The 72,089-nt window shown below is 37.5% G+C and overlaps 2 pseudogenes; both read left to right on the top strand.

Annotated features, from left to right (window-relative positions):
* The first annotated feature begins 18,797 nt into the window (after positions 1 to 18,797).
* LOC129513569 (60S ribosomal protein L23a-like) lies at positions 18,798 to 19,258 on the top strand (annotated as a pseudogene).
* A 5,356-nt stretch (positions 19,259 to 24,614) lies between these two features.
* LOC129514090 (stAR-related lipid transfer protein 4-like) lies at positions 24,615 to 55,955 on the top strand (annotated as a pseudogene).
* The last annotated feature ends 16,134 nt before the right edge of the window (positions 55,956 to 72,089 follow it).

Below are 72,089 nucleotides of genomic sequence, written 5' to 3'. Positions count from 1 at the left end.
AACTGGAAGTCAAATTGTGGTTTAGGGCATACAAGGATGTGTTCTTGTACACATCGGACCTCATTTCATCCTCCCAAACAGTCTATGAAGAAACCATTATTGTTTCTATATATTTTTTATGAGGAAATGTGAGCTAAACTTGTTTAGTTTTCTTCAACTCACACAGTCCGTGAGTGGCAGAGATAGATCATGTGACCTTGGCTAGAGCCTTCCCTTTGGTATCCCTGCTTTCCTGATAACTTTTTTATTTAATTGTTTACATTATAAAGATTCTCATTCCTGACTAAGAAACTGAGGCTTCTGATGTTCTGCATTATTGTTCTAAGTCGAAAAGCTTAGATTCTCTTTTCCTTTCCAGTTTCCTTGACTAAAATTGACATTATTTGATGTTATCTGTAATTTGTCAAATTTAACTCATCACACAAGAAAAAAAACTCTTAAATTTATAATGACTGGTAATCTCTTTCTTGTTTCTCTCCTGGGAATGATTTCCTCTTTCACAGTTGGTTGGCCTGCTTGTTACTATAAAAATCACTTGTGGAAAACTATTTTAAAAAAAAGTTGATTTTTTCACTATAATGAAAAATGCTATTTTCAGAAGCACTAATTTCATTCATCGTTAGATTATCAGAGCCCCAAGAGCCATGTCAGTAGTATACATAGCTACTGCTGTCAACTGGGTGATGCTATAAAGGAAAATAAAATTTTGGTAAGTAATAAGAAAGATTAAAAAAAAGTATAGAAACAGAAGAATGGGATTTTGTTCCCTAAAGGCAATAATATGAGCTGGGAAAGAATCCTAGTTGGCTTTCTCAGGAGGAAATTCTCCCCCTTGTCATGATGGACTATCAGAGAAGGACACGTATTTCTGGACATGTGTAGAAGTCATGGAAGTGCCACTCCCTAGGGAGAGGTAAAATGTTTAACCCTTGCAGGATTTTAAGCTATAATTTACCTCAATTCAACAGTTACAGTAATAGTAAAAGGCTTTACCTGGATTAGAATTATGGGGGAAAGCAGGACACAGGACTCTGGAAAGTTGAAAGACCTAGGATGACAGCATTCCTAGAGTAATAACAAGGGTTGTTGTGAGGGGCCTGGCTCCTCACCTTTCTGAAGACAGCCCACCAATATTCCTGCTCCATTTCTTATCTAACGAAGACAGGCTTACTACTATCCTGCAAATGAATTAAGAGATAAAAATTATATAACCCTTTATATTACTTGGGTTCCTGTTACAACCTTTGTGATTGATTAAGAAATACTGAGCTACTAAGTTGACTAAAAATTATTTGTTCATGCTGAACTTAGTCTCCTGGAAGAACCGTGGCAGGTCATGCAAAATTGTGGTGTAGACAAAATTAGTCCTGGGATTTTCTTTCTCCCACTGGCTTTCTATGTCCCTGTGGCCAGATCTTTCCCACATTTCCCATTTTCTTGGTACTCACACATATCATCTGGCTCCCCAAGATTTACATCAGTGCTCCCACTGGGGGTGTTCCTGGTTGTGTCCATGCTCCAGTCTTGTCCTTTCTGTGTGCCTCTCATTTAAACTTACATGTTTTCAGTCTCACGATCCCAGGACCTTGTTTGCTGGTAGGCAAGAGTTTATCTGGTGACCTATTCTTTTCCATACTGTACTGCTTGCGTTCCTACAGATTTTAGTAGATACACAATTTAGGGGAATAAAAATGAGAGTTTTTGGCAAAATAAGTTTGGAAAATCCTACATACTATACCAGCCTCTTGAAGATTCACGATGCTCATTAGCTCGAAGTCTTTCAGAAATAAGTTTTTGTGATAGATTCCATGTGGGAAGCACTGTTATAGCAGAATACAACTAAGGTGCAAATTTGTATTCTTCTCAGCTGTTGTATTTATTCTCACAGGCGTCTACAAGGAAAAAAAAATATGCCTTGACCTTGAGGAATGACCCCAGTTACTGGTGCCTTCAGGTGCTACAGTGGATATGATGGATGATATTTGGCACAAAGATTCCAGTGATGGAATTCAGATTATTTGTCATTACTTTTGGTTACTTTCTGCTCTGCTGAACCAAATCATAGTTTTTGGGATAATTTGAATACTTCTCCATTTGAAAAAAACTGAAACAAAGTTTGGGTAAGTCTAAGTCTTTTGCTTTTGCAATTTTTCTATTCATTTGTGTCCAGATATTCTTTTGAGAAGTGAAATGTACTTTTTTTTCCTCATCAGTGCATTAGCATCAGGCCACCCAACGTTTGAAAGACGGGTTAGATTGGAATCTTTTGCTGTTGTTGCTGTGGGCACAGAGGGTCAGGAGCAGAGCTCTCTGATAATCAGATCAGATGACTCAGCTGCATTTTACTTCCATTCAGCCCTCTGCTAATGAAAATGTTTATGCTTACCTGGGAACTGGGCTCTTGGGGAAATTATATTTTAAAGTGCTTATATTAAGAAGATGCCTTCTGGAAAGCCTCAAAATGAGGTCACAGCCCTGAAGGAAACGCATGCTGCCTTAGGAGTTTAGGCTGTCAAATGGTATCTGGAGAAAAGCGTTGTCAATTTAGTTCCTTCCTTCTCTTCCTTCCTTCTCTGTGCCTGAAGCACAAGGTCAATCTCTCTCTCTTTTTCTCTCTCTCACTTTTTCTGTCTCCATGTCTCTGTTTCATCTCTTTCTCTCCCCCCCCCCCCCGTATCATACTCTCTGTCTGGATGCCAGTCATTTTTCTCCCCATAATATAATCATTTTTTACTTCTCTGGTCTAATAATTTAAATCATACCTTTTCATTTTTTGATTATGGCGGTTAAGTTATTTTTGATGCAGAATCTTCTATTTCGGGATCCCTGGGTGGTGCAGCGGTTTGGTGCTTGCCTTTGGCCCAGGGTGCGATCCTGGAGACCCAGGATCGAGTCCCACATCGGGCTCCTGGTGCATGGAGCCTGCTTCTCCCTCTGCCTGTGTCTCTGCCTCTCTCTCTCTCTCTCTGTGACTATCATAAAAAAAAAAAAAGAAAAAGAATCTTCTATTTCCAGCAGTTCGGTGTCTCACATAGTTGAAATCGGTTTGTCAGGAAGACTCTCCACACTCACACCTTTCCCTTCCCTTACTTTTTGTGATGTGTGAGTAAAAATAAGAATATTTTTACTTAGCCATCCTATAAATCCAGCCATAGTGAGGTCTTAGCTACATGACTTGGGGAGTTCCATAGTTTTATCAAACGCTTATTCAATCTTGCCCTCCAAGATTCTACCAAACTGGTAAATGCTAGAACAGAACCCTGTTTTTGAAATTTCAAGCTCCTTAAGTATGCCACATATGTGTACCTTTTAAAAACTCCTTGCTAATGATGATAAACCATTGGTAATTTATTTTAATTTTATAATTGAAAAAAATGTTTCTATGATTCACATCCCTCCAAGAATCAATGTGATGATTGTTTCTTCTCAGAATATTGAGTGTCATGCTAACCATGGTCCATAATTTCTAATATGTTGCATCATTATTATAGTGGTTCCTCTGGTCACAATTATTTTAGTTAAGAAACTAAGTCTTATTTCTGAATGATAGGCATTTGTAATTCCTATTATCTCCCTCAGAAGATGGAATTTTTGGTCTATTCAGAGCAGCTTTCTTTCTGATTCTAGGCATAATTTTACTGTTGTAGTTGACTTACATTATTTCTCCTAACTGCTTGACTGGTCTTGACCAAAGTGTCAGCAAAGGACTGGAAAGAGAAATAGCATAGGGAGTCATCCAAATGCTATAATTTAAGGCAATCTACAAATATATCAGAAGATATACTGTATCATTTTCCAGGCCTGGGGACTTATCTCATATAGCAATGGTAATAAGATAAGTTGATTTCTAAATATGCTGTTTATTATATTGACTGTGTCTATGTCATAGGGAAAGTCTTAGATCTGCTCTACCCCACACTTGACCTCCCAGATTCAGTAAAATCACCCTAATTTTTAACTGAGGACTACCAAAGTGGAAAAACTCAGTCTCCAAGCCAACAGCTTTAGGTTACACATGCAGCGAGGAGAGGAGCTGGGGTTGGTGTCCAGTGCCACACGGATCTCTGGAATCATGGTCCCATTTCCCTGCTCCCAGAACAACTGAGGCCATGCATGCCCTAAAACCCATTTTCCATCCTTTGTGGGCAAACTTGTCTCAAATTCTTTCCTTCTGTAATATGGCAAGGCAGATGAAGGCATTGTGTTGTCTTGCCCTGTTTACTGATTCTTTTTCTAGGTGTATTCTAAGTATAATGTGAATTATATCAGGTGGGTGGCCCCTAAACTGGGGCAACTGAGAGCACTCTTTGTGTATTATAATCTCAATAGGATCTTTTGCTCTCTCTCTTTCTTTTTTAAAGATTTTATTTATTTATTCATGATACACACACACACACACACACACAGAGGGGGGGGCAGAGACACAGGCAGAGGGAGAAGCAGGCTCCATGTAGGGAGCTTGACGTGGGACTCGATCCTGGGTCTCCAGGATCATGCCCTGGGCCAAAGGCAGGTGCTAAACCCCTGAACCACCCAGGGATCCCTTTTGCTCTCTTTATATGAACTGCAAATCTCTTCTTCCCACTGTACTGGATGAAAGAATGAAAACTGTCTTCTTAGCTCTTCCTCTTTTTCCTGCCTCTGTCTTAAGTGAATTAATCATCTTAACACACTCTGTTTTACTAACAAAGCCTAATCCTTTTCTCCTCCCCAGTTGGATAAATTTTCCTTCTAGTAAGTACCACTTGTTTGTGTGTGTTTGTATATGTACACATATACAGAGCAAGAGTTAGGAATTGATTGATTTATTATAAGGAATTGGCTTGTGCAATTATGAAGGCTGAGAATTTCCAACTGTAGTAAGCAAACTGGAGTCTCAAGAGAATCAATGTGTAGTTAGTTCCAGGCTTGACTCAAGAAGAACTGATGTTTTAGTTTGAGTCTCAAGGCTGGAAAAGGCTACTGTTGCAGCTCAAAGCACTTAGTTACTCAGGCTTTTTTTCTGTTTGGTCTTTGATTGGACAGGCCTCACCCATATTAGGGAGGGCAATATGTCTTACTCAGTCTACCGATTCAAATGCTAATCTCATACAGAAACACTCTCACAGATATGCCTAGAATTATGTTTGGTCAAATGTCTGGAGGCCCATTGATCAGTTAAGTTGACATGTAAAATTAATCATCACAAGGACCTAATGAGAAAATATGGGTAGCTATGTTGCACAGAGCTGGAAACAGAGTTAAGTGGGGGAGATTGGACACCATAGTCATGATCATTTTCCCCACCATTGTTGTCATCATTATCTTAAAGACAATTGAGTTCCTATTCTCAGAATCTTTTCTACATCAAAGAAGAAACCTTTGACTAATGAGGGATTAAAGCTAACAGATAAATATTCTCTTCTTTTTTCTCTTGACATTATGAAGCTCATTTTACAAAACTGTTTAGAGGGTCCCCAAGTGAGATTGAGTTCCCATTACCCATAGCAGTGACTAGCTTAAAAAATTATCTTTGCATTGGCTTTCCCTCCTTCCTAATTTCCATTTCCTATTCCTTGGGATCATTTCCTAAAATAAACTCTGCTTGCAAGCCCTCGGTTCAGGCACTCCTTCCTTTTGGAACCCAAACTAATACGAATGGCAAAATTTCAAAAGAATTAATGAACAATCTTTCCCCTAATTACAGTAATTGCAATAAGGATGCAGAAGATTTTATAGTACCGTATGCTAAATGACTTCATGGTACAATATTTCTTCAAGTAGCATTCAGCCTGTTATACTTTTCTTTCTCTTTCTTTCTTCCTTCCTCCCTCCCTCCTCTCCTCCTCCTCTTCCTCTTCCTCCCCCTCCTCCTCCTCCTCCTTCTACTTCTAGAGTTATATTTTCTAGGAAGAGTCGTAACAGTCTATAAAAGTCCTCCAAGATCAGAGAGGGACTCATCTGCTATCTCCCTCTCTTCTTTTCCTCATTCTCTGCTTTTGCATCGCTAAATGCTCCTTTCTCCTCTCTTTAAGACTAGGACTGAGTTAGGCTGTCCTGAATTACAGGAGAAAACCCTCAGCCACTTTCTGTTATGGTGTTGCGCATAAATGTGCTTTTAAACAGGATGGGATCTTCCATATGATTTTAAGACAATTTTGTTTCTTTCAAAATCCTCTGTAATTGATCATTCTATTACACAACTACTATACACTAATGTAGAAAATAGAGGTAAGAAAAAATGATCTGCAGTGATGATAATGATAAACTCCTTCAAAATTTAATTATTTACCCTCCAGGTTGAAGGGTACCATATGGAGATATGGATGAGAATGATGGTTCACAGACTGTCTCCAAGTTATTTAGGGTGATTACTAAAAATGCAATTTTTGGGGTTCTCCCTAAATCCCTCTGAATCAGGATTCCTGGGAGCGCGGGTCTTGGGAGCATGTATTTTTAATAAGTGAAACAGGAATGATATACACCAAAGATTGAAAATCACTGCTTCAGGCTTTTTGGAGGGTTGGGTTGGGTGCTACAAATCAATTTTAAAAGAAAACTGACACTGGACTCCCTGTTTTGAGTATTAATTATGAGCATTTTTTCCTTGCAGTGCTTGAGGGCAATAATGTGCCACAGACCCCAGGAATATTAGATATATTAAGTCATGATCCTTCTTTTTGGGACATTATTTAAGCCTGATACATGCCTAATGTGAGGGAGTACTTCCACATACCTAGTGGTCTGTATGGGAAACACTTCACCCAACCCTCTCCAAGTCCGAAATGACCTCCCCCCAAGCACAAACAGCAGACAAGGGTGAGAGCCATCATCCAAACCAAGGTCTCAGGTTAACTATCTCTGGGCTCTCTCCACTCCTCCTGGTTAAACATCATGCTTTCCTGTCTATGAGATTGTTTTACTGTTTGGAGAAGTGGTCTACTGATCATAAATTTCCAGGGCAAGAAGATATAAGGTCATGTAGTGTAACTTGTCAAAGGACACAGTTAAATTCTTCCACTTCTTTACACAAACACACTTCTACTTCATTACTCTCATCATGCTGGGGTGAAGGAAACATCTTTTGCTAACATCAATAGCATGCATTTTATAGGAATAGTTTCAAAGCATTGTATTTTTTCAAGTATATTTGCACATAATTTATTTTTCCAGGGTATTCTGATCTGGGAATGGGCAAAGTGGCTTTTGTTGTAATTGTTCTTGTTCTGTTAATCATACTTGAAATACAGCACTCTTCCTATGCCTTTAAATAAGTGTGCAGACTGAGAAAACATCTCCTCTAAGAAATTTGTCAAGTGTTTTTAGAGTGAGTGCTCTATAATAAATGTGTCCTCATTCCCATCATATATTAGCCTCTTTTTTTCTTGGTACTTAATCTGTTGGTTTCATACAAATATTATATGAATGTATGTTTTAATCATTGGAATTTATCACCAAGAGTGCCATTAATAATTGTTTAGCTAACGTTGGCATATTTGAAAAAACAACAACAATAATGAAAAAACCAAGAGACACAACAACTTAGAATTTCCTAAGAATTGCCATTTTATAAAAGTTTAGGTTTTTTTTTTTTTTTTACAGTTTTATACAAGAGGTAGAACTCCTAAGTGGTCTAAAGCTTTTAACTCTTTCTTTTTTACAAGTGGATAAAGATAATTTAGCGGTATAAGCAAAATCTGGTTAACTAATTTCAAAGCATAAAGATGGATTTCAGGAATTTGAGAGTTTCCCTCAGAAGCAAAGCAGCAGGAATATTTTAGATTGCATGAAGTAGGTAATTGTACTTAATTTATTTAACAAATGAAAAGTAATCCTGAAACATTTAAACTTGCACAATGATATTCTTCATAAATTTAACAAGTAATGAACAATTGAAAGATTAGTGCCTTGTGGAAAGACCATGCAAAAAGATGAGTGCCCTGGTTATTATATCCTGGACTGGACCTTACCTTTTTGGGGGCTCCTCTTCTGGGATTTTGCAGCTGTTTTCCAAATGGATTTTTTTCTTCTTCCCAGGGGATTTTTCTCTTGTTATGTTGCCTTTCAGACAATTGAGAAATAAAATGAAAAGTATACAAGCATATGGAAGACAGGCTTAGTTGCTCAAGGTTATTCAGAGGCAGGAGAAAAGAATAGTTTTGGAAGTTTGGGAAATTTCTTTTTTATTGGGACATAATTCCCTGAAGAATGATAATATTAAAAAATTTCTTATATTGGATTAAGCAGCTATTACCACAATAATGTAGTACAATTATTAGCCATAAAAATCTGTGGCATACAGTAATAACCACACAGTTCTTCTTTATGCATCTGCAGGTTGACTGAGGCTCATAGGATCTATGTTAGGCATGTCTGAGCTTTACTTGTTGCTTATCCTTCTGGAACCATTGGGCTACTCAAGGCATGTTCTTTCCTTGGCAGTACAGAGACCCAAGATAGAAGGCCCAGCTAAGCAGATTCTGCAGCTCTGCTTGTGAAAAATCCATTAAATTCCTATTGGCCAAAGAAAGTCTATGGCTAAGCCCTACCTCAATAGGGGTGGGGATGTGTAATCCTTCCATAGAAATGGTGTGTATGTGTGTGTGTGTTTACTGAACAATAATATGGTCTTCTACACTTTTATTGTCAACATTTTTCCAAACACCTAATTTTAGCTTAGTTGTACTCTGTGGAACTACTGAAGAAAAGCCTTTCTCTAGCAAAGCTGAAAGTGACAAAGTTCTCTCTTCTTTGGGGGCCATTGATTGCTATGGATGTTTAAGGCATTCTGAAAGGCAAAGAGTAATCTTTTAATGGAGCAATAGTTGCAGTGGTGGTAGTTGTTCAGAGTACAGTCTTTGGGATTCATACCTATGAAAGAATACTCGAAGAGGTCTCATAAATCTAAGCTCCTGAGGAGAACTTACACAGGAGGTAGATAATGGCTTAGCCTTTGACTCAGTTCACAGATCTTCCCCAGGGAATACAATATATGTGCATGAATTCAGAAGCTGCTTGAGAAATCAACACTCAACCGAAATGCCCTCATTCAGAGTACAACTATGTGGGGATCATTACTAAATGTAAGTTGGGTTTCTGTGGAAAGTGCACTGAAATTTTGGGCTCAAATCCTGATTTTGCCACTGGCTAGCAAGTTGCCTCATTTTCTGAGGTTCAGTCTCCCAGTTTATAAAATACAACCCTTAATGGCTACCTCATAGAATAAGGTAAAAATAAAATGAGATAATGGGCATGATTGTGCAGACTGTACCTTATTTTGATTTGTAGCATGAGCCTTGGTGTGTGTCTGCTGGGGCCGAATTCCTTTCTTTACCACCTACTCAATGACTGACATTACAGTTGTCTCTCTGAATTTGTTTCCTAGAGCTACCATAGAAGGTTATCATAAACTGGATGGAATAAAACAACACAGAATTATTATTTCATTATTCTGGAGGTTAAAAGTCTGAAGTCAAGATGTTACCAGTTAGTTCCATCTGGGGGTTATGAGGGAGAATCTGTCCCTTGCCTCTCTTAGCTTCTGTAGTTGCCAGCAGTCTTGGGCTTCCTTGGCTTGTGGCAGCATAGTTCTAGTCTGTACCTCCATTTTTATATGCTGTTCCTTTCCTCCCTGTGTCTTGTATATTTTGGGATTGTTGTGAGGATTAAATACAATAATCTGCAAAAATGGCTTAGCCCAGGAAATGGTGCTTTGCAAATAATGACAGTTGATTTTGTTTATTGGGTTGAACTAAAGAAAGTTGATACCTTGTAGGTTTCAAATTGCTGAATATCAGCACATCCCTGTAGAATAAATTTGTATTATGTGCAATTGCCATTTTTATAGGTCAAAACAGTCAAATTTGGGGTGGCTCAAAATTGAGTGGCTCAGCAGTTGAGCATCTGCCTTTGGCTCAACCAAAGGTTGAGATTCTGGGATCGAATCCCACATCAGGCTCCCTGCATGGAGCCTGCTTTACCTTCTGTCTGTATCTCTGCCTCTCTGTGTCTCTCATGAATAAATAAATAATATCTTAAAAAATAAAATAAAACAAAACAGTCAAATTTCAGTACTTTCATATGGTTTAACCTTAAAATTTATATTAAATAAAATGTTGAAATGTCAAATAAGGTATCCTTAATTAAGCCATGGTATTTTCTCTTGAAAAGCATCCTAAGGAAAACTATGGTCAAGGTAAAATTAGTTGTTAGTTTCGTTAATTATTATATAATTGAATTGTTAGACTAGATTGTTATATTAATGCTTTAGTATACTTTTTGTAAAAACAGGTGAAATTCAACTTTTTGCTTATTGGTAATCAAATATTTAGTGAAAATATGAAGCACACATATCATTTATTATTTAATGATTAGTAATTATCTGTTACTTCTCAAATTAAACATATATTTAAATTAGGATGAGAGCTGTCATCACTCAGTGGGGATATAGTAGTTTTATACTCTGGTCTTCATCACTTTTTAAAACTTAAATTCAGATAGTGAAAAACAGGTAACCAAAACAGTTTGCACAATATTGTTCCAGTGGTCAACTAGATTACTTATTTTACAGAGGCTGTTCCTAGGAGAGAGGAGAACTGCCATTAGCAGAAAAATTCAATGCTACTGTAATTTTCTATGGAGATAGTGGTACAGATGGAACAATTAGTTGAGGGATAACTTTTGAAAATTGAAGTGTTTTTCTAAGTGTCCCTTATGCAACAGTGCAGACCAGAAATCAGAAATTGAAGCAAGAGTGTAAAAAAGTAAGAAATGAAGTATAATAGAAAAAGATGTGTACACATTAAAAGGCTTGCCAGAAAGCCAATCAGAAAAGTGGGTAAGTAGTGCTCAAGAATCTTAAAAGATGAGTGCTTGGGTGGCTCATTCGGCTAAGTGTCTGTTTTTGACTCAGGTCATAATCTTGGGGTCCTGTAATCCAATCCCACAAAACCATGTGGGGCTCCCTGCTCAGTGGAGAGTCTGCTTCTCCCTCGCCCTCTGCCTCTCCCTCATGCTCTCTTTCTCTCTCTCACTCTCAAATAAATAGATAAAATATTTTTTAAAAAGAATCTTAAAATATTACTGGTTTAACATTAAAAAAAAAAACACTTGTAAGGCCTTAGGCAGGATGGATGAAAGGATTGGAAGGTACCTAAGGCCCTATAAAAAGGACTAAGAAGAAGCCAAAGAAACACTTATCCTTTCAACAAAACTTCTTAAATATCTTTGATGCACTAGTTGACTAGTGTAGTTTCTGCATATGACAGCCTCTCCAAAAAACATTTGTTGAGAATGTGAATAATAAAATAGGATAATATTAATCTGACTCTGGACACACTTCCCAGAGATTTTGAATAATTAGAACTTTCCATCCTGGTTTTAAAATAGGTAGCCAGGGCCTCAGGTAGGATTGGACAGTGGAAAAGAATTGTATCTGGACTTTGACATTTTTGAGTTCAAATCCTAGATCTCTTTCCCAAAGGATGTGTGATCTAGTATAGTTACTGGTTTCACTACTGATAGCACCCCTAGTAAAATGGGTGGCTCACATGTTTGAATAACTTTTTTGTTGTTGTTCTTTAAGACAAGACCACATATCTCTTTTCATTTTGAAATATTTTTTTCTCATGTCTTTCATGCTGTTCCTCTTTATTACTTGCCATTTCTTGCAAATTCTTTTTATGGTCCCTTTCACTGGATCACCAATGACAGTGACAGTAGAAATATACTTGTTATATGTGCCCATGGTGTTTTTCCATCTTGAAAAGAAAAGTTTTTAATGGTTTGTTGTATACTCAACTCATTAGATTATGGAATAAAAGTCTTGAGTCTGCCTTGGAAAAGTGTCTACCAAATATTCCAACATGGTGTTTGAAATGGTTAAGAGGAATTAAATAGCTTTCAAATTGATCTTTAAAACACTTTCTAATAATAATGTCAATTTAATAATTGACTTAATGAATGTCAATCAAAAGAGGCAATGACTAGCCAGACAGCCTAGAAAAACATCAGTCATCTTAACTGATGTTATTCGTATATAACATTTTAACATTAGTCAGTAGCAACATGTCACAGTAACTTGTCCAGGGGCTTCAGTCTTATTCAGGGATTTATTTCTGCTTGTGACACAGCCAAACTCTGAAGAAGACATCTTGGGCAGTTGAGCTTAGGCTTCTGTGAAAAAGTTCCTCTTTCATCATTCAAGTTGAATTCTGTCTGCATGGACCCTCTAATTTCTGCTCCATATTTCTTGGGGAGGAATAACTTAATAGTTAGTATCTGGTAAGAGACATCTGGTAGGATATATCAATGATCAACTCACCCAGAATTTCCTATGGTCAAATGGCCACTGATAAGGGCCAGTTTATAGGGAAAGTGTCAAATTATACCTAATACAAACTTAATTGTAATTGGGAATCCTTTTTCTATCAAAGAAACTAATGTTTTCATAAGGCAGTGAAGATATTTACTTGAAATCCAGCCATTTGTCCTTTTTTGGGTACATCTCATATTCTCAACCTTTGCCTTTTATCCAGAAATCCCATCCCCCAAATGCCAAGTCAAACTCACCTTCTAGGACTTGTTCCCCTAAGCTTAGTCTCTATTTTCTGTAATAACCATTAATTACTATCTAATTCATGTAGTCTCCAGCACAACGCATGCTGGGATTCCCTTAGCAGTGTTGAGTGGTAGCTTACATGGCAATCAGAGTAGATCTGGGGAAAAGTGACAGGCCTGATGTCCTGTAGACAGTTACAAGGTTTATGGATGTGCTGTGTCTGGAGGAATGAATGCAGATATGATTAAGTCAGACATCTCCTGGATGAAATGATAATTTCTTTTTCCTCAAAAGAAAAATTTATGAGTTTTCAATTATTACATTTGTTGGAGAGACAATATAAGTGAATTTTAACACATTTAGGTGGAAGAGTTGTAGTCATAGTATACAGATTAAGTTAACAAAGATAAGGCCATGAAGGTCACTAAACCATTCTATTTGTAGTCAAGATAAAAAATTAAAATGTGGTTTTGTAATATTGTCTTTAAAATAATTATGGTGGGTGGAAAGACATACAAAGCACTAGACATACATATATTGATTATAGTGATGTGTTACTGTAATAAACTTTACTAGATATACTATGTTTAATGGGAATGGTTCATGAGTTTAGCATCTAATTATAGAATTTAGAGGAAGAAATGCAAACTTCTAATATTTCAAGATTACTTTATATGACTTTTAAAATATCTATGTATTGATATGAGGTTGATAAGCATGTATGTATTTTTAAAGTCCTCATTTATTTATGTACTATGATCTATTTGGCTTTTAATAGTTATTAAGAACAAGGGCTTATTTCATTGTTCTAAATATATTTAAATACCAGTGCTTCTATAAGATTGTGATTATAACAAAAGCAACCTGTTCATTTATATGTGATTTTGCAAGAGGATGAATGCAGATAGAATTCTAATTAGAACGGTATTTATAAAGTAAACTGATGTAGGCTTGCCTTCTTGGTGAAGCAATATAAGGGACAACTCAGGACCTATGGGCTTACAAAGACACAAATATTTCGCTGGAGGATATCATGTTCTCATTACATGGGGAGGAGGGACTCAGCAAAGATGTGTGAACATCTTTAAATACATCCTCATCCTAAGCCAGTATAGGGCTATTTGGCAACACCAGTATGGGAGATGTGCCTGAGATAGAACTGGAAGAGGGTTTTTTGCCTCTTAAAATTGTTATGTGGCAAAACATTTTAAGAGGCAAAAATGTGTCCTTCCAGATTTCTTCAGAGGGGTGACTGTTTTCTTATTCCATTGAAAATCTCTTTTCCAAACTTTTCCTTGAATAGCTCACTACCTATATCTCTAGAGATCCAAAGGATCCCCAGGTTTGAATTTCAAGAAGTAGGTAGAGATCACGGAAGTAACTTTCTTTATTATTAAGTACTGAAATGTTAAATGAACATTGGATCTGCTCTGAGAGATAACCAAAAACTAATAGTTCTCTTCATATGTTTGTGGTTTTAATACAAGTTTTCTTCCCAAGGAAATTCAAAGGACCATATTCTTATATATGCACATGTAAATTTACCTTTTGTTTCAGGAAGCCGAGGAAATCCAACTAATCAATTTGGTTTTGACAGGTTGTAGAATAGTTGGATGATGGTTACCAAAAGCCTTCCATGGGCTGCTGATATGCAAATAGGCCAGTAAATGATTCCTGCTCTTGTTTTTGAGAATACATGTTGGCTTTATGAGCTCTATAGAATTCAAATGAAGAATAGTTTGAGTATTAGTGTTCAGTATGCTCATTTAAAAAAAATTATTTATTTGTTCATGAGAGACACAGAGAGAGAGCCATAGACCTAGGCAGAGGGAGAAGCAGGCTTCCTGTGGGATCCTGGGATCACATCCTGAGCCAAAGGCAGATGCTCAACTGCTGAGCCACCCAGGTGTCCCAAGTATGTTCATTTTAGAGTCACATGACAGTTGATTTCTTTAGATTTCACAATGTATATGAATCCTATTGATTTGTGGATCTGAGATTCTCACTCTCTAATCAGTGGTGACTTAGTTGACTTTAATTCTACTCATTCATTGCACCATATTGGAAGTTGGGACGTAGTCGGCTGATTCTGATTTCATACCTCTGATTGAAAGTTGCATTGGGGAAATGAACTCATCATAACAGAATAAATTTGATGAAGACATTAAATGGGCACTTCTAACATACCTAATACAATCCAGATGTCTTCTCTGGGTGGCACAGGCATTTGTGACAGTCAAAATGAGTCCCCTTGTTCCTTGGGGTCTTACCATCTAATTTTAACTAACCCCAAAAGAAAAGTCCAGAAAGCTGTGTAATGCTGTCCTGCAAATCAGCAGAGACCAGTTCATCCGGGCTTCGAAAGCAATTAATCTACTGAGCTTGGATGCAATGATTAGTCTAGGCTTGGAAGCAATGAGTAAAATTTTCATAGAAATTAGAGATGGACACCTTCTATAGGACGTTTATTCTGGAGACTGTTAATATGAAGTCACTATACAATAATATATGTGGGAAAACTAACGATTTTTAGAAGTAGCAATTTTTGGAAGTTTGAAAGATGACCTTTTGTTTTTTAAACCTATCTGTAAACAATCCTACTCCCTTTCTCTTTCTACTTTTTCCAGTCTGTATTTTTCTCTGTTCTTCCAATCCTTATTTTTTCCTTTTATTTTTATTTTTTTATTTTCAGAGCAGACAGATGGAGGAGGGGAGACATATTCCAATAAAAGAGGGTCATAATAAGAGACTATAGCATGTATTTTGATTAATTTTATATTGGATTTCATTACATATTTTCACATATTTATTTTGAAAAGTTGGCAAGCTGAATTTTTGTTATTATTCTCATTTTTTTCCTCACAGAAAATTGGTAACATATTTAGAATCAGTGTCAGAAATGTTTGCTTCTGGATTGAGCTAATTTGTATACATTAATGATCTCTGTATTTTAATTTTAAGGATTTTTTGGGTTTTGGTTTTAGTTTTGGTGGAGTTTTTGGTCTTTAAGTAAGGAGAAGGAGTTGGCTCATGAGCTAGTTTATAGGCAGAGAACTGGATGCAAGTCAGCATACCAAAACAGGATGGGGGCTGGGGAACCAGGACAGAAGAGATTTAGGTTTAGCAAACAGAAAAATAGGAGGTGTCCTGGAGGAAACATTCATCATGTGCCAACATATCTTCCCATATTTGGGAGACTTGGATTCATTTAAAGGTCCTAGAACAGTCTGGAAACCGTGCTTTTCATATCCCTTTCGCTCACAAAACTCTTTTATTAAATGAAATCTTGAATAGATTGCACTATGTTCAATAGATAAAAGCAGTCATAGTCAGGTGGTACCCCACTTTCTTGGCCTCATACGAAAATGGTCTTTGAGTGACCCTCTGCAGAGCAGAGCTTGAAAACTGCTGTGTGAGCCTTGCAATCTGATCATGTTTCGGAAAGCCAGGTCAGTCTGACTCATTTTGGTTGTCATCTATTAGTGAATTCTTTACGCATGTGAGAGTCAACACTTGGGGTGGGGGAGACCCTTGTTGGATATCACACGGAGGACCTCCGAGGGCAGTGTAAGAACACTCTTGAGTCATGGTGCAGTGTGTGTTCCTAGATGATACACAGGGTGACAGAAAGAAGACTGCAGGAAGACAGAAATGTGGTCGCATCGAAGCCATATAGCCTTCCTTCCTCAAATGCCACAGGTAAGGTCTACATCTACAGTGTCTTCTAACACAGAGTTCACTTGCTATTCCCACTGCCTAAGATGTTCTTTCTTCAACTCTTTACACAGTTGCTTCTTCTTGTCCTTTAAGCGTTAGATAACAGGTCACCTGCTCAAAATGACCCTTCCTGACTGCTCCTTCTCTTGTAGTAATCTCCATCACAACACCCTGCTCATCTTTTTAGAGACTTTAAGAAGAGTTTTAGCTTGCTTAGTTTGAGTCTTTCTTGCTAGAATGTGATTTCTGTGGGACCATTTCTGTCTTATTCACTCTTGTGAGTTCAGTACCTGGTGGGTAGAGTACCTGGTACATGGTAGACAGTAACTGTTGAACGAATGCATGATGTATTTTATGTGAGAGATATGAAACATCATAGAGGCCTCTAGAGAACTCAGTGGGGATATTTCTTTTGTGCATTTTCCCAAAACAGTGAAGTATTAATGTTTTGCAATGTTTCTGTTAAAGAAAAGAGTGGCACTCATGCATTAGAGCTTTTAGAGCATTTCATGCTTTTAAAACATGGTATATATAGGTTTTTAATCTGTCATCCATAATAAAGGAGACAGAATTGGGCAACACAATAAATAAGGCTACCATGTAGAGATGTAGGCTATGGATTTTCCCTCCTCTTCATATTATTGCTAAGTGACGTTAAAACGAAGGATATATATATATATATATATATATATATATGTGTGTGTGTATATATATATATGTGTGTGTGTGTGTATATATATATATATATATATATATATATATATCCTAAAGGAAATGCCATTTTGCACCATTCCTCCTGTCATGGTATTTGATAGCACTTGGGAGTAAATGTTCCCTCTCTGAGTTTTGATACTTAGATCCCTAGCAATCTCCTGCGGATTCCTCCAAGGGTAATATGGGGGATTCTGATGACGGTGACATAATGCTGTGTGCAGAGAGGATGCAGAGGACCATGTTGGTGACTTGCTGGTAGACAGGTGTTAGAACTAAGGAAAATGGTTTTAATAGGCACAGGACACTTAAAAGAGATAGAGAAGAGTCAGCTCTTCTTGTTTATGCATATTCCTTTAGACAGTGAAGTTTGTTCATACTTCATTTCAAGCTCCAGTGCCTTGAGGAAACAAGACTTAGTTGTGATCAGGTGAGTTAGTAATGTTGGAACGAGGATGGGATGAGAAAATAATAGTTATGGAGTGCCTGCTGGGTTATGCTAAGTACTTTTATGCCCATTATCTTCTAGAAAGTCCAGATGGAGGCTTAAGTATGGAACAGCTGACATCTGGATCTCACATTCCTGGCAGAGAGGTATGGAGTGGGGAAAAGGATCATCTGTTACCATCACATTCTAGTTATAAATGATGTTAGTGCTTGACTTTCCCTACTAACTAAAAAACAAGAATTAGAATTTTTGCTTGGGAAGATTTTTGTCTGAACTCTGAATTAGCATTCATTTAGGTGCCTTTTCCGCATTTTCCTGAAGAGGTCAGGGAAATGATGAGTCATGACCATATGTGCACATGATTCTACTTTTTTTCTTATCCAATAGATGTTACAATTATATTTATTGCTTCAATTTCATTTATTAGGCAGCTGCTGTTAAAGTAGCATGGGTTGTTATTTTTGTAAATATGAGAGCTTTGTGAAGTTTACTCATCTCCATTGTGTACTGAAAGCAAAGTTAAATCGTGTGTATGTATTTTAAATTATACCCATGTGAGTCATTAATGATTAAGCGATGTTTAAATGTGTGGGTTTCTGATTTACAATGACAAAGTCTAGATTGTGAAATTTAGAAAATGTAATCTGGAATGTAGCATGATAAAAAAAATCAGTCCCTGAAAGTAAAATAAACAAGGATATCATAAATAAAACATTGCATCTGATTGAGTGACTATGGAGTGTTGGCATCTGAGTTAGCTTATTTAATATGAAAGTACTCAATATTTGAGGATCCCATGGATATGGGATAGCATTTTCCCTGTACCAGTGCCTCCCACACTCTGTTATGTGGCTAAAGACACAGTGCGGAGTTCCAGGACCCAGGCTTTGCCAGTTCTGCTGGCTCTGGGGTGGCTAGAAGCTTCATGTGTCCTGTTGTCACCCTGACCAGTCAGCCCAGTCCAGGCCAGGCGAGTGCCTCTGATCCCAAAACTGCTCTTTTCATCAGCACATCATGCCGTTGGAAGAAAGGCCATCCCTTTTACCATAGAACCTTCCTTTCCACACTCATTTTGTGTACTAAGGCACAGGCTTCTAAAAAGTACCGTCCCTAGAATCATTTGTTGAATCAAAATAACCTCCTGGTTTTCTTGGTTTACCAGCCCGGACACATTCCATTCAGAAAGGTCCCTCACCTCATGCTTTGTGCTCTCCCCTCAGCCTGTCACATCCGCTGCTCCTCTAAGTTACCAGGCTCCCAGAATGCCTTGCAGTTCCAGATTGCTGTGAACACCACCAGTGAAAGGAGAAAAATGAAGCAGGGATGATTTTTAGAACCTTTATCACCTGCTCTGTGTAGAACTTCGCTCACCCTTTCACGAAGATGGCACTGAAGGCGAAGAAGGAAGTCCCTGCTCCTCCCAAAGCTGAAGCCAAAGCAAAGGCTTTGAAAGCTAAGAAAGTGGTGCTGAAAGGTGTGCACTGTCACAAAATAAAGAAGATCTGTACGTCACCTACATTCCGATGACCCAAGACCCTGGGTCTCTGAAGGCAGTCCAAATATCCTCAAAAGAGCGCCCCCAGGAGAAACAAGCTTGATCACTATGCCATCATCAAGTTCCCCCGACTGAGTCAGCTATGAAGAAAATAGAAGACAACAACACACTTGTGTTCATTGTGGATGGCCAATAGCACCAGCTCAAACAGGCTGTGAAGAAGCTCTATGACACTGATGTGGCCAAGGCCAACACCTTGATCAGGCCTGATGGAGAAAAGAAAGCATATGTTTGACTGGCTCCTGACTATGATGCTTTGGATGTTGCCACCAAAATTGGGATCATCTAAACGGAGTCCAGCCAGCTATAAATCTAAATATAAATTTTTTCACCAAAATAAATAAATAAATAAATAAATAAATAAATAAATAAATAAATAACTTGGTTCATCGTAAAACTCTCTTGGACTCTAATTTCTTGGCCACTGGGACTGCTTTCCACAAAGCCTTCCTTCCCGCTGACACCTAGAATTTCCTCAGAGTGAAGAGTGGGTAGCCTAGATTCTTCCATTTGAACACGGCTCTTCTGAGAAGCATGTTGGAATTAGGAATCTGTGGTTCCACTGAACAGGTTCCAATGAATAATCCGTTAGGTTTAGGCTTGACTCTTGATTTTTAACATGGATATTGCCTTCCTTAGATCCTGGGAATGTGAACAAGTGATTATATTCATTTTGGCATATGCTTGCTTGTATGTGTTTTTAAATCAACCATGGTGACACAATTCCCTTGAAAGTGTAATAGTACCTGGTCCAACGTTAGTATGCTTTTGGAGGTTGTCGTCAATTACATGTTCGGATTATGGGCTGAGTAAATGTCCTTCCTACTCTCTAACTCCACTGGATATCCTGTCAGGTGGGAGAGTTGCTTTAGAATGCAGTTTAGTTTAAGGACAGGGCATCCTCTTACAAACCAGCCTCTGAGGGAGCTATTTGCATTAACATATTTATTTATTCATAAATTTTCCAAAGCACATGGAGGGTGATTGAAGTTTCCCTTCTCCTTAAGAATGCATGAATTTAGCTTCATCGTTGTTAGATGCTTCTTGATTTTTTTTGTTGGAATAATTCAGAGGCCTTGATTTCTTACTCTAAAGAAGCGGTCCTTGGCTAATCTGTCAAAGGCAATTAGCCACCTTTGGGGAATTTGAAAAAGCCTAGTGAAGGGTCAGGACACCAATTCTCTCCAGGGTGCCCCTGTTCTGATATCATCTCCACTCCCATTGATAGCATTTTATTTATAGCTTTTGTGAATTAAGGTATTTGTGAAAGTTAATTTAAATGAGGGAGCCATTATCCAAGGGAGAAAGATGGAGGGGGAGAGGAATTACAGAAGCAAAGAGCTGGCTTAAGTTAGTGAGGTTTCAGAGTGAGAGTGATTTCATATCTGTGCTAGGATTGGACACGATGTGGGGTGGTAGAGAATAAAGCTGAGATATTGCCTCAGGGACTCTCTGAGAGTTGGGCCTGAATGAAGAGTCCTCCCTGGTGGCCTCAAGAGGAGGAAACTTTTGGGCGCACCATCTCCTTTGAACAGATGACTGGCTTCACACAACCAGTGAGCAGGCTCACAGGAATACACTAGCAGGGTTCTGGACAGAAAATCGGTAGGCCTAAAAGAACAAATTTCTGAGCCTTGCATAGATTGGAAGGTTCTGACATGGGTGTGGCAATAGGGGCTTACTGACCACAGAGAAGACATCAGTCCCAGAAAGAAGTGGCACTTAAAGTTGGGGACATATCTGTAGAATGAAAGAGATACCGAAGTAGGAAAATGTTGGACTCTGCAGCTACATTGCATACCTTATTTACTCATTTCAGTAGTTTATACTCCAAAGATGAGCAGTCACCAGATGGACTGAGATTGCTCTAGCTGTCATGATGATTTATGCACCATGACTCCTAAGTTCTGATTTAGGAATAGTGCTGTGTTGTGTATATTTGTCCATGCAGGGGTAACTAGAGGTAGAAAATAGGTAAAGTCAGTGAGAGGAGAGTTCTCTAATTCTTTCTTCTTCCTTTATGGAGGTTCTTGAAAACCAGGGAATTGAGGGCTTTGTGCTCCTAAAATGGCCATCGTGGCCCCAAGATAGCTGGAAAATCTCAGTTCTTGCCTAGCCACCATGGGCTTTCTTAAACCACAAGCATGAGGAAGAGTTTCCCCACATGGCAAGTGTCTGGAAGCTTTCTGTGATCTCCTAAGACAAGTGACAGGTGTGTCTGTGCCTCTAGGCTCTGTAGATAGATATCCCTAAAAGAAAGATCAGTGACTTGAATTTCTCTGATGTCTTGCAGTTAAGCTTCTAAATCTCTGAGTCACTTCTTGAGGAGCCCGTACCAGAATGCTGGAAGGTTTATCCCTCTTCTCCTGTGATACTGAAAGACTGAGTGAGTGAATGCTTGACCTAAACCTCAATGCATGACCTAAACCTAAAATGCCACAGGTTCATATTCACGAGGTGATTATGCAGCATGTCTCTCCGCCAGAAGATGCTTTGCTCATTATGGAAGTATTTTGGTGGAGACTCAGAAAAACCAAAGTTAGATGGAATGTCAATATAAAAATGTAGTATATCTATTTCATTATTGAAAAAGTGGGACAATTTTGATTCAGAATGCTCCAAAGGTCAAAGTCTCCACTCGCCCAGCAGGCCTTTCTATTGGGAGCTGAATAGTGTCTCTTTGGGCAAAGTGTTTTGCAAACTATAAAGTGCTGGACAAATGGTTGATGGTGATTTTCTTGTCCTTGTAGAGGCTCAGTTTCTGAAGAGACTTGAAGGAATCTGAAGTTGAATTTAGTACTAATCACACTGTTACAGTCTCATGAGCTAGTCTCATGTTTTAAGGCTGAAAACAAAGACAAAAGGCCAACTCTAGACTCTGAAGTACAAATTCCAAAAGATCCCTATATTCTGCTTGCAAAGAATTATGGTTTCTCAAGAGAGGCAGACCAATTAGGAAGTTTTCAAAATAAGGCTATTCCATATCTTCCTTTGGTCCTCCAATTTGGCTAAGAAACCCTGGTGGTATTACAGACTTTATAGGCTATAGGAGGTCAGCCTGAACCTATATTCTTAGAACAGGAATCTTCAGAGAGATGCCCAAAGGAGGTAGTTCTCATTTCCCAGAAGCTTGGGGATCAGTGTGGGGGTGGAAGCTGCACATATTGGGAATGAAGATCTTGAATGGGAAGGATATTGCTATGAGGGCATGAGTTTCAATGCATCTAGAAGCATGAAAGCAGTTAGGGGCTCCTGAAATAGTTCAGAGTTGATAAGAGTCTCTCCTAAGGAGGTAGAGTGGGGACGAAGAAGACAAAGACTGACTATCTGAGCCATGTTCCAAGGGTGGAATCCCCAGTATGACCATCCCTCTTAAATTTTAGAGTTTCGGTCTCCCTTTACTGATGTGGTGCATGGGATCTTCACATGTGAGAATGAGGAAGTTCAGGATGTGTTCAAACATTAGATGGCATCTCACCGTAGTCACACAGCTTGTAGTTTACACCCCCTACCCTCACTACCACCAGCACCACGTTGCTTCTGGCTCCAGAGTCCTGAGTTCAGCTTTCTCTGGTGTTCACCTCAGTCTCTGCATCCCCCAGGAAACCCTGGATCCCAGTGTGAACTATCCTATTTTATAAGTAATTGTGATTCAGCATGCCATAGTTTTATTAATTTTTTGTTTTGTTTTGTTTTGTTTTTAAATCAACTCTTCTCCTCCTAGGAGGCACAGCAGTCATTGAAAATAAATGAAACCTGTGCTTATTACAACTTTCCCGACATAAATCATCTCCCCTGGGGTGGATGGGCATATGGCTATCTGTTAGATTATAATCAGGCATGTGAAAGGATAGAAGCCAAAGAGTATGGAATGAATTCTCATTGTTGTTTTAAATAATTTTGGGTTTGTTTTTCCTATTCAGCTCTAAGGTATTCTGTGTACGTAGAATGTGCCCAGGAGTTGGGGGAAGCAGCTTCTCCAGTACGTGGCTCAGTGTGAGTGTGCTGGGCTTTATAAGCAGGTCCACAGAACTCTTAGCATCTTTCTCAGGATGAGAGAAGACGTGATAATCATCACACAGGGTTGGGTCCCAAGTGGAATTAGAAGCAGATCAAAGGTAATAGGTCTCTGGGCAGAATTGTTTCCACAGTGGTTCCAAACCTTGCTACCTGGCCAAATCTCTCCCAGAGTTTACAAATCATCCCTGAGCCAAACTTGAGATTTGAATCAGAATTCTTTTTTTTTTTTTTTTTTTTTTGAATCAGAATTCTTAAGGCTGGGTCCTGGAAACTTGCATCTTTATAAAAAGTTCTTCAGGTAACCAGGAGACACAATCAAGTTCCTAAAGTCCATTTCTGCCGGTTGGAGTGAGAAGGTAAGAAACCTGGAAACAAACTTGAGTTTTCCCACTAATTGCAACTTTGACAAAGTACCTCTAGGTTTCACTTCTTTCTTATAAAATATGAGCCTCTGAGGTCCCTCCAGGCTCTTAAAATGTTATGATTCAATAAATGAGAATTTTGAGCATAGTTTCAGCGGTTATGTTTCTGTTTTTTTGTGCCTCTGGGCTTAGAAACTCATTTTCAGAGCCCACCATTAACGTAGATGGAGTTGATGGCTGACTGTGGAGTCCACTTGAAGGGTGCTAGGGAGGTCTTTCTTCCCCAGCACGTCTTCCACACCAACCTGCCTTGAGTCTCAGAGATTTCTCCCTTAGAGGAGCAGGTTAAGGTGAGTTCTCTTTATGTACACATTTGGGTCCCCTTCAGCAGGGGTTAGTAAATGTAGTAGCAATTAATAATAGTTTTGTATCAATATTTTAGGATTTCTCAACACGTTTTCTTCTATGACACTGTGACAAATGATGTTTCTGTGTGCTTCACCCTCTTACTGATAGAGGCAGGCTTGTGTATGATGACAGCTGTATCTATACTCTTTTCTTCCTTCTATGAAAGCATCTCAGGGTGCAAATATCTACAGTGACATTATTATCAAAATAATTCAGAGTCTGGTCAACTTTTGCAAAAATAAAAGCATAATAGCTAATTCTCTAAGTTTGGTATGAGTAAAAAAAAAAATTACTTGGGCCATACTTCCTGATGGTGACCGTATTCATTTGCTCGGGATTCCACAACAAAGTACCACAGACTGGTGGCTTAAACAATAGGAATTTATTGTCTCACCGTTCTGGAGTCCAGAAAGTGTGAAATCAAGGGGTTGGCAGGGTTGGTTCCCTTTTAGGAAAGATGTATTCTAGGCCTCTGTCCTTGGCTTGTAGATGGCCATCTTCTCCCTAGGTCTCTTTCCATTGTCTTCTCTCCAGGCATGTCTGTCTCTGTCCAAATTTTCTCTTTTCCCAGGGACACCTACCTTATTGCATTAGGACCCATCCTGATTATCTCCTTTTCACTTGATCATATGCAAAGACTGTGTTCCCAAACAAGGTCACATTAACATGTATGGAGAGTTAGGACCTCAGCATCTTTGGGGGAAATACAATTAAACTCCTAACGGTGGCATCACACTGTATTGTGGCATTGATGCTGAGAACTCAATGAATTAATTTGTGAGGTGGGTCAAGGTCTTTGGGAAATTAATAAAAATTTAGAAAATTTTTTTCTGGTGTGAAATGGAGAGATTAAAGATGGAGCACAGGAACTGCCAGGGAAATGACTGGCTAAGATTGAAAGGCCAAGGCCGACTTGCCGACAAACAAGTAAATTGGTAATGAATGGTTGTAGGTGGGTTGCCGTAACTACGGAGGCTACCTTATAGTTGTTGTAAAGACACCAAACGTAGAGTTGGCCTTCCCCATTGGATGCTCCTTACAGATAATTGTGGGAAGGGTATGCTTTTTAATTTTTTTTTTTAACAGAGAAGGGGAGAAGGGGCAGAGGGAGAGGAACAGAGAATCTTAAGCAGGTTCCATGTACAGGGTAGAACTAAACATGGGGCTTGGTCTCACGACCTTGAGATCATGACCTGATCTGAAATCAATAGACAGACATTTAATCAACTGAGCTACCCAAGTGCCCCAAGGGTAATCTTTTTGAATAGGTTTTCCATCTTTGCCCCTGAAAGTTTCGTACAAAGTAGCATTACATTTTTACGATATATAACCATCTTACTGTTATTTGAAAAACATTAATCTCATCATTAATAAACCCAAACCTGGTAGTTGTTTTGGTGTGTATTAAGATTGTACAGTCGCACACTGCACATTTCACACTGACATGTATTTTGAAGCTAATAAGGAAACAGCTTGGGAAATGGGGGTATTTGGTAGTATTTTAGAAATAAAGAGTGGTCCCTGTTTGCACTGCCATGAGGCAGTTGTGTACATTTCTTGCCAACTCTGATCATGTTGGTATCTTGGAATTGTTCAAGATGGGATATTTACACTATGGCAGTTGGCAAATGCTACAAATTGGGGCTTCAACTTTTGTTGCTGTTTTTGGAAGCTGGTTATTAAGCAGTCACTCAAGCACCACTGGAACAAATTAATATACTCTGGTTTTGAGGAGCATTTCCAAGGTAAACTATCTTTCCTGATGAACCAAAATATCTGTCCTTTGTACCATGCTTGAGAATCATTTGTGAAGAAAAACTACAGTCAGTTTAGGAAACAGATGAAATGCACTTGAATGCAATTTGGTAATGGCTTCTAAAGCTGCCAAGCAAATTGCCGAGATAATTTTGGTACGTGAAATATATTCATTAAGAAGAGTTAAAATTCAAACTCCCTGTTTCCCTGACAGCGGCATGATGATTAATAGGAGGGCTAGAAGGGTTGGCATTTTCAAGGAAACCCCTGGAAATCAGAGAGTTTCAAAGCTGTCATTAGTGGAGTTTTAAAAGTTGAAAAGGAAAAAAGGTGGTAATTGAACATTTGTTTTTAACCAGTATGTTTTATGAGAAGTTGTGCCACGTGTACATGAGTGCAGAAAAATGAACTTAGGAACTTAGCACCTAGAACTATGTCATGCGTGGTGGCTGCTTTATGTTGAGTTGCCTTTCACTACTTGGAATTACTACAGAAAATCCAAAAAACAGCACAAAAACAGCTGTCTTCTGAATGAGCAAGACTACAGGGCCTCTCAAGTTTTAATATGTTTATAGATCACCTGGGGAACCTTCCTGACATTTAGGTTCTCACTCAGCAGCTCTGGGTAGGGCTTCTACTAAGGTCCCCCCAGAGCTCGCTAGTGCTGAATAATGAGGAGCTGGAAACCCTTCGCAGGATCTGAGTGTGGAGACACTCCTGTGCCTCTCCCTCTTGCCTACCTTCCCCTCCTCTGCGGAGACTTTAACATGATTTGCATGTTTTCCTATTTTCTGTTCTTCTACACTTGCTTTCAGGTTGGACTTACTAAGGTGGTTGCGAATGACAGTAATGTCCCTTGGAAATTCCTCCAAGGTCACTCTTTCTAATGTTTAAATCTGTTCTCTCTCTAAGGCCTGAGACTTACTGGGATCTCTGTAATTTTGCACAGCTTCCACTAGAGGTCATTGTCTTGTTATAGAATTATTTCCTTCTTTCTTTGAGGTAGTGCAGTGACTGGGATGCTTTTACATTCTGTGCAGGAGCTGGGGGTCAGCCCCAGGGGCCATTTATCCCCAGGGCCACTGGTTTGCACATAATAACACCATCCAAGAATTGGAGCCCCTCGGCCTCCTCTAGTCAGTTAATCTGAGTGCCAAAGACGGGCAGACTTTTCCAACCACCTAGAATGAATGAAGTATACTATTTTGCTGGACAGTGCCGGTGATTTAAAACGACTGAAATTTATTTTCTCACAGTCCTGGAGGCTGGAATCTAGATTAAGGCATTGGCAGGATTGGTTCCTTCTGTTCCAGGTCTTTCTCTTTGGCTTCTCTTATGCCTTCTCATCATTTTCCCTCCACACCAGTCTGTGTCCCAAGTTCCTCTTCTTTTAAGGACACTGGGGGTATTGGGTAGGGCCCACCCTAACGAGCTAATTTCAATTTCGTTACCTCTTTAAAGTTAACTGTATCTTCAAATATAAAGTCTGACGTCCTAGGGTTTAGAACTTCAACATCCGGATCTTTAAGGGGACACGATTCACTCCACAGCATATAGTAAACAAATTGTCCTTAGGGAACAGGAATTCTTCAACAAATACAGCTATGTTGACAGCTAGAATTTACCTGGAAAATTCAAATCAAAACTTTATTTTTTTTTCCTCCCATGAACTGAATATGTCTGCAAAAGTTGAATTAATATAAAAGTCATCTCCACTTGTTTTACACTTGCTTATTTTCTTGAAGGTGTTACGTATTGCAGGCTGATCGAGGAGGAGGTCATTGGGGAGGAAAGCTCTGAAGTAGGAGACAGATTGGAAAGCTCTTGGCTTATGTTATCCAGGCTAGAGGCATTTTCCTCTAAATTATCTTCTACTGTGATTTCTCTCTACCATAAACTCTGTGGCTGAGTTTCCTTTATCTTGAAGTCTTTACAGATCACGTGAACTGAAAGTTAATTTCTGTCCTCTGAATTCATTCATTCATTCCAAAAACATACTCCAAAGGGGACACTATATTTATAATACCATGGGGATACAAAATCTGAATGTTCCAGTCTCTTCTCCCAAGTAACGTATTACAACAGAGTAGAAATGTTTGTAAGAGATGTGTGGCCGAGTGCCATTAAAAAAACACTGGGGGAATTGGGAAATTTTGATCTATCATTCACTTGGCATTTATTCATATGCCTTTGCAGCCTTCTCTGTACCTGCCCACAAATTGTCATTTCGTATTTCTCAGAAGACAGTGCACATTGTAAGTGCTCAGTGAATGCTTTGCAAAGAATGAATAAAATTGGGTGTTACAGTTCTCTTATTCAGAAATAATTGTTGAGGCGCTCTTCTGTTGTACGAGGCTTGCATGACCTGGCCATCCTGAGCACAAGCCCTATCACGGCACACAAGGGCCTCATCATGATTCAGCCTTCTTCTGGAAGGGCTTTGTGTGAACAATAAAAAAATTTGCAACATTTCATTGCAAATGAGTGAACACAAGTTATAGACTTGGAACATGATACAATTTACTGCATAGATGTGACAACTAAAATGTTATAGACTAGGGTTTTGAGATTAGCATTTTACTTTCTCCTTCCTGAGGAAATAGTGAAAACTTTAGCTCTAGCTGAGAGAATGGTCTCTGACTTGATCGTCTTGAGATTTTTAGGTTTATTACCTTAATTCTTTTGTAAGTGTTCGACTTTGTTCTACCCCATGCCTTTGGTGTGGAGCTCTTTTTAATTATAATGAAGATTCTAAATTTTCTTTTGGTCCATTTTAAGTGCAGAGACTTCATTAATTGCACCAGGAGGAGGTTTCCCAATACTTGCATTTAGGAGCCTTTGAAAAATTAATTTGATAAGTTTTCTTCCTTTTTGCAGGGTCTTATACTTTTATGTTTTCTCTTGAGTATTCTGATGGCTGTATCTTTTTTTTTTTTTTAAATCCAGCTTGCTTTAGAGAATGAGGAGTCTGTTCATTTGATCCCAAATGAGATATAAGCCTCATAGCCAAGAACCATGAATACTAGAACATCCTGTCTGGTTTCAGCCATCAGGGGAAATTATTATTTAGCCAAATATTGAAGTGACTCAACAATAATTTATGAGCCCATTGCTCTCTGCTATCTTAAGAGTAGTTGTCACATCTTGAAAGAAAACTGAAGAAAAGAGAAGTTTGAGGGGATTTCTCCAGTAGGGTTTTCTAGTTGACTTCATAGGCTTTTTCTTTCCCCTAATCACCCACCTTCACTGAGGCAAAGGAGCTTGGTCTTTTACTTTAGTTTTTCTGATTTCCTTTTCAGGAGAATATTCTTGGCTTTGAGGTAATGTGGAGTGAATTCCTAGTCTGGGAGTCCAAAACATGAGCAGCTGTAAAAGCCCCAATCACCAGGATATCAAATGCGTACACAGGAAGAACCAAAATAGCAATCATCACATTGTTCCCAGGCACCTTGTCTTGTGAGACATGCAGCATTCTGTTCAGTATTTGGCCAAATAGACTATTCCACAGGTATCTCAAATATAAAGTAGATGTGAATTAGGTATAGAAACTTACCTGTGGTGTTTTAAGTCATCTGAACATGGATACTGTTCAAATGGATTCTCTTTCTGAATGGTTTGTGCTTGGACTCATTATGTCCTGGCAGTTTTGTTTTATTTTTTTGTTATTTTGTGTGTGTGTTTAGGGGCAGGGGTTGTTGTTTGTTTGTTTCCTTGCATAGGTTAAAGGTTTGGATCATAATAAGGACACTGCAGAGGAGCTATTAATGAGGTTTATTTGCCACTTTATCATAAACTACATCTCTCTCCCCAGGGAGAACACATTCTCTGTTTCCTTTAATCCCTTTTACAAGGAATGACAGCATATATTAACAGAGGGCAGGAATAAATCATTGAGTTTAAGTGTTAATGATCATCTAATAATAAGATGTGATAGGATTATATTAGAATTGCAGAACTGGTCTATTTATTAGAAGTGGTGTGCCATCAAATTGTAAGCCTCCGAGGACATAGGGATAATTATAATCTTTTAGAAATGTAAAATGCTAAAGTCTTTTTGAAAGTTTATTATTTTGCTATAAATTATGGCCAAATAAGGTTAACTCTGAAAGTGTCTGATATGTGAAAAAATGAATTATTAGCATTTATATGAGACTTCATCTTCTAACACTTTCTTGGTAATTTTTAGAGGAATTCCACATTTTTGATATCTTCATTACGCATAAAAATGTTAAGGCCTGTTTTGTACCACAGAAATTGATATGCTTTTAAAAATCTTTAATTCAGTATTATGAGTATAGCTGCAATCATATTACATTCTCTAATAGCTCATTACAAAATACGTTATGAAATATATTAATTATGGGGGCTCCTGGGTGGCTCAGTTGGTTAACCATCTGACTCTTGATTTCGGCTCAGGTCACCATTTCAGGGCCTTGGAATGGAGCCCCCATCTGGCTCCATGCTCAGTGGAGAGTCTGCTTGAGATTTTCTCTCTCCCTCTCCCTCTGCCATCCCCATGTTCCCACTCCCTTTCTCTCAAATAAATAAACATTTTAAAAGAAGAAATATATTAATTTAAAAAAGCTTTATAGTCAGCCAATGATGTCTTAAAATATGGGTAGAATGACCATAAGCTAAACATAGGAGCTCAAAAGTGGAAATTCAAAGTTCACCTGGACCCTTTAACTGACTAGTTAATAGAATTTCTTCTACAAAACTGAACAAATCACTTCTTTGATTTATCAACTAATTGGATATTCTTTGAGCCAGTTGAGTGACTTTAATTTACCTCATTGTCTTTCATCATCTCCAACCTTTCCTTTCATTTTGAGTATTTTCCATTTTTCTTTCTTAGTTTCCTATCAGAGCATCTAATTGGAGCTCCCATCCAGCTGCTTGTCCTTCTATCTTGAATATTCTTGAAGAGTATTCTACACTAATTGGTTTAATTTCTTTGTAATTTTTCAACCCATTGCATCTTGGCATCATTTCCTACCATTTTGTCCAAACTCTTCCTAATTGCTAGACCTGGCAGTACTTTTTCTTGTCATTGTCTTTTTAAACATGTGAACCATCCCTCTTTCCCAAAACTTTCTTAGCTCTTGCTATATGACACTCTCATTACTAAGGATATGCTATTGACTCTCTTTAGATGGTAGGGTAAGTACCATTTTCTCAGCTTGAGATACAATTCTGATCCCATAGTATAAATCCTCACACCAAATCTGTTTACTCAATATTTAAGTCTGGTAAATCTGCAATCAGTATGTTACTAGTCCAGTTCACCAACCTTCCCAAAACCTATTAAATTGTGGAGGTACTTTAGGTCTTAAATTGTATAGGTACTTTTAGGGCTTATGTAAATTAAATTGTTATATGAGTACTCGGCACTTTAGAAAATTAAAGGGACTTTTTAGATTACCTTTTTTGGGTATAACATCCCATTATTCAAATTAAAGACAGTCTGGTGCATGTGGTTTAGATATTGACTTTGAAGGTAAAATATTGTTTCATACCTATAGACCAGCTTGTTGGAACAAGGTGTCACCAAAAATAGTGGTGACATCTGCCGCTATAAAAATTGGGAGGATTAGAAGACTCTAACACATTCTCCCTAAAAACTCTAGCCAAGTCCTGAATAGTTCTTCAAGATGGTCAAACTGTTCACTATACACTAACTGTTCACTCTCTTTTATGAAAGTGGAATTTCTATAATTTTTAACCACTGATAAAATGTAGTAATAAAATTTCAATGTATTGACAGAGGGATAGTAAGCATTAGTTATTATTGTCAGAGCTTTACTTCAAGTTTTTGAACCCCAGAAGCTCAGTGTGTGTCTACATGATGCTAACTTTGCTCTCTCTAATCTCTACAAAGACCATTTAGAATAAAGAGATTGTAGCTAATTGTAGCCTAAAAATAGGAACTGGAAAAGTTAAGGAAGGCCTTACATGTACATAAATAAGTACATTTATGTAGTTTGACATGAATAAACAGCTTGGGAGCCCAGGAAGAATATAGTAAGGTCTAGAGAAACAAATAGCCATGGTGAATATGGCCTCATTATTTCCATGATATTTTCATGATTAATATCATGAAGTAAGATGAAGAATGCCTCTGACATGTCACCTGAGTTTCTTATTAGTTAAAATCAATGCATAATATTTGTTCATCCTAATTGGATATAGTCTCCTTACTGGGTAGCTATACCCAGGAAAAAGTGGAACTCCTTCATTACTAAAAAGTTACACTAAAATAAGTGGAAAGGTAGAAATCTTAATACCTGAATTACACAGATTAAGTTGGTCTGCTTTTCCTACCAATGTGACTGACTATATCTCCCTGGAGGCATAAATAATAGGACTTGGGAATTTTAAAATTCTGTTGTCTGCTCTATCTATATTGATGGTCCAGAAGTCATTACAAAAAAACATTAAACTAATTAGGTTTAGAGAAAGTTGGTTTTTATTTTTAACCTTAAACATATAAATAACCTAAGCAACTGAGAAGATAGACTCATTTTTAGAACCCTAGATATAGCATTTATTATTGCTGCATAACAAGTTATCTTAGAAATAGTGGCATAAAAAACTAATTTGCTCACAGATTCTGTAGGTCAGGAATTCAGAAAGAGCACAGTAGGGATAGCTTTTCTTTGCTCCATGATATCTGGATTCTTGGTTGGGAATACTTAAAGGATGGGGGTAATGACTCAATTGCTAGAGGTGAAAATAACCCCAAAATTCATTTATTTGCATGTCTTCCACTTAGGACGGGAGGACTGCTAACTAGGATACCCTCTGGAAGCCTCTGACTGGAATACCGCTATGTGGTCTCATCATGTAACATGGTTTCCTCACAACATGGCAGACTTAGGGGAGTCAGACTTCTTACATGGCAAGTATCCCAACAAACAAGGTGGAAAGTACATAGCCTTTTATTACTGAATGTTAGAAGTTGCAAGAGTCACATCTGCCACAATATTTAGTTTCTTAGTCACAAGATTTAAGGCCAGAGGCCATAGACTCCACCTCTCAATCAGAGAAGTATCAAAGCTCCGTCATAAGTAATATATTGTTGGGAGATGCTGTTGGGATATCTTTGAAAAATAGAATCTGTAAAACCAAGACTAAGCTTATTTAAATTATGTACCCAGAGAACTATGAGGCTGAGAGCCCTCAGCTCAGGATGAGTTCAGATAGCAGCCCATGTATATAATTATAGTGATCCTTTAGTAGGGACAGAGTATAAGTACAAAGCCTCCTGGTGGCAATCCCCAAGGGTGGTATCCTCAAGAATAGACTATAATTTCTACCCTTTCCCATGTATGAGGTAAAGGAACTACCCGCCCCCCCAATTGAGTTTCTAGTAGTCAGAGAAGGCTGACCTCCCCCTTATTGTATAATATACTCATCAGTTAGCCCCATCCATATTTCCTCATTGGAAATCCTGAACAAGATTTAGAAAAGAGTAAAACTGATTTTGTGATCTTCAAGGAAGATCTACTTCCTTTTCTACTTGTGCAGTGGGAGATGGAGTATTTTTCATCCCTGAAGTAGTGAGCAGGGCTTTAAAGGATGAATATATCCCTAAGAAGGAGAGATGAACACTTTTCCACATGGCTGTACTTGTGGGTTGCAGAACCTAAGGCCAACTTTTTTGGCATTGTGAAAGGAGAATGTGTTGAAAGGGTTTTTAGGAGAGCCTTTGGAGACAATAAAAACATGTTACTTGCTTAAGGAAAAGAGGTTGGTTAATATATGTTCCCTGAATATTGGACGAGCAATGAACTTAGAAACTAATGCTAAGTTTGAAGTAGCCTGTGCCAGAAGGGGGCTTGAAGAGTCCATGGTAAGGAAAGTCTGAGAAGAATATAGAGGAATGAGCACTACATCTCTGTTCCCTAGTCTTGAAAGGGTGTGCAAGAGCATCAGTGTTGCTGTGGCTCTGCATGAAAGTGAGTGGTAGACAATCCTTGGATTGATGCTCATCATGTGAGGAAAAAGCTCTCAGCCTTCTAGGCTTTGCTGGTTGTGGATGGGGCTGAAAACTCATAGAGGGCTAGAATACTAAGTGAAGAGAGAAAGGAAAGATGGTTAATATGTGAAAAGAGATCCTACTATAACTGTCTAAAAAGAAATTGACTTTAGCCATAGGTACAGGCCTAGTTAGGACTGAGGGAGGAGAAAAGATGAGCTAGCTTTGAAACAAATTGAGGAATGAAGATCTGAAATAAACCTGTACTAAATTCTATAATGTTTTAGACTCTAACTTCCTGAAATGAGGCTTCGTAACCAAAAGAGACAGAAAAGTTAAGGAATCTGGTCAAGATGTCATTGAAGAATCTGATACTTAATGGAAGGAAAAGTTCATCAGGGCACACAACTGGAAGTCAGTTATTGGAAAAACAAATGCTACTTGTTTTTTACCTAAAATGTTTACTCCTCGGTGAACTGGTTTCAAGCATCTTGACTCTCCTTAAAACTCCACATACCACTTATTTTTGAAAATAATATCTGCATAGCACAGATTTTCCTTAACAAAGGAATATTATTTAAATTTTAGGTGATTTTTTGTCTTAGATTTTAAGTAGTCTATAGACCTAAAGCAATGTCAGCTCTAAAATGTTTAAGAATGATGAACACATGGAAATCCAAGCTCCAGAGAATACCAGTCTGGTGGTGCCAGGGCCTTATCAGCCTTAAGGCAGTATGAGACAGCTAACACTTAAATGTCACATAATGAATGCTGGGAGTTTGAGAAAGCAGGGGGAGTTGAGCCTTTTTTAGAAGACCAAAATGTTTAGCCAAGGTCAATTTCAGACAACTATGCTGCCCTCCTGCTCTGAGGAAGGCAAGCTAACATAGTGCCCCCTGGAGACCAGGTAAAGGAATTATAGCCTAAATTACAGATACCTGCCATTTGTACCATCAAGGGTCAGTCTCCATCTAGTTTAATTGTTCCATATATCCAGTTCTCTGCAGTGATCCTTACTGAACATCCTTCTCCTTTGAAATTTTCTCATAAGTTGATATTCTGCTAATATAATTACTTTTTTTAATTACTAATTTCATCTGAGATTTTGTAATACCCATGGTCTTAATTAGCAGAATAACTTTTCCTCAAGTACACAGAAAGGCCACTATTAATTTGCATCTGGAGTGGCTGGGACTTTTGGTAGAAAATGTGATTGTTCTTTTTCTGATTGAATTTATTTATTTATTTATTTATTTATTTATTTATTTATTTATTTATTTATACTAGCAAAAGAGAAAGTTACAATGTACTCGTGCCTATCTTGGCTAAGATCTCCCATGACTATGTTGGGTCTATCCTGGGCCCACTCATAGAAAAATGAAAATCAGACTTACTATATTATATTTGTTATTAGAAGTCTACAAACTTGAAAGAATTGGAGGACTATCTTTGTAATTGTGAGAGAAGTCAGAGGTTTGGTTAATAATAATGTATCAATGTCATTGTCTTTGTTTTGACAGCTGTAATATGGTAATATAAAACATTAGTAGTGTGGGAAACTGAGTGATGGAAACATGGGGAACTCCCTATACTCTCTTTGCAACTTTTTTGCAAATTTAAATTATACCAAAGTAAAAAGTTTATTTAAAAATTTGTGAGAGGGACGCCTGGGTGGCTCAGTGGTTTAGTGCCTGCCTACAGCTCAGAGTGTGATCCTGGAGTCCCAGGATCAAGTCCCGCATTGGGCTCCCTGCATGGAGCCTGCTTCTCCCTCTACCTATGTCTCTGCCTCTCTGTGTGTGTCTCTCATGAATAAATAAATTTTTAAAAATCTTAAAAAAATAAAAATTTGTGATAAAAAATAATTTTTAATTAGTGTTCTAAATCTAGCCAAACTATCAACTCTGAAGACAAAATCAATATATATTGAGATACTCATTTAGGCATTGAGCAGATACTGTTTGAGTACCTACTAAACTGCCAGGTAATATTCTACTTGGGAATTCTGGTGGCCCGACATAAATCTTTGGCTTCATGAAGGTTATATTCTAGTATGGGAATCATAAAATAAGAATAAAAAATATGCAGTGTGATAGAAAGTAGTATGATCAAAGGCAAAGCCAGGTAGGAGGGATTGGAAATGTTGGAGAATTACAGGTGTTGTAAGAAAGGTCAGGATCAATTTCACTGACTGAACATTTAATAAGGACCTGAGGAGACAAGGAGCTAAGTCCTGCAGATATCTGAGAAAAGAGAATCCCAGGGAAAAGCAACAGCAAGTGCAAATGTCCAGAGACAGAAATGCATCTGCATTGTTCAAGGATTAGGAGGCCAGTTTGGCTTAAAGAAGAGTGAGAAAAGGAGGCATCCATGGTAAGAGATGAGGTCAGGAAGATAAGGGAGGAGGGTAATTCAGTTAGAATCTTGCATTTCTTTGTAAGGATTTTGGCTTTAACATGTATTTTTTAATGTAAGATTCAAATACAATTTATAGAAGAAAAAATTGATAAATTCATCGAAGTTAAGAATTTCTGCCATTTGAAATACATGTTAAAAGAATGACAAGGTAAGTCATGGGCAGGGTGAATGTATTTGCAAATCAAATATCTGATGAGAGAGATTTGTACTCACAATACATAAAGAGTTTTAAAATCTTGATAGTGAGCAAGACAAACTAACTCCCTCCAAATGGGCAAAAGTTTCAAAGAGACATTTTCCCAAAGAAGATAAATAAATGATAAATAAGCACTTAAAAAGATAGATACTCACTATCATCATTCACCAAGGAAATGTGATATAATACCATTCTCTGTTTTAGATACCACTACATATTTATTAGAATGTCTGCAATTAAAAAGACACAAAGTGTTGATGAAGACGTGGAGCAACTGGGACTCTAATATGCCACTGTGGGAATATGAAGTGTGACAACCACTTTGGAAGATAGTTTGGCAGTTATTTAAAAGACTAAATATATACATTACACTGTGACACAGTCACTTCAGTCTTAGCTCTTACCCGGAGAACTGAGAGCATATGTCCATGCTCAGACTTGTACTCTTCATTGCTGTTTATTTGAGTGCCAAAAATGAAGCATTTCAAATGACCATAAAGAGGGGGAATTTATCCATACAATGGAATATTAATCAGTAATAAAAGAATGAGCTATTGGTATGGGCAAAAATGTGGATGAATGTTAAAATAACCATGCCGAATAAAAGAAGTTCAAAGTGTCCTCATGCCTTGAAACCTAATGGAATTTGCCTTACTGTGTTTGAGACGTGTTGGAACCATGGTTCCTTTGTTCCTTCTAATGCCTCCAATTTGGAATTGGGAATGTATGTCCTCTATCTGTCCCACCATTGTATTTTAAAGTAGATAACTTCTCATCTTTCATAGGTCCACTGATAAGAAAAGAATTTTACACCCTAAAGAACCAAAACCCAGAGTCTTGCCGTATCTGAGTTAGATGATTTAGAAGGTGAGATTCGGGACTTTTTGAACTGGTGATAGTGATTATTTAGATGAGATTTAGGGCTTAGAGTTCATGGTAGAATGGGTTAAGACTTTTGAGAAAGTTGTAAAGGAGAGCGTGTGTTTTGTATTTGAGAAGGATATGAATTCTGAGTGACTAAATGATGGACTATTGTTGGTTGAATTGTGATTTCAAAAAGATAGATAGAAGTCCTCACCCGAGTATTGGTGAATGTGACCTTATTTGGAAATAGAGTCTTTGCTGGAATATCCAATGACCCATATCCTTACAAGGAGAGAGAGATTTGGGGACAAGCAGAGATAGAAGATACAGGGAAGAAAACCATGTGAAGGCAGAGGCAGATACTAGAGATAGGCTGCCAAAAGCCAAGCAACGTCAAGGATTCCAGCATCAGAAGCTAGAAGAGGCAAAGAGGGAATCATGTTTAGACTGTAGAAGGAGCATGGCCTTGTTGACACTTCTTATTTCAGACTTCTAGTCCTAGACCTGTTAGAGAATAAATTTCTTTTTCTTTTTCTTTTTTTTTTTTTTTAGGACACTTGGCCAGTAGTCATTTGTTATGGCAGTCCTAGGAAACTAACACAATGTAAGATTCCATTTGTAAAAAGTTCTAGAAAATACAAACTGATCTTCAGTGACAGAATTTAGATTAGTAATTGAATGGAAATATGAGTGAGAAGGGGCAGGGGGAAGTAGGCTAGGGATGGAAGGGGGTAGGAAAGGTTTACAAAGTGATCTAAGGAAACTTGTGGAGGTGAGGGGTGTGTGTATTATCTTGACAGTGATGGTTTCATGTGTGTATGAATATATCAAAATTTAGCAAAGTGTACCTGGTAAATACATGTGCAGTTAATTGTATGTCAGTTACACTTTGATTAAAATGGTAAAAAAAAAAAACAAACTCATTTCTGGAGACTAGGATTAGGCTTGGAATGGAATTGAGTGAGGGCTGCTGAAACAATTACACAGAATCTATTTTCCTTCTTTTATCAATGTTTCAGTTTCTTTCCCCAAGAAAAAGAAAGAAAACATTGCACTTTGTTAAATTCTTAGAAATTAGCTCTAAAGTGGATTAAAGTGAGTCCACATTAATCTCCCTTGGGCACTTTTGCCTTTGTCCACTTAGGACAACTTTATCCTAATGTTTTGCTTTGGTTGTGTTCTATTCTCCCTTTTATCAAGCCCAGTAATTGGAAGTCTGCTTGGAATTGCATTTGTATTATTTGCCTCATTTTCTGTGAGAGACATTTTCCAATGCACTCTTAAATGTTTTTAGGTGTAATTCTGTTGGTAGAAACTTTGTTGTAACAAGTGTCTACTTGTGCCAACTATTTTACTCTGCTGTGGGGCAGATGAAACTAACTAGCTTTCTATTTTTCTTTTTTAAGTTTTGATTGATGGATTGATTGATTTATGAGAGAGAACACACCCACATGCCAGTTGGGGGGAGGAGCAGAAGCAGAGAATCTGGAGCAGATTCCACTCTGAGCATAGAGCCTGATGAGGGGCTTGATCTAACAATGGTGAGATCATGACCTGAACCCAAACCAAGAATCAGATGCTTAACTAACTGCACCACCCAGGCACCCCTAAGTAGCTTTCTATTAAGGCAAGGTAAGAGCTGGGAATAAACCTCTAAAAAACACATTTTCTTGACCCGGTTTGGTCATGCTGGGTCACTTATATGCACTAATGGTTTTTGCAAAAGATCTTGTGTGATTTGATGATGTGTGATTGGTGAAAAGGAGGGAACAAAAGGGATTTAAAGCTTCGTTGTATTTTGGATTGTTGAACAGTTTCCCTTTATAACCTTTAATGACAAAAGTCTTTGGTTCTCTGATTTCCCTGGCTATTCATTTACAGTTTCTTTTTGTACTCCTCTTTTATTATTCTTTTCCTTTCTTTTAATAGTACCTCTGTACCTTTTTCCTTTGGATGACATCATATAAATGATTGAATTAATGGCTTCAAGCATAGACTTACCAGGCCCTGTTCTACTGAGCCTTACACTTGTACACAAGAGTTGCCTAAAAGATCTTTCCATTTGCATGTCCCACCTCCATGTAGTGAGACTCACTCATCCTTCCAGTATCCACTCTGTAAATCTGAGCATTGTAGCAGCTTTGGCTCCTCTCTCCCTTCACTGGCAATACTTTATGGTCTTTTACTTTGAGTATCTCTTACTTCTTTCCTTTCCAAACCTACCATGTCTACTGCATTTCAATCACACATTACAATTTAATCGCTAGGTTGTAGACTGCTACCTATAATCTTATTGCCTTCTAGCAACTTCCATAGAAATATCTTTTCAAAATGGACATAGGATCTGTTGAAATCTTTCAATGTCCTCCACAATGTTCCCGAAAATTTCAAAGTTCTCAGCTTAACCCATATAATAAAGCCCCGGTCACACTTCTAGCCATATTTCTGATGTTTGCTATACAGTTTTGAAAATACCGTATTACCATTTTATCAAGTTAAGGTATTTCTCTTCTTTTACTAGATATTTTTTTTTTTTTGGTTTATATATTGAGTTACCATAAAATGTATCGAATTTTATTGAATGGTGTTCCTTTGTCATTGAAGAGATCCTATTATTTTCTGCTTTAATCTGTTGTGATAGTCAATTAATTGGACTTTTAAAAAATTGAACCAGCTTTGCATTCCTGTGTAAACAAAAATTTTTTTGTCATGTATTATGTTTTAAATAATCAGCTTTTGGCTTATCTATATGTTATTTATGATTTGTGTATGTATTCATGAGTGAGATTAGTGTATGATTTTCTTTTCTCATATTGTACTTATCTGGTTGTGGTATCTAGTTCTATTTAGCCTCATAAACATTTTCAGAAGCTGGGAATCTTTTTCTTTTTTCATAAAACTCTTTGGTAAGCTTTTTAAATTAGAATTATCTATTTCTTGAAAGTTTGGTGGGAATAACCTGTTGGACTAGTTGGTCTGGAGTATTCTTTGTAGACATAGACATGTTTCAAACTTCTTATTCACATTATTTTATGTTTAATGGAAATAGAAGGACTATTTCTTTTTGATTCAGGTTTTAGAAGTTATATGTATTTTTGTATTTTGACATCTCAACTGTATTTCATGTTTGTTTGGTCTATTAATAGAATCCCCTTACATTGAAATTTTTGCTTTATCTGGAATTAACCCTTTTTAAAATTTCAAATATGTTCATTTGTGACTTCTGTTTTTTTCTTGGTAACTTTACCAGAGCTTTGTCTGTTTTACTAGTCTTTTTAAAGTACTAACATCTACTTTTTTAAAACTTCTCTGTTGGATCATCGTTTTATATTCCATTAATATGTTAACTTTGCTTTTATCTTTATTATATTGCTCCATATGCTCTGGATTTATTCTTATTCTTTTCCTTATGTCTCAGTTTCAGTTCTTGGCTTTGTGAGCTTAATATGTTCATTTTTTTCTTTATAATTTACATACCTGGGTTTATATATTTTTTTAAACAAATTTATTTTTTATTGGTGTTCAATTTACCAACATACAGAATAACACCCAGTGCTCATCCCGTCAAGTGCCCCCTCAGTACCCATCACCTATTCCCCTCCACCCCTCACCCTCTTCCCCTTCCACCACCCCTCGTTCGTTTATATTTGTATCTTATTGTGTGATTTCTACTTGTCTAACCTCCTGTCCAGTCCTATTTTTCTCCTTTCATACTTTCTTTAGGATTGATTGTTTTTTCTCATTCTACTTATTTTTCTTCTTCAGATTTGCAATTTATATATTATATTTTTATGTTTTAATGATTTACACAGAAACCACAATCTATCAACTTAAAAAGCTTAACCTTAAGAAGTAATGTTAGGAATAAAACAGGGGACATGATTTGTAGGTTTATATATAATAAGAAAAAAATGGTAACAACTTTGTGGCAATAAATTAGTAACAGAATAAAATGGAAAACATTCTAGAAAAATATAATTTATCAAGCCTTAGTTAAAAATAATCCACATATATTTACAAACATTAAAGAATTGAATAGCAGTTAAAATTTACATATCAAAATATCAGCAGGTTCAGATGTTTTTCTAAAAGCAGTAACTCTGTCATACACCTGTTATCTTAAGATTAAATATAGCAAAAAATTTCCCAACATTTTATTACATTAGTTTAATCTTTTTTTTTCATTAGTATAATCTTAATATATAAAATTAGATGCATATAGTTAAAGAAAATAAAATCGTGGAGACATTTTAAATATCTTTAAAAAGTAAGTACACACTCAAAGAAGCAATGTGTAAGTAACTTAATACGACCAAGTTGGATTTAACTCCAGAATACAAGAAAGAGATTAAAGCAAAAAAGATATATAAAAAATTACAATATTTTCAGGAAAAAAACTTAGAAAATTAACAGCAATTCATGAGGAAAAATTCACAGTGTATTAGGATTAGAAAATAATTTTTTCATTCACCAATAATCTAGGTCTACAGAGATAATGAAGGCAAATGCTAACATTTCCTTTAAAATGATGAACCAGGTTATTATTTCTGTTAGCATTCCTTCTTTGTTATATTTTATTAAAGTTTGTAGCCACTAATCCTTTCGTTGATTTTTTCCTGCTAGTTTTTTGAGGAGAGTAGACTGAATTTGTCCTTTAATATAATTTCCTCAAGAAAGACCCATGTGAATAATATTTCCCTTCTCTTGAGAGTTAAAAACACTTGGAAGCATTTGTACTGGGTAGACACAGCTTGGATAGATTCCTGATCCTTGGGTCATGCTATTCTTCCATTTTCTTGATGCTGCACCATACAGGTGATGTGCTGCTGTTCTTTGGTGTTGCTACTGCGGTCGGAGATAGTGTGGGTGCCGAAGTGATTTTCTTTTATTTACAGATGGCTTCTTTTTATTTTATTTTTTTTTCCTTTTTGGCCTGGATGCCAAAGGGATTCTCTCTTTATCTTTGAAGTCTAAGAATTTTCATATTCTCTTTCTTGTTTTTTACCATTTGGGTTCAATTATTTTCTGTACACAGAATGCCCTATTCATAGGATTATCATCTTTTCTTTTTTTCATCATCACCTTCCTGAATTGTATTTTAAATATTTTGTTCTATTTAATGTCTTTTTTGAAGACCTCAGGTATCTGCATTTTCCTTTGCTTATTATTTCTATATCTCTCTAATGTTTAAAATCTATTTATTTTGTTCTCTTTTTTCCTCAATCTCATTTGTGTCTTCTCTTCCTTACTGAGCTTTCCTTGATGTATTCCTTATTTAGTCTTCATTTCTGATGTGATTTGGTCCATTCTGTTTCAACTCTGAGTTCTGCTAGTTCCTATTTTATATCATGCACTTGTCAGGCCATCATCTCCTATTGTCTGGCACTACCTTTCCTTTTTTTTTTTTTTTTAAAGATTTTATTTATTATTTATTCATTAGAGACACACACACACACACAGAGAAAGAGAGAGAGGCAGAGACATAGGCAGAGAGAGAAGCAGGCCCCATGTGGGGAGCCCAATGTGGGACTCAATCCTGGGACTCTAGGATCACGCCCCAGTGCCAAAGGTAGGCACTAAACCACTGAGCCACCGAGGTGTTCCTACCTTTCCTTTTGTTTATGTATTTCTCCTCTAAAGATGAGATGACTTCAATTTTTGAATATTAATATTGAGATATTGGTTCACATAGCTTTGCATTTAAATATGTTTGTTTTGGAAGAGTTCTATATTTACAGAAAAGTTGCAAAGATGGTACAGAGTTATCTGCTCTGTACCCAGTTTCCTCTATTGGTAGCATCTTACTTTACTAGGGTATATGTGTCAAAACTAATGAACAAATATGGGTGCCTTATTATTATATAAACTTCATACTTTATTCAGATTCATTGGTTTTCCTAATATCTTTTTCTTTTCTGTTCCAGAATCCTGTCCAGGATATCATTACATTTAGTCATCATGTCTGTTTAAGCTCCTTGGGATTGACAGTTTCTCATTATTATGGTTAGTTTTTTTTCCCCAATTAAAGTATAATAACCATAGAGTATTATATTATTTACAGGTTTTCAATATAATGATGCAACATTTCTATATGTTACTCAGTGCTCATCATGATAAGTGTACTCTTTATCCGCTATACCTATTTCCCCTATCCTCACCACCCACCTCCCTTCTGGCAACCCAGTTTCTTCTCTGTCTTTAACAGTCTGTTTATTTATTTGTCTCTTTTTTCTTTGTTTTGTTTTTTAAATTCCACATGAGTAGAATCACATTGTGTTTGTCTTTCTCTGCTGACTTGTTTCACTCAGCATTAGACCTTCTAGGTCCATCCATGTTATTACAAATGGCAGGACTTCCTTCTTTTATATGGCTGAGTAATATTCCATTGTGTGTGTACGTATACACCTACCACATCTTCTTTATCCATTCATCTATGGAGGGACACTTGGGCTGCTTTCATATTTTGGCTATGGTAAATAATACTGCAATAAATATGGGAATGCATGTGTCTTTTGAAATTAGTGCTTTTGTTTTCTTTATTTTTTTTATTTATTTTTTTTTTATAAATTAATTTTTATTGGTGTTCAATTTACCAACATACAGAATAACACCCAGTGCTCATCCCGTCAAGTGTCCCCCTCCGTGCCCGTCACCCATTCACCCCCACCCCCCGCCCTCCTCCCCTTCCACCACCCCTAGTTCATTTCCCAGAGTTAGAAGTCTTTATGTTCTGTGTCCCTTTCTGATATCTCCCACACATTTCTTCTCCCTTCCCTTATATTCCCCTTCACTATTATTCATATTCCCCAAATGAGTGAGAACATACACTGTTTGTCCTTCTCCGATTGACTTACTTCACTCAGCATAATACCCTCCAGTTCCATCCACGTTGAAGCAAATGGTGGGTATTTGTTGTTTCTAATGGCTGAGTAATATTCCATTGTATACATAAACCACATCTTCTTTATCCATTCATCTTTCGATGGGCACCGAGGCTCCTTCCACAGTTTGGCTATTGTGGACATGGCTGCTAGAAACATCGGGGTGCAGGTGCCCCGGCGTTTCATTGCATCTGAATCTTCGGGGTAAATCCCTAACAGTGCAATTGCTGGGTCGTAGGGCAGGTCTATTTTTAATTCTTTGAGGAACCTCCACACAGTTTTCCAGAGTGGCTGCACCAGTTCACATTCCCACCAACAGTGTAAGAGGGTTCCCTTTTCTCCGCATCCTCTCCAACATTTGTTGTTTCCTGCCTTATTGTTTTCTTTAGGTAAATAGCCAGTAGTGGAATTATTGGATTATAGGGTAATTTATACTTTTAATTTTGTGAGGACCCTCCATACTGTTTTCCACTGTGGCTGCACCAGTTTGCAATCCCACCAACAGTACACGAAGATTCCTTTTTCTCCACATCCTCACCAACACTTTGCTGTTTCTTGTGTCTCTAATTTTAGCCTTTTTGACAGGTGTGTGGTGATTATCTCATTATGGTTTTGATTTGCATTTCCCTGTGGTGAGTGATATTGAATATCTCTTTACGTGTCCTTTGGCCATCTGTATGTCTTTTTCAGAGAAATGTCTTTTCATGTCTTCTGTCCATTATGTAATTGGATTTTTTTTGTATTGAGTCGTATAAGATTTTTAAATATATTTTGAATACAACTCTTTTTTTAATTTTTTTTTTATTTATTTATGATAGTCACACACAGAGAGAGAGAGAGGCAGAGACACAGGCAGAGGGAGAAGCAGGCTCCATGCACCGGGAGCCTGGCGTGGGATTCGATCCAGGGTCTCCAGGATCGCGCCCTGGGCCAAAGGCAGGCGCCATTCCGTGCGCCACCCAGGGATCCCTGAATACAACTCTTTATCAGATATGTTATTTGCAAACATATTTTCCCATTGAATAGTTGTATTTTAGTTTTGTTGGTTGTTTCCTTTTCTGTGAAGAAGCTTTTTATTTTTATGTAGCCCAATAATTTATTTTTGCTTTTGTTTTCCTTGCCTCAGATATATCCAGATATATATTGCTATGGCCAGTGTCAGAGAAATTATTGCTTAGGCTCTCTTCTAGCATTTTATGTTTTCAGGCCTCATAGTTCCTTAGTCTATCTTGAGTTTATTTTTGTGTATGATGTAAAAAACAAAACAATAGGTCTAGTTTTGTTCTTTTGCATGTAGCTGTTCAGTTTTCCCAGCACTATTTATTAAAGAGACTGTTTTTTTTTTTTCCATTGCATATTCTTTCCCGCTTTGTTGAAGATTAATTTTGCTCTTTCCAGATTTTTTTCTTTGGCTGATTTCTAATTTTCTAGTATTGTGTTTCAAAGAGATGCATGGTATGACTTCAGTCTTTCTGAATTTTTTGAGATTTGTTTTTTTGGCCTAATATATGATCTATTCTAGAGGATTTTCCATGTGCACTTGAAAAGAATGTCTTTTCCTCTCTTTTGGGATAGAATGTTCTGAATATATCTGTTAGGTCCATCTGGTCCAATGTGCTTTCAAAGCCATTGCTTCCTTGTTGATTGTCTGTTTCAGTGACTTATCCATTGATGTAAGCGAGGTATTAAAGTACCCTACTATTATTGTATTACTCTTAATTACTTCCTTTATGTTTTTTAATAGTTGCTTTATGTATTTGGGTGCCCCCATGTTGTGTACTTAAATATTTACAATTGTCGTATCTTCCTGTTAGATTGTTCCATTTATGATTCTATAATGTCCTTCATTGTCTTTTGTTACACTTTTTGTTTTAAAGTCTATTAACTTTCTTTTCCTGTCCATTTGCATGATAAATGCTTCTCTGTCCCTTTACTTTCAATCTGCATTTCAATCTGCAGGTGTGTTTAGGTCTGAAATAAGTCTTTTGTAGGCAGCATAAGGAGAGGGACGTGTTTTTGTTTTTTTTTTTTAATCCATTCCATTCCATCAGTCCATGTCTTCTGATTAAAATGTTTAGTCCATTTTCATTCAAAGTAATTATTGGTAGGTATGTATTTATTGCCATTTTGTTACTTGTTTTATGGTTGTGTTTGTAGCTCTTTTCAGTTGTTTTTTTTCCTAGCTCTCTTCTTTCACGATTAGTCGGCTTTCTTTAGTGATATACTTAGATTCCATTCTCTAATTTTTGCATATCTATTACTGACTTTTGATTTTTGGTTACTATTATATGGTTGTATATAGTCTCTGTATAGAGAAGTCTATCTTAAGTTTTTTTTTTAAGCTTTTATTTTTTTATTCATGAGAGACACAGAGAGAGGCAGAGACATAGACAGAGGGAGAAGCAGGCTCCTGGAAGGGAGGCTGACGTGGGACTCGATCCTGAGACTCCAGGATCAAGCCCTGGGCTGAGGCAGGCACTGAAGGCAGGCACTAAACCACTGAGCCACCCAGGTGTTCCAATCTTAAGTTGATGGTTGCTTAAGTTTGAACCCATTCTTTGCTCTTCTCCCCCTCATGTTTTAGATATATGGGTCAGACTTCCTTTTATTCTGTGAATCCCTTTACTGACTTTTGCAGATATTTTTACTGCTTTTGTGCTTCCTATTTTTTCTTACTCTTACTATGGTCTTTCCTTTCTCCTCAGTCTTCTTTCACACTTCTTGTAGGGTTGGTTCCCACTTTCACATTTCTTGTAGGGCACGTTTAGTGATCATAAATTCTTTTAGCTTTTGTTTGACTGGGAAACTATCTCTCCCTCTATTCTTAAAGGTAGGTTTACTTGATAGAATATTCTTGATTGCAAGTTTTCTCTTTCAGCTCTTTGAATGTATCATGCCTTTATCTGCTGGCCTGCAAAGTTTCTGCTGACAAATCAGCTGATAGCCTTATGGGGTTTCCTTTTATGTAACTGTTTTCTTTTCTCTTACTGCTTTGAAAAAAAAGAAAACTTTCCTAATCACTGATTTTTGCCATTTTGATTATTATGTGTCTTGGGGTTGACCTCCTTAAGTTAATTTTTGTCAGGCATTCTCTGTGCCTCCTGGATCTGGATTTCTGTTTTCCATCCCCAGATTAGAGAGATTTTCAGCTATTATTTCTTCAAATAAATTTTCTGCCCTATTTTCTTTCTCTTCTTCTGGGGTCCCTATAATGTGAATGTTATTAGGCTTGATGATGTTGCTGAGTCCATGAGTCTTTTTTTGTTTTCTACTCATTTTTTCTCTTTCTTCTTTAGCTTGATTTCTTTCCATTACACTCTCCTCCTTGTGACTAATTTGTTTTTTGCTCCCTCTAGTCTACTTTCTATCTAGTATATTTTTAATTTCAGTAATTGAGGTTTTTTTTTTGAATCTCTCATTGGTTCTTTCTAATATTTTCTCTTTGTGTCTCACTGAGGTCCTCTACTTTTTCTCAAGTCCTATGGATATCTTTATAACCATTATTTAAAATTCTTTATCAGTCATATTACTCATCTCCATTTCTTTTAGCTCTCTGCCTCTGGTTTTGTTCTGTTCTTTCATTTGAGATCTATTCTTCTCTTTCCTCATTTTTTATTTCTCTGTGTCTGTATGTGTTAGAAAAGTCAGCTGTGTCTCCTGCTCTTGCAAGTACTGGCATCATGAAGAACATGTCCTGTAATTCCCTGCAGTGATATGTACTCTGTCACTAGAACCTGGGTGCTTGGGATGTCTTCTATGTATGGTGTGTGCACCCTAGTGTTGTGGCTGAGCCACTTTTGCTTTTAGCCTTGTCATCTACAATGGCTTTTCTTTATCTGCTGTAGGTAGACTTTGGTCCATCTGGTCAAATGTCAACCTCTAGCCCATTTCAGGAGCTGCAGTCAGGCTGGTTTATGTGAGTATCTCCCCCTTTCACCAGGCCAGAAGTGACTTGGAGTGATGCTGGCCCCTATCAGGGCTTGCACACTGCCAGGCTTGTAGCATCACTTTGGATGGGTTCTGGCTAAGTGCATATTGGAGAGGGAAGTCCATAGGAAAGCACCAGTGCAGGGCACACTGTGCCAACAAGGTGTGTGAGTCTGCTATGGCAGGAGACCTGCAAACAAGGCCTGGCTGGAGAAGCCAGATCCACAGAAATGTGTGTGGCAGGGCGTGCTGTTGACAAGTTAGGTAGAGAGTGTCCATGCTGCACTGGCTTATGTATTTGTCCATATATGGATGGAAATGGCATCTGCTGGGTCTTTTGTTCTTGGAGAAGTCTCCCAATAATCCCTGCCCCTCCAGCACATGCTTTGAGATTAATAAACAAATCTTCCTTCTGTATATCCAGCCGTTTTTCAAACTGCTGCTTCTATGCTATATCTCCATAGGGCTCCTGGTTGTGCTGCACCTTTAAGGGAAGGGACTCAGTTCCCTATTGCCCTCCTGACTCTTCCAGAGCCCAAGTTCACTGATTTTTACAGTCCCATGTGTCAAGCCCTGCTGATGTAAGAACTCATGAAATTTTCCCCCTCTAGTTTTCTAAACCAAATATAATGGGGATTTGTCTTCCCTGTGTGAGTTCTTTTGCCTGAGGTGCCTGGTGTGAGGGTCTGTTTCCTTCCTCTCTCATTGTCTTTGTTGTCCTTTGATCCTGGAGACAGTCTCATGAGTCCATTTGGTCCCACCTGTGTCTTTTCTCTTCCTACCCTCTTTGATGTGGACTTTTCTCTTCATTTAGCTGTGGAGAATCTGTTCTTCCTTTCTTTGGTTTGTTTTCTGGGTGGGTGTTATCTAGTTGTATCTGTGGGATGAGGTGAGCACAGGATCTTCTCACTCTGTCATCTTCTCCAGAAGTCTCCAACAAAGAATTCTTACTTATACTCAGAATTTGTAGAGAACTTCTACAAGTAAAAAAAAAAAAAAAGTAGTAGGAGCTTCACAAAAGAGGATAGTCAAATGCCAGTAGACATATAAAAATATCATTTACTTCATAGGCCATTAAGAAAATGAAAAGCAAAACTAGAATGAGATATCAGTGCACAACTAAATTTGCTTAAATAAAGACAGAAAATACTAAGTATTTGCTCATATATGGAGCAATTGGAAATGTCATATGTTGTGGTGGGAAATAAACCAGTACAATTGGTGTGTGAAATTGGCAGTGTGTACTAATACTAAAACATCCATTACTCTGATCCTATAATTATACTTGTAGGTATATGCTTAACAGAAAAGTAAGTACAGATTTTCACTCAACGGCATGGATTTTCATAGCAGTACTTTTGGTAAAAAAAACAAGAAATGTGGGAACTACCCAAATGTCTTTTAAGCACAGAATGGTTGACCAAATTGTGGTAAGAAATAAATTGTGATAAATTGTGGAGTGCTATACAGCAATGAGATTGAACCATTTACAACAATTACCAGAAGCTAGATAGCAAGTACTATATGATTCATTTATGAAGATACAAAGCCAGGTAAACCTAAAATATACTATTTTGTTAGATGGTGGTTATCTGAGATGAAATGGGTCAGGGCAATGACAGGAAGGGAGTATACACATGCCTCCTGGGATCGTGTAATATTTTTTGTCTTGATCTGTGTGCTACTTACATAAATTTGTTCAGTTTGTAAAAATTCATTGAGTTTATGCTTATGATTTGCATACTTTACTATATTATTATTATTATGTAAATGTTAAAAAACTCTCTTTATGGTAATCTATCTAATATCTATGTGATTCGAAGCAGGAAGTCTTTTTATTTATTTATTTATTAATTTATTTATTAAATTTTTTTATTTTTATTTTTTTTTTCGAAGCAGGAAGTCTTTTCAACCTATCACATCTGCTGTATTACCAAAAGCCACAATACCCCTTGGGTACCTTTCTCCTTGGGCACCATGTTGGCTTATTCCAGCTCTTTGAGACAAAGAACAGAATACATTAGTGGTTTCTAAACTTGGCTGTATATCAGAAGACCTTGAGGGGATTTTAATAAAATCTAGATTTACATTCTTGGGTACACCCAGGGAAGCTATAATTAAAAATATTTTTTTTTCAGGAAAACTTCATATACAGACAGATTTTGAGACCTAAACTACTCTAAAGAGTCCCAGGAGATTCATGAGGCATAGTGTTAATTTATAAATACATGGGTCTAATTTTGACAAAGTTTTGACCTTGGTTATGTCATGCTTTTTTTGCTGATGGAATCCATATTAAATAGATCAAACTTAACTTGTTTTGCTAGCATCACCCTAATAAGTCAGATCCTTTTGTTAGAAAAAATTTCAAATTTATAATCAAGTTAAATTACATAATCTCTTCAAACCATGGTTCCTACATTTGTAATTGGAGGATAAGACCTATCTCATATAGTTGTTATAAGGATTAAATGGAGAAAACATTAAATCGTTTAGTGAAGATAGTGTATGGTACATAATAAATTTCCTGGATGAATTTAAAGGATCTCTATAAAAGTGGCTTTTCTCAGTCAAGTCAGAGCTCTTTCTTCAAATAAGGCTGTAATCTGAATACCAAAATGATGCAGCTGCCCACTGGCATTAGGCACATCTTTAAGCTGTTTATTCTAGTCATGGTACTATAGTAATGAATTTGCACTCATCAGCCACCATCTCTTCATGTTCCTGTTCTGGATCATCACTACATGATGCCTGGCATTTTAGTGTTATTGGGAGATTCCAGAGTCCGTGGACATGAGCAAAGCCATTCTTTTCAAGTGCAAAATTAAATCTCCTCTTCATTCTCTCTTAGCATCATGATTTAACCAATGAGCCAACCAGCCACAGGGAATTAATTTAACAACAACCATGTAATTGATATGAAATGCTCCACTAATTTAGACGACCAATTTAGTCACATCTCCCTAATTTTTTCAATTAATCACTTCAGTACCCACCTTCCCTATTTATCACACAGCCACAAGTTGGAAACCCCAACTATTCCTCTTGGGGTTTCCCCTTACCCTGCATTTGACTAAGAACTTTAGAGTCTCACACAGCCACAGATTTTTTTTTGTGCCAACCTGAAAAGATCTTAGGGTCTTCCAGTCTAAGGCCATGGCATCTGTTATTACATGGTGAGTGTGACTTCTGAGTTTAGTCTTGCTGTTGTGGAATTAGTATGGAGTTGCTGATATTGTGACACCTACGTAATCCAGAGGCCTGTAGAGTCTATTGTGTTCTTTGAAGATGGGTAATCATTTAGTGCTAAGCTGTTCTCATGGTCCATGGTAGTACTGAGACAAGATCACTTATGTATTTTGGTCACTTCACAGATCTAAAGCCACTGTCTTCTTTCCCTATACAAAAATCAATTCTCTAAGTCCAGAATATCTGCTATTATTTCTTTTCTCCAGACTGTGGTTCTACTCACTCAGCCTTCTAAATAATAGAGTCTAATTTTTATGACTTTAGGAGTTCATCTTTATACTTTGTGTATTCATCTTCTAGTAGCTATGACACTCAAGGAGGGGAATTTGTCCTGCTGCTTCATCATACTTTATACTCTACGGCTTGCCTTCCATATGTCCATGTTCTCCTCCCAAACCTGTCTCTTCTCAAAATGGTAGACAGTGGAAATATTCTCTACCTTTCAGATAAGCCACATTATTCACTTAGAGGATCTTTGCTCCCTACAAGATACACAGAATAGTATTCTCCATAATCAATACATTTATATCTGGGATTTCCAGCCTAAATTGTGCTGTCAAGGGGAGAATATTAACTTTACAGTTAGATTGAGTAGTGCTTGGTTTTAACCAGTGGTTCCCAAACAGTAGTCCTCAAACCACTATCACTGGTATTACCTTTAGCACTACATTGGTATTAACTTTCTGGAAATGTGAACTCTTAGACTTCATCCAAGATTATAAACTGAGTTAGAAACTGGTGACAAATAGCAGCAATCTATATCAATCAGTTGGCTGGAAGATTGTGATCAAGGATAGAGTTTGGGTGTTGGGGAAGATCATCAAAAAGACATGACTGCTGGTTGACTTGAGAGTGAGACCTGGGCACTAAGAGGATCCTCACACCCCTCTTCCTCTTCTTGGAATATGAGTTCTACTTGCATTTCCTGTTCCCAGAAGTTGCCCCAAGGATATAGCTTTGAGATAGTAATGTGGAGTTAAGAACACCTACATGGTATACATGACTAAATGTAGTTAAGGCCTCTATATAAACTTTTAATGTTTGATGGGTAGATACAAGCATCTACTCATATTGTTGACACCCACGATATCCTTGTATGTAAGTTCCATTTGCTTTCAAAAAGTGTCACCTACTAACCTCTAGTGGTCTGCCTCTTTCTTTGGTTTCTCCCAGTCCTCTGCATCCAGAGACAGTTTCAGATTAAACCCTAGAAGCTCCTCTGCAGTTTGCAAACCAACACTGGGAACTGCTGGTCTAGACAAAAACAAACTTTATAAATGTTTTTCAGATGGGAAGTGAAGAGCTCACTTCTATGTTCTTGCTAATGTCTTCTGAGTGTCAACAGTTCTTCCAACATGAACACACACATACATCTCCTCTAGAATAAATAACAGTTGGTAGAAAATGTGTAGTACAAACAGGCTTTGCTTGGAGTTTAAGAAAAATCTGTTCCTTTTGGTGGTCCTGAAATGTAGGCTCAGTGTTCTATATCTGGGATACAGGAGGAAGTGCTGAAGAAACCCATGGAACTCACTATGTTGTTGTTTAGCTTCCTGGTGCCTTAGGCTGGCTGCCTTCTTTGTAGGTTTCAGCATCTTCCTCTGCTTGTTTGTAGTGTTACGTCTGCAGTGTTTTTGTTGCAAGAGGACAGAAGTTGGAGGAATGGAGCTACTACCTCTTGGCAGAACTAGAAATTGTGTGAAGCTCTGGATGGTCAAGTCATCATGACCCTGTTGGAGTGTTTCCCATCTTTTTCAATCTAGATATATTTTTGTTAATGGGATTAGGAATGGATATTTTGATCTATGCTGAGATAATTTGAGTTTGGATACATTATATAATATTACTGGGCAATAGGAATGATGAATTTTTAAGAACTTTGCTACTTGTACTCCATGATCTATTGTCAAAGAATATATTCCACCTGGGAAAATGTATCTTAAGAACAGAACAAAAAAGACCCAAAGAAATAGTGACAGTAGCTGATTTTACTTCATCTAGGTGACAAACTCATGGCAAGGTTACACATCTCATATATGTACCTATCCATCTAACTCAGAAATAGAATTTCAAGATTTGGAAAAAGTTGGGAAGTACATTCTGTAGTGCGGTGTGCTTTTGCCACTGTCATTATTCTCAGAAATGAGAAAGAGCCTGAGGAGCACTTTTATACTTTTAGGTCTTACTTTCCACTTGAGCTGCATGGTTGGCATGAATTCAATCAGGAATAGATTTACCTGCAACAGAAAAGAGCTAAAAAGGAGCCTGTGTCAGAACTCAATTAGAATGTTATAGTTTCATCATATAAATTACAGAAGATACACTTTCATTAAATTTTTTCAAAAATTATTTGAGAATGTAAATGCATATTCATTTTTATGATACTGGAGCCCAAATCTCATATCACTCATCAACCACTTTTCTTGTTTATTTCTTATTTTTTTAAAGATTTTATTTATTTATTCATGAGAGACACAGAGACACAGAGGCAGAGACATAGGCAGAGGGAGAAGCAGGCTCCACGCAGGGAGCCCAACGTGGGATTCGATTCCGGGTCTCCAGGATCAGGCCCTGGGCTGAAGGTGGCGCTAAACCACTGAACCACCTGGGCTGCCCTCTTGTTTATTTCTTAAACACTCATTTACTCTTCTATTACTTATGTGATTTAAATTAACCAAGCTGGTTGTGGGATTATATTGTGGATTCTATTATAACTAATGTACTTAACCTTAATCATTAGTACAACAAATTATGTGAACTCTGTGGTTTCTACTTTCTAGGCCTTTTGCATGATGTAGCATATGTTTTTTTTTTAATCTACTTGCATAGATATCTACAACAAAATGTTTCTAAAATGCTATATATACCCTGTGTAATTAAGATTTCTTTCTTTCTCTTTGATGTCAATATGCTAATTCTCTAGAATCTTTCTCCATGTATCTGTAGCAATTTGAGGGCACTATGAGCTCTCTAGAAAATTAAAATTTGGCATGCATTTTTTGATATTAAACTTAAAAAATCCATTGTGCAAGTTTTTGTTTTGCAGGAGTGTTTTAAAACACAGTTTTGTCTAATTTTAGGTTTCATGAATATAGTATCTCAAGGTATAATTAACAATCACTTGTTGGGGGGACCCCCAGAGCATTGGGGTCGCAGACCACCAGGAGTCCACCATGTTCCCGCCTTGCTGAGTCTCAGGAGAAAAAAACGGAAGGCCTGACTGATGCTGCTGCTTTTGCAACTAGACTTAAAAACACTCTCATCCAATATCATAGCATTGGAGATGATGGGTGGTGAGTTGCCAAGAAAATGAAAGATACAACAATTTGGAGAAAACCTTCAGAAGAATTTAATGGATACCTTTTTAAAGCGCAGGGTGTTACAGATGACATTGTGAATAGTGTCATAGACCATATACACCCGAGTCCCTGTCGCTTGGAAGTCCCTGACAGCTTAATGACTTCAATGGATATTTTGGAACACTTTGAAGAGAATTGCTGTGTGATGCGTTACATTACTGCTGGTCAGTTTAGGAATATAATTTCCCCCCAAGAGTTTGTGGGTTTCTCCTACACCATGGGCTACAAAGACGTAGGCTTTTGTCCTGTGGGCTAAGTGTTGGCTGGAGTGAAAAGAGACCAGGTTTATTCGTGGATTTAACCATCCCTGTGGCTGGTTCTGTGGTCCACGTAAAGACAATTGCCAGCAGAGTCTCTTGATGGGCCATATTCAGATGGATCTCTGTGGGATGATCCTGCAGTCTGCGGCCAACACAGCCATGGCAAGCACTTTAATCAGCTTCTATGCTCATTTAGGAAAAGCCCTACAGAAGGTATTACATGTCGAAACTCGTAGGACAGCCGTTCCCCCAAATCAACTTTCTCTCTCAGCCGCATGGCCTGTGAAAATCATTCTTTCCTCTCTTCTTAGCTGTAGAAAACCATGAAATGATTTGTTGGTTTATTTTATTCCTAAAGTAAATAGTTATTTAAGAGAGGCATCTCCGTTTTCTAAGACAGTTGTTTGCACAGTTTGGTACAGTGGCGTGTCTTGTTTGACCTAAACTCTTATGAAACTGAACATTGCCTCAATGTGAATATGAAAGCACAAGCTTTATACTGTTAAAGTCATCTGTTATGGAGCTTTATGAACCTTTTAAAAGTTTTAACTATTTTTGGAAATTAAATATCAGTGCTTTACTTTTGGTATGCTCTATGAGTTGGCCAATATCTGGACTAAAGAGAAGAGCTCTTTATATTTTAATAAAAGGTGAACTTCGTTGTCCGTTGACTTGTACTACTTCAAATATTGAAAAAATCAGAAATAGAAGAATAGAGATAGTATAGGTGTAATTCAGATACAGTTGTTTTGATACCTAGATAACATTATTTTCTGGATAGCTTTAAAAGTGTATTTGTATCTTTCTGTTTATTTTGGAAGTCTTCCAAAGCGTTTATGCATGGATGAGACAGAGAACTGCCAACTATGTGCTGGAGCCACCAACCCGATGGGTTGTATAAAGTGCTTGGTGATGTCCTATATTCACCAAAGCAAATTTTCCAGAAATCAAAATATTTTTTGAGTGTTTTCTTCAGGTTTCAGTTTTTTTCTTTTTTAAAGACAAGCCCTCGAGAAATAGCTTTTAATTCTGAGAAGTATCCAATATTCTGTAGGAAAATAATCAGAGTTTTAGTCTTTCTCATTTCATCCATGTTCACGTTTCAGTCTTAAAGTATCGCTCCCCTCAAAGTGTTGCTGACTGCATCATACACATTCACGAGTGTGACATGACTCAGTCTGGAACTTTAACACATGCGTTCATACATTTGTCCACTTGCCTGGATGAGTCATTTTATAAAACTGGCTTGGACTTTAATAGACCCCGTGACTCCATGGCTGCCTTAAATGAGCGTTCCCAAATGATCTGAACCTTCCACATGATTCTGTTGCTTTTGAATAACCACCTGGTTGAGTTCCAAAACGAGACCTTGAGGCAACTTGCTGTATCCGTATGGGTGTATTTATGCTTGTGTTCAGGCCTACATCTTGCAATCTGTCTTCGTGTTCAGTTATACTGTCTAGGGTGGCGAAATGCCACCAGATGTCCAATTATGGGGCCTAGACTGGGTAAGGGATTTGTTACAAGATGGCCTGAGCTGGGTACCCCTAATGTGAATAAACTGTCTAATGTACAACAAAACAAAACAAAAACACAACAATCACTTGTTAAATGTTGTTAAAACATTTTTTTTGTGTGTTATACTGTAGAACTCTATCTTTCCAGTAATGGTGAGTGATAATAATCATGGTGCATTGCCATGGAATGCTCACCCAAGGCATGGTGTGCCAAGTTTTTATTGGGGATCAATCTTGTAGGCAAGGCTACCTACCTGCCCGCCTGAGCTTAGTGTCCAGCGCCACTAAGGGATCAAACTGGTATTCCATAGTTCAAGGTCCACACATAAGTAGAATTGTTAGTGGCCCACATTTCCCAGGTAAACAAAGATACTCTTATCAGGCAGGATATTCCAAGGGAAAAGGGGTTACCTTCCAGGGGCTTGGCAAAGGGCAAAGCTTTCTTTGGAATATTAGAGTTTAGACAACCCAGATTTGAGGAATTAATCTTTTATTATACAGTTACACTTATATGTTGAAAATCAAATACTTTAATGACTATAACAAATCCTTTTGCAAGTCATATAGTTTCCATTTTTTTCTTTTAAATAATTGTGAGCTGATAGATCATTAAAACTATTTTGCATGATGGCCAGGTAACAAATCTTTTTGCAAGTCATGTGATTTCTAATTATTTTCTTTTAAATAATTTAAATTCTTATAAGCACATAAATCATTAAAACTGTTTGTAAAATCACTATGTGGTTTCCAGTATAAAACTCTTTCTATTCAGCTTAATTTTTATGTATGTGAGATTTTCTGTGTCTATTTATGGAACATGATTATCAGAATAGAACTGGTCTTGAAAGTGTGTTATCTAACATTGGATGACACCAAATGGATACATGGACTAATTTTTAAAGTCTTATTCATCTCTTCAAAAGTGCATGTCCAATATTATATAATTAATATTTATTAAAAAGTTTATTATAATCATATAGTAGTAGTATAGTTATAATTATAATTTCAGAGTATTTTTAACCCTTATTACAGCCATAGAAAATAACAAAGTAAATTCCAGTCACAAATAAGCATGATAGAATTGTTTATAAAATATTTTCAGATTTAAAGTTATAATGGGTAAATTTTGTGTTGGGAGTGGAATGAAAATATGAATTCAAGGAAGAAAATGAATATTTAAAATTTCTGTTGTAAGAGTTCGTGTAGTTTTTAGATGGATGACAGTATCATATTATGACACTATTTAGATTAAATTAGATACATTTAAAAGAGGTATATAACACTTTTATTTTTAAACATATATAATTATAATATGCCATAAATTTGGAAGATACTTCACAAGTCTCAGATTTCTACCTGTCTAGGTATTATCAGCCAAGTGCTCTATGCCTATTTTTCAGACATGTTTGTATAAACAGATGCCTTGGAAAGATGGACTCTGGTATAAATTTATTTATGATCCTTGCATTAAAGATAGAGACACCTTCCTCCTTTCCGAAGAGATATTTGCTTATATTTCAGGGTATTAAGGACAGCACCTCTCTCCAGAGGACATTGTGGGCAGATTTTCCAATAGTCCTGATAGAAGATCAGAGTCTCCAAATCTAAGGGTTCCCCTCCTGTAATACATCCCCAATGTGTGTGGAGGCAATACCCAGCCCTAGTTACATCATCATGTAGAAACTGGGGCTTGGAATAAATGGCAAGATAGTACCATTGCTGAAAGTAATAAATTGTCTAAATCCCTTTGGACTCCTTGATTCCTTACTGACTGACTGAATTTGTGGAAGTATGACAGGCCGGCCTTGCAGCTGCAACCATAACACTGCTTAGATATTGCTTGACTTCTTGGTCACTTTGCAAGTATTTAAACATATAAAACAATTTAGAAGTGAACTTAAACATCAAAACAAGAAACTTTTTCTTTAGTTCCTGTAATAGTGCTTGGCATATATTAGGCACGAAAATATATTTACTAAATGAATGAATGGACAAACAAATAATTGAATTAATGAATATAAAATTTTCTAATCCATTTTTCATCTAGACTGCTGTGGGCTGCTGGAAAGGATTCTAAGTATGTCAATTATGTCTAAGGGAAGAGATAGTTTAAGAATTTAGTTTCACTCATTCATACATTTCTTTAAAAATATGTATTAAATTCTTACTCTGTGCTATTTAATAGATACTAGAAAGCAAAAGGGAGTAAGAAGCAATCCCTTTTTTTAAGGAAGTCGAGTGAAAAAATGCACAAATATCCTGCAATATTGTTTGCTCAAATAAGAAATATGCAAAATATCAGGGGACTACAGAGTTTAGAATGTTTTCTTTTGTCTGAGGGACCTCCCAAAAGTGGTGATACCTTGAACTGACTCTTGAATTAGAGGTAGGCGTTTGTTAGGGTGCATATGCTAATAAGAAGAGTAAAGGAAGGAGACATTCAAGATATTAGTAGAGATGTGGTATAGTTTTACATAACTTAATTCTAAGTGAAGAACTAAATTATTTCCAATATATTAAAAATACTACACTAATCCTCTGAGGAATATATGGAATTGTTGAATCACTGTATTGAACTCCTGGAACAAGTATAACACTGTATGTTAACTACATTGGAATTTTGATGACCTGTTTCCTAAACTGAGTGTGTTAGTGGCATTCCACACATCATTTTTTGCTTTTTGAAAAGTTCTACAGGGGAACTCAGCTTCCCTTGGAAAGAGCTCAGAGTTGAGAAGCAGTCAGCTGGGTGAAATACATTCCCAGTCAAATGTGGACACTTTGGTAGAGCCAAAATAGTTGAGTAGCTGTGAGCTAAGAATTTTAATTCCTATAATTCCACCTGGATCCTTATATTTAGCTTTGAGCTGTTATCGATCTAAAACATTGTGCTAAGTCAGACTTTATAACCCAAAAGGAAATTCTTTAAGAATGGAAGATACCTGAGACAAGACATATTATCTTAGACTTCTGGGTTTGTGTTGGCTTTTGTTAGAATGACATTTTTCATAGGTTCAGTAAAGACATTCTATCTAGCATTTAATTATGATTTTCTGCAAAGACTTTAAGGTTACCTTTTTTAAAATTATGAGTTTAACACAATAGTTATGTTGCATTCTGGCATCCTGACCTTTTAAAAACATGCCATTTCATTATGTTTCAGATATGTAAGTGATGTGCTCTTTTATAGCTTTGGCCAAGGGAGAGCTCATAATGAAGACAAGAGCAAGCTCGAGCTCATACCCCTTTGAATATCTGACATTCTCTTTTCCAGGTAAACTATACCTGTCAACAGAGGGGAGGTTTTCTGGTTCCTAGCCCCTGAGATAACTACGCATGCTGTTGTATAGAGTAGAGGCAAAAGTAAACTACATAGGGTACAGGAAAGGACCAATCAGATCTGGTTCAATTTTTATCCCTTTCCTGTGACTTCCTGAAGTGTCTCTTTGACAGATGCACTTCATGCTGATCTCCCCAATCTCTGATGCAACCAAGGTCTGTATTGTCTATTTAACATATTTTGGCACTTGATCAATATAAATGTTTATATATAAAAATTGTATATCTAATTAGGACACAAGCCTTTTGTGGGGAAGAATTTTGCCTCCTACTTTTTGGTATCCTCTTTGGCCCTTAACATTCAGCGTATGATAGATGTTCTATAAATTGTTATTTGATTAAACTTAGCTTATCATCTTTCGGAATGTATGGTAGCAGAAGAACTGTGGAAATATTACTCACCCGAGGATGCTAAGGGTCCTGCTAGTGAGCCAGCTGGATTCCCTGCCCAACCCTACCACCCCTTCCTCTTGTCCATGTAGTTGCATACTTTGCACTGCTCCTTTACAGACTGTCTAACCCAGGGACATGCTCTGGGAGAGAAGAAAATGTCCTCTTTTCCTTTACATAAGCTCAAAAGTGATGAAAAGTATATCACAAAATATTACCAGTTGTTCAGGTTAAATGAGGCAAATGAGATGCATTTCAGAATGCGAAGTAAGAAGAGCTCTATCGGTAAGACATTGCTGGTAATAATGAAAATTATGGACACAGTGTTAAAAGTAGAAGTCCTAGGGTAGAAGAAAAAAAGGGCTTAAATTGGAAATGGAGATAAAGAGAATTGGTTAGACAGAAAGAATGGGGAAGATATTGAGGAAGAGGTCTGCAGGGAGCATTTAGACTTGACAACACAAATATCCAGGTTAAATCTGACATAAGTTCCTCTACCTGCAAAGTGTAGGGGAAAACTATCCCAAGCTGCTGGGGATGTTTTAGCTCTTTGAATATGCCCTCTAAAGAGTCAAGCTCTAAGAATACCAATGCAAGTGGAATAAATTTAGATCCTCCTCATGGTACACAGTATATTATAGATTAGGCTAATTACTGTCAAATAGACCCCAGTCTGTACAGGGGCTTTGACCAAAAGAGTTTTATTTCTTGCTAAGAGTACTGAGTGTTTGCCCAGGTTGGCATAGTGATCTTCCCTCATGTCACTATCCAAGGACCTGGTTGATGGACGCTCTGCCATCTTTAATATGTACCTTCTCAGATATCTGCAGGGTTGGCAGCATCATATGTATTTCAGCCAGCTCTAAGGAGAAAAAAGGCAGAGGGGAACAAATGTGGGATGATTTAGGGTTAGGTATTGCAGTGGTAAATATTTCCATTGGCATATATTTCAATGTCCAGAACTCGGTAATACGGTCACACCTAAGTGCTAGGTAATTAAGGAGCTGGAGAATTCATTGGAAGTGATGGGGGAAGCATAACTGCTCAGGGGAAAAAAAAAAGGATGAGAATCCTGGACACTTCTCAATTTTGTTTTATTTATCATACCTGTAACACTGTGTGTTGAGGCCTGTGTGTAATTATGTCAGGTACAGGTAAGCATAGATGCATCTTATAAACATCTCTGGACCTGGTGCACTTGAACCATGCCAAAGTGCCATTCCAGGATTCATGAAGATTATTGTTTATTTGACTTGAAGTTATTTTCTTTACTATAAAAGATCTTCGTCCCCAGAGTGCTATTGATTAAGGTGTCCTGATGGTGGCATATTATTAGCACAACTTACACTTAATGCCTTTGATAATCTTAATTTTTAAAATTAGAAAATGCTCATTGAAATTTATCCAAGGTGAGATTTTTGGTCTTTCAGTAAGAGTTTTTTAGAATATGAATAATTTAGTCCAAAGCTAATCAAATTCTGCATCACATAGTCTATAAAACAATGAAAGCCTTCCAGTGCCTTTCTGAAAGTTTAATGGATTTGTACATTTCAGTGGTTTTTTTGTTTTGTTTTGTTTTACTTTGTAGGGTTTTAGCACAATTGCCAAAAATTACTCCACCGGAACAGCTGTAAGCAGTAGTATTAACATAACCAGTTAATGAATTAGTCTGTAATGTTCTAAAGTGTCCTTCTTTTGTTTTTATTCTTTCCTAATGTTCTTTTTCTTTCTTTTTTTTTTTAAGATTTTACTTATTTATTCATGAGAGGCACAAAGAGAGAGAGGCAGAGACAGAGGCAGAGGAAGAAGCAGGCTCCATGCAGGGAGCCCGATGTGGGACTCGATCCTGGAACTGTGGGACCACGACCAGAGCCAAAGGCAGATGCTCATGACTGAGCCACCCAGGTGACCCATCTTTCCTAACATGCAAAAGGAATCACTAAAATGATTTTGACCTAGGCCAATTACACATGTTGGTGTAACTTCATTTGGCAACAGTTTATAAAATATCAAAAATTTGATAGGAACTGTCATAACAATGGAGAGGTGAAATTACATGCCACATAATAGGTGCTAAAAATATTTGTTGACAAGTGAATGAAAATATACAAGGTCCCATTTATCACCTATTACCTGAATAATTAGTCACTCATTGAAACACTTCCATGTCAAAAATATTGTCCTTGATCAGTACAGGCACAACCACCAAACTTACTGAGCCTACCCAGTGTAGGCTGTGAATAAACTGGCTAAATTGTTAAAAGTCAATTCCAAAACAAGATACAGAGTCTGAAAGCAGATATTTTATTTGAATTATATATTTTGTTTATTAATTATGTCTTATATAAATGATAGCCTTGCCCTCACATGTTATGTAGTTTACAAGTTTATGCTCCATCAGGCAGACTAAATGACAGTGTCATAAAAGGTAGGTGTCTGAATTGGAAAACTATAAGACATATGTCAGATCTCAGAAGAAAAAAGTAGAATAGAACTTCACACTCAGTCAACTTCTCCTGTGAGTATAGAAACTTGGCTTTAATCAGTTACCATACGGTCAACACTTGACTAGTTCTTTTTATAGGTTATTTCAGATAACCTGAGACTTTGGCTTGTATATAACCACTTTATTGTGTTTTAGAATGAAGTTATTAAATCAATACAAAAATAAATTAATTGAGCATTTACTTTATACAAGCTAATTCAATGAATGACTTCAATTTGATTCAATTCAGTAAACCTATTGATTGCTCTCTATTGGAAGATGCTGAGCTGGTTTTGTAAGTATTCATATAGAATTGAATTGAGAGATACATCTATAATTAGTGAACTTGTGGCCTTATTAAATATTATGATTGTGAAAACTCATCAGTCTGCTTCATATATATCATCCCTGGAAGAACACTGCTTGATTGGCATCTGGAAATGCTAGTGTGTTTGTGTTTTTTAAAAGATTTTATTTATTTACTTAGAGAGAGCGAGCCAGAACACAAGGTGTGGGGAGGGGCAGAAGGAGAGGGAGAAGCAGGGAGCCTGACCCGGGGCTCGATCCCAGGACCCTGGGATCATGACCCGAGCTAAAGGCAGATGCTTAACCAGCTGAACCACCCAGGTACCCCTGAAAATGCTAGTATTGATGCTTCAAAATGTAATGGCTGTATTTTATGTTTCCTATTCATTCATGATTGAGGAACATGGTTATATTCAGTTAGAGATGCATGTTTTGTCAGACAGGCCCTTGTACACACACAGTCCTTTTAGTTCCTGTTTGGCATGTACTTTAAACTCCCCCCTTCTGAGCTAGTTTTGATAGAAAATAGAGGTTGAAATATTTGAGCTTCAGAAGAACAATGGACTCAGAGAGGTGATACTCCCAGGTGTAAGTGGGAAGAGTTAGAATGTCTGCAAACAATTGAAAGTGTATTTTGAGTAAAGCAATCTTAAAGAGCAGTTTCTTGGTGTCTACCCTCCTCCCTTCCAGCCCTCTCGCGGTATCTTGGGATTATCTGCTGCCCATGGAAAAGTCCTACACAGTCATATCCTCTAGCGAGGCTTCAACAGTATTATACTATGATGATTAATGTAACTTTATAGTAAGTCTTGAAGTTGGGTGGTGTCAGTCCTCTGACTTTGTACCACTTTTTCAATATTGTGTTGGCTATTCTGAGTCTTTGTCAGTCATATAAACATTAGAATCACTTTGCCAATGTCTACAAGGTGACTTGCTGGGATTTTGACTGGAATTACATTGACTATATAGATCAAGTTGAAAAGATCTGAAATTCTAACAATATTGAGTTTTCTGATTCATGAATGTAGAATATATCCCCATATGTGTAGCCTTTCTTTGATTTCTTTCCTTATTTTTGTAGTTTTCCTTGTACAGGTTTTGTAATTTATTGATTTATGCATAGAGTTATTATTATTATTATTATTGGGTTCTGGGCAAATGGTTTTATGCTCTTCATTTCAAATTCCTATTGATCATTGCTAGTATATAGAAAGCAATGTAAATTCCTCAGTTTTTATAACAATATGCTAACTTTATTACCAACACATCTGGTCTCCACAGCAATGTTGATTTCCTGTAATCAAAACATTTGTTATTTAGGGACTCAGAACTAAAACCCAAACTGACTACTAATGAGCTCCTTGAAAATTTTAGCTGAGGCAACAGGGGAGAGAGGTAACTGTCCATTTCTAGATTCTCTGCTCTAAGAATAAAAACTTCTATACTCCAAACTCAAGAAGGCTACTTGACTGTAATCTGTCCTAATCCATCTCTGATAACTTGCTTTTGTAACCACACTTCTGAAAAATGTCCAGTTTGTGACATCACCACCTGGCTGAAGGTCAGCTAATCAAAATAGCCTCATTATGACTGACTTTCAGAGACAATTCCACATCTTGAGATGCCTCCACTTTTAGAGATACTTCCATAGCTACTAAAGATCAACTCTTAATTGTCCCACTTCCAGAATTCCATCAATCCTTAACTCTGTGTTTCTCAAAACTCTAAAAAAAAATCAGCAACTCGTTTTGATCAGTGTTACTGAACTCTAGATATAAATATCTCTTGCTTGTCAAACATTCCATGAAGATTTTGGTTTCAAACATTGATCAGTGGCCTCTTTTATGGGAGCTCTTTTTTTCCTTTTTACCAACTGGGCTACCAGAAACAGCAACAGTGGGTTGCACTATTTTAAAGCCAGGTAGAAACCCTTAACAGAACTATTATTTTAGTATTTTCTTGGCATTTTTGGGGGGATCACGAATTTTCATAGAACTCCACTATATGAATATAGTTTCTGTATCTTTTGTAAAATAGTTACTGAATTCATTGTTCGGTTACTAGTTAAATGTTCTTTATATAAAGAAACTTCTGTAAATTTGTCTGAGTTTAATGTTAGGTTAAATTGTCTCTCCTGAGCAAATGATTTCTTCTCTTCTCTGGCTGCCATGAGTCTCAGCACTACATTTTCTAATCAGCTACAAGACTTATTTCTTACTTTAAGATTATGTTCTTAACCGTAATGACACATGGTTTTCATTTATCTTCAAGTTTTTTGTCACTATCCTCCTTATTATAATGACTTTACTATATATGAAGTTTGCTTAACCTGCCTAAAAAAATCATTTTGGAGACCAGATATGGAAAAAAATTTATAATACATTTCTTTTTCAGAAACGTTTGGTAACCCTCTAATATTTGCACCTCCTTGCTCTTTCAGGCCCTTTCACCTTTAATAAGAATCAATCTTTCTGTTGTTTCCATAATATCTAGAGTTTGACAGTGATATTTTAATAAAATCAGTCAGCTGAAGTTATATTTTCACAAATCATTTTTTAAAGATTTTATTTATTTATTCATGAGACACACACACACACACACAGAGAGAGAGAGAGAGAGAGAGAGAGAGAGAGAGGCAGAGACACAGGCAGAGGCAGAAGCAGGGTCCATGCAGGGAGCCTGACGCAGGACTCGATCCCAGGTCTCCAGGATCACGCCCTGGGCTGAAGGCGGGCGCTAAACTGCTGAGCCACCCAGGCTGCCCTCACAAATCATTTCTTCTTTTTTTTTTTTTATTTACGATAGTCACACACACAGAGAGAGAGAGAGGCAGAGACACAGGCAAAGGGAGAAGCAGGCTCCATGCACCGGGAGCCCGACGTGGGATTCGATCCCGGGTCTCCAGGATTGTGCCCTGGGCCAAAGGCAGGCGCCAAACCGCTGCGCCACCCAGGGATCCCCCCTCACAAATCATTTCTAACACTGATACTCTTTAGGGCAAAATTACATGTCATAGTATTAATTCTCAGCATAACTGGTGAAAGGTCAATTTCCCACAGTAGTTAATTGGTCAACTACACAATTGCCTTTCAAAGTGTTGTAACTTTAATAGCAGTAATGTGCTGCAATAAAAGACAACATCCTAACCCTGAAACTTTGGGGGTCATGGTGGAATTGTTAAAAATTCCAAATTCTTATTTTGTTTTTGTATATTTTTTAATATCCTAACAACTTATTATGCCTCCTCATTCAAAACCAAGGCAATGCAGGTAATATGGTACTTTTATTCATCTAATCCTCTTCTTTGGTGATTTTATTTCCTATGTAAAGTGCTCATGCTGTATAGTGTAACCTTTATTAGACAGGAGCCATTTGTAGTGATATCCCTATTCACTCTCCATAGTTAAGTTTATCTTTCTTGAAGGTCTTCATTGAGCCACCTGCTTCATGTTATTACATCGGCAGCACTACCACCAGCAGCGTAACAACTGCCATTAATTTAGCAATAACTACATGTCAGACCCTAGGCTAAAGACCAATTTTATCTCAGCTACTTCTTACATTAACTATGGCAGGTGATACTATCCTCATTTGATAGTTGGGAAAAGTGAAGCTGAAAGACTCTCAGTAATTTGTACAAGGTCACACCAATAGCATGTGGCAAGAGTCCATTCCTCATGACACTATGCTTTACAAATAAGGACGCCGAGGCCTAGAGAGACCAGAATGAAGAGTACACACAAATATGAAACCAGATCTGTCTGAACTCCCCAAGAACATGTTCTTTCATCCATTCCTCATTCCATATTTGTTTCTCTGCCCTATCTGAATATAGGAAGAGGAATAAATTTTGTGGATTAAAGTGTTTTGATCTGGCGCCTAAGGAAAGCTTCTCATTTTATGAATAGATATAATTCTCTGAGTTCACACTTTTAGCAGAAATGAGCTGTTGGCTTGGCAGTGGTCTCAAGCCTATTACTTGGTGACCTCATGTTGCCAGTTCATCACTAGCACATGAACCAAAACAAAGTCATCGTATCTAAAACAGAGGCAGCCAACTGTAGCTTGCTTCAGGAATAACTTTTAATGATGAAGGGAGAAATTGTGAAATTCCTAAGATCACCTTTGGGCTGTGTCCTGGTGGCTTTGGAAAGAAATGTAAAAGAAAATGCAGATAATAGGAAGGCTGGTTCACTTTCATTGCCTTTAGTTGGAAACAGGCTAGTGGCCACTCACATCAAAGCTGTGCTCACTGGCTGCCTGAAGTATGTGCATGTTCTGCATTGTGGCCTTGCAGGTTTTCATTTTCCTCCCTCAATGACTTTGATATCAAAGCTGCTTTATTATCAAGTTAACATAATGGGACTCCAACCTAATACTTTGCCAAGCTCTCATTGATCCTTGGTGTGGAATAAATGTGAACACTGCCTCATTAATCCCCTCCAACGTCCTTGGAGAGAAGAGGCAAGCAATAACCCATCCATTTTGCAGTGGAAGAAAGAAAAGGCAAAGTAAATTGCTCACTTTGCATCTGTGCCCAGCCTTCTGGACATTTCCATCTGGATATCCTGCTGGTTTGTTAAACTGAACTTACCCCAAATTGAACTCATTCTCTTCTTTTTTACAAAATATATTCCTCTTTCTGGACATCGTGTCTTTTTTAATGGCACTACCATCCGCACAATTCTCCTGGTAGAGCCTCTGAATCATCTTTGATTTCTCTTATTTTCTATATTCTGTTAGTTACAATGTTAGTTTCCTTTTCCTTTGAAATAGCTCCCAATTTCATCTCTTCTCTTCAAAGAACCCTGCCCCAATCTCTTCCTCCACTTAGTATCTCATTATTCCTTAACCGGATTAGTGCCAAACAAGCAAAAATCACACTTTTATACACAATTTAGGTTTTTCAATTGATGCCATCTCAAAAAAACAATCTTTGTAACACCAGTGCGTTACGGTTTTCTGCTCAAAACACTTTGACAGTCTCACATGACCAACAAACCTAATCCTGACTCTTCACATTAAAGAGATGTTTTAAAATTGGGCCAGCTTCCCACTGAGAACTTGTTGCTACCATGTACCCCACATTCTAGACCCGAGGGCTGTGTCGCTCTTTCCCCCAATTTTTTTCCCTGTCCCCTAACTTTGGTTCATGTTGAGTTTGCCTTTATCTGAGCTGACTTGCTGGGCAAATTTCTAGTCATTCTGTTAAGGCCCAGTTCTTATGTTACATTGTATTTGTTATCTTTTTTGGCTTATCCATCTGCCTACTTTCTTAATTAACCTCCCCCTTTGAGTTTTCATAACAGTTTGTTACCATTTATCGCACTTTATTTTATAGTTAATTATCAGTGTTTCTCAAAATAGCCTGTAAGTTCCTTGAGGACAAAATCCCAGTTTTATTCATTTCTGAATGATTAATACTGAGTATGGTGATGAGTACTTACTTGATGCTAAATAAATTTGTATAGAAGTTTATAGATAACAAAGAATTTTTTTACAGATTTTTAAAAATTTATTTATTCATGAAAGAGAGAGAGAGAGAGAGAGAGAGAGAGAGAGAGAGGCAGAGACACAGGCAGAGGGAGAAGCGGGCTCCGTGCAGGGAACCGGACATGGGACTCAGTCCTGGGACTCCAGGATCATGCCCCAGTCTGAAGGCGGCACTAAACCACTGAGCCACTGGGGCTGCCCACAAAGAATTTTTTAAGAAGAAATTTTATCATATTTAATACAATAACCTTGTAATATAGGTATTACGACTGATCCCTAACTTACAGATGAACAAACTGAGGCCTAGAAAGTATAAATACTTTTCCAGGGCAGCCCGGGTGGCTCAGTGGTTTAGCACCGCCTTCAGCCCAGGGCGTGATCCTCGATCCGGGATCGAGTCCCACGTCAGGCTCCCTGCATGGAGCCTGCTTCTCCCTCTGCCTGTGTCTCTGCTTCTCTCTCTCTCTCTGTGTCTGTCATGAATAAATAAATAAAATCTTTAAAAAAATGCACTCAAGTTGGTTTGTAGGATTAGCCCATACTGTTACTGGAGGGAGGCACGGACAGCTTTTCTTCTCCCACATTTTCATTTTCTCCTTCTTTAGCTGAAAATTCTCCGATTAAATTCATTAATAGTAGACCACAAATGAACATCTCTTCTAGGATGTCTGGAAGCAGATCTCTTTGCATTGCTCAGATTTTCTTTTTAGAATAGGTATTACTTGTCTCCTCTAGAGCTAATTTAGGGTCTCACCTTTAATTATTAGCTTTGGATCAGCCTATATTGCTTAGTAAATAGAGAGTTTGCAGCCTTGTTTGCTTTCCTTTATAATCCAAGCACTTAAAGGACAGAAGACATGTTGGCAGGTTGGAACTCTAATTTGGTAGAGATGCTCAAAGACCCTCAAACTAATGGACCCTATTAAGGGCTACATTTCCTTTCTGGTAATTCCTGATATACCTCCAAGATCTGTTACTTTGCCCTTTGTTGTCAAGTCTTCCCAACTCCTCACTCAAACATTATGCTTTCTGTTGCCCACTTCCCACTCTAGCAAAACTGTTTCTTACTAATCTAATGGCATCTAGCTATAATCCCATGATTTTAACCTTTGATTTATTATTCAACTTGTAGTGACAATGTATGATGTTTCCTTAAGCACCAAGCACTGTAAGTACTTTAATGAAAGTTGTAGATCAATTGGATATAATACAGACTGATTCTTCACCTCTCTCTCCAGATACCCACATCTACTTATCCACCAAGAATTGAATTTTGTTTTTCTCCATCCCTTGAATCTAGGCTGATCTTGTATTTTGCTTTGAACTACAGAATGTGGCTGAGTTGCCAGTGTTCCAGTTCTGAGCAAAGGCATTAAGGGGCCTTGTCTGCATTCACTCTTTCCCCTGGAACTCCACCACTACCATATGAACAAACCTGAACTAACCATTAGAAAATGAAATCCATGTGGAAGAGAGGCCAACTGTCCTTGTTAAGACTCTCATAGGCCAGACTTTACTAGCTGACTGCCAAGTACGCAAGAGAGCTGTCTGTTCAATCCACAGCTGATTGTGAATGTAAGAGTGAGCCCAGAGGACACTAACAGAATTACCCAGCTTTTCTGTAGACAAAGAATAATACATGGTTATTGTTTTAAGTCATTGAATTTTGACTGGTTTGTTTCACAGCAATAGCTGGCTTACACAGCATCATCTCATTTAAGCTTCCCTATACAATGATGTAAAATTAGTAATATCCCTACTTAATGGCTGAGGAAATTGAGGGTTAACAGATTAAGCCACTTATTCAACTTCTCACAGTTTTCACTAAAGGGCCGGGATGAGCCAAGATGGTCTTAACTATAGAGTTTGTATGCTTAAATATTATGTAATACTGTTCCCCTTCAGGAGCATGTAATTCATAACTTAATTCATGAAATCACCAAATCCTTTGGAGGAATAATTTAGTTCACGTCCCCTTGATTTGTACATGAGGAGATAGAGACCCCAGACATTACTGATTTGTCCCAGGTTATAAAGTCAAACCACGGTCAGAAGTTTTTTTGTTTCTCCTTAATAACCCATAATTACTTGATCTTTCTTGGTCAAAAGCATTTCTTTTTCCACTGGATAACTGCAAGTTTCTTGAGGTTTTATTCTTTCTCCATGTCTGCCTGGGTGCCCAGCAAAGTGGTGAGTTCCTTAAGGGTTTTTTTTTTTTTAATAAATTAATTTTTATTGGTGTTCAATTTACCAACATACAGAATAACACCCAGTGCTTATCCCGTCAAGTGTCCCCCTCAGTGCCCGTCACCCATTCACCCCCACCCCCCGCCCTCCTCCCCCTCCACCACCCCTAGTTCATTTCCCAGAGTTAGAAGTCTTTATGTTCTGTCTCCCTTTCTGATATTTCTCACACATTTCTTCTCCCTTCCCTTATATTCCCTTTCGCTATTATTCATATTCCCCAAATGAATGAGAACATACACTGTTTGTCCTTCTCCGGTTACTGTGGCCAAGTTCAAAAAGGGTGTTGCCTGAGTTCTTCTCTGGGATTTTGATGGAATCTTGTCTCACATTTAGATCTTTCATCCATTTTGAGTTTATCTTTGTGTATGGTGCATGAGAGTGGTCCAGTTTCATTCTTCTGCATGTGGATGTCCAATTTTCCCAGCACCATTTATTGAAGAGACTGTCTTTCTTCTAGTGGATCGTCTTTCCTCCTTTATTGTATATTAGTTGAGCATAAAGTTCAGGGTCCACTTCTGGGTTCTCTGTTCTGTTCCATTGATCTATATGTCTGTTTTTGTGCCAGTACCACACTGTCTTGATGAACACAGCTTTGTAGTACAACCTGAAATCTGGCATTGTGATGCCCCCAGATATGGTTTTCTTTTTTAAAATTCCCCTGGCTGTTTGGGGTCTTTTCTGATTCCACACAAATCTTAAAATAATTTGTTCTAAGTCTCTGAAGAAAGTCCATGGTATTTTGATAGGGATTGCATTATACGTGTAAATTGCCCTGGGTAACATTGACATTTTCACAATATTAATTCTGCCAATCCATGAGCATGGAATATTTTTCCATCTCTTTGTGTCTTCCTCAATTTCTTTCAGAAGTGTTCTGTAGTTTTTAGGGTATATTTTGAGAACCATTTGAATGGTAAATGGTTCTCCAACCTTTTATTTTCAGGTTGTAGGTGTCCTTCTGTCTAAAATGAGTCTCTTGTAGACAGCAAATAGATGGGTCCTGTTTTTTTATCCAGTCTGAAACTCTGCGCCTTTTGATGGGGTCATTAAGCCCATTCACGTTCAGAGTTACTTGAACTTCTTCTTAAAGGGGAGTTTTAAGAGTCCCCCTTAAAATTTCTTGCAGAGCTGGTTTGGAGGTCACATATTCTTTCAGTTCCTGCCTGTCTTGGAAGCTCTTTATCTCTCCTTCCATTTTGAATGAGAGCCTTGCTGGATAAAGTATTCTTGGTTGCATGTTCTTCTCATTTAGGACCCTGAATATATCCTGCCAGCCCTTTCTGGCCTGCCACGTCTCTGTGGAGAGGTCTGCGGTTACCCTAATATTCCTCCCCATGAAAGTCAGGGACTTCTTGTCTCTTGCTGCTTTAAGGATCTTCTCTTTATCTTTGGAGTTTGCAAGCTTCACTATTAGATGTCGAGGTGTTGAACGGTTTTTATTGATTTTAGGGGGGGATCTCTATTTCCTGGATCTGAATGCCTGTTTCCCTTCCCAGATTGGGAAAGTTTTCAGCTAGGATTTGTTCAAATACATATTCTGGCCCTCTGTCCCTTTCGGCGCCCTCGGGAACCCCAATTAAATGTAGGTTTTTCTTCCTTAGAGTGTCGTTCATTTCCCTTAATCTGTCTTCATGGTTCTTTAATTGTTTATCTCTTTTTTCCTCAG

This window comes from Nyctereutes procyonoides, unplaced genomic scaffold (assembly GCF_905146905.1).
Source record: "Nyctereutes procyonoides isolate TBG_1078 unplaced genomic scaffold, NYPRO_anot_genome, whole genome shotgun sequence".
In the NCBI taxonomy this organism is placed as follows: domain Eukaryota; kingdom Metazoa; phylum Chordata; class Mammalia; order Carnivora; family Canidae; genus Nyctereutes; species Nyctereutes procyonoides.
The sequence above is the reverse complement of the archived record's forward strand: the minus strand, read 5'-3'. Positions and strand labels throughout refer to the sequence as shown.